Raw genomic sequence first — 72089 nt, forward strand, 5'->3', positions numbered from 1 at the left:
TCTAGGGAAAATTAGCCTGAATTTTCATGAGTGCATAAATCAAATCAAAATCAGCAAAACTTTCCAAATTGTGTACCAATTTCGTTAACACTGCCATTCTAAAAACGAAAGCACTGCCAGCTGTCTTCAGCTCTGATTCAACTTTTCTAGGTTAAATGTTTTTAAAAATTTTCAATTTCCTCGATCTTACATAGGTCGGAGCTCGCTTATATTGATGTGTGAGAACTATACCCTCAGTTTCTCTCGCGCTAACAAAAATTTTTCATGGCCATTTAACTTTTCAAATTTGATTATTGTTTAGCCAGAGAAAAGAGATTCCAATAATTTCCACAAATATTTTAGATTTAAGCTAACGGATGTTTCTGATTACAATTAATGCGTAATAATTCTGATGTTGAGGTTCGAACTATGCCCATATACATCCACTTCAAGTGTTTTTGATTGACCTCCTGACATGAGCCTAGTTTTTTGTCTCTTCCTTGTATCATTGTTTCAGATCATCGCATTTTTGTGTGTCATTATTGCGAATACTTGTTTCATCTCTCAGATTTGAAACAGGAACGCTTCCTGTCTATTTTAGTTGAACATCAGCTTGCATATTTTCTAATTTGAATCATGGCTGACTTTTGTCTAGGACACATGGTTCTACTTGACCCACCTCCACCCAGAAAACCTTATATGTTCCTGGTCGAATTTACAGATCAAGATAACTGTAGTAATTTCCAGATAGGAAATGACTATTGGTCAACGATGCTTTTGCATAGTTATAATGGTAGATATTAATGGTAATGCTGTTGTATCCCTTAGGTAATCTATATGATAAAGACGTTGCTGTTTTTTCAGGCACGCTAATGAAGCATTGATTGCGTGGACCAAGATTTTTTTCCACGCTTAATTCACACCATTGTCACACCACTGGTAAGTTTACACCATTGTCACTCATAAGCTTCTGATAACTAAGACACTATGAACACCTCAGCACATGAAAATTTTGAAATTTGCCGTAAATTCTTTGTGGAAAAAAAAGCCACCGTTAATTGGTCCCTTTGTTTGACTCCGTATATATCACTCGACAAAGACAACATCTGTTTATTAGAGAAAAGGTGCAAAAAAAATTAATAAGTAGCATAATAGATCATATTCATACTGCAGTTTTTTCTCATATTTTGGATTATTAAAGCATTCCTCTGCTATCGGGCACTGCCTTTGGCAACTATCAGGCAACTCATCTGAATCTTCGGATAAAATCATAATGATCATCAGTGAAAAGTTTACTATTTCGTCTCAAACATTGACCCTACGATAGGTCAACCAAGTCCTGATTTTATTTAATAAACAATCAGCATCTAAAAAGCCAGTACTTGGCTTAATTTGGCTTAAATTCACTGAAAGGAGCTATTGCCACCAATGAGCCGCAAAAAAAATCACAATGAGATTGACAATCCATTATTAATGAAACCTCAACAACCATGAAATTGACAGATTTCGCGGAGACAAAAGATTTCGCGGAGGTCCTATTGTCTATTTTTAAAAATTTTCTCAAATTTTTTTGCAAAAACCTATGATAGGGTCAATGACTGAGACGAAATAGAAAAATTTTACAGATGATCATTTTAATTTTATCCGAATTTTCAGATGAGTTGTTTTCCGCTCGTTTTTTTGAGGTAGGTGAAAAACTCAGACTAATGGTCACTATCTTTTCGTTTGCAGAGCCAATTTTTCCATGATTTTCCGGATTGTCCATATGATGCATAGTTAATTGTGTAGCAGATGCAGTGTCTGATAAGAAAGAAATTATTTCACAATAAAAAAAGTGAGAAAAAGAGTTTGAATAATGAAATCAATTTCCAATATGTCATTGCGCCGCCAAACCCAAAAATTCGGCATGGTCCGCGTTTGCAAAAATGAGTGACAACATTTTGTCATTATTCACCGAGTAGAAGAAATATGGTTAAATTGTGAACAACTGTTAGAATGAAATTGCGGATTATCCTTACAAAATACCGCCAACGAGCTCGGAAAAAACACGTTTTAGGTCATCAAAGTCCTCAATTGTTGAGCAGGGTATCGTCATCACTGCACCTTAACATTAATTTATAATCAAAACTCTGACGGATTAATATTATCATTATCCCTCACTTCATTTTGATTAGAAGAACTAATTCAATCCCACTTGTTATCCTTTAATCAGCTTTAGAAGCTTTGCGCGGAAATTAGTTACCTTAGCCCAGATGTTAAGGACATAGTTTTTCAGACAACAGTGACAAAAATCTGTTAGGTTTACTTGTTTGTCATCAAATGCCGCATTCGCTGATATCAGTGACAACTATTCTCATTTTTGAGCTAAACTAGTTTCCCTTACTGTCACTCTTGTCCGCGAAATTTTGTGATGCCTAATCTTAAAACTTGGGCAAGCGGCTTATGCTAGCATTTGCAGTCAATTTTGCTTGCTCCAAATGTAGTATTGACGACGTAAAAGTATATGAACTGAATGCTACTTATTATTAATTTGGATCTTTTTATAAAGAACAGATGTTGTCTTCGTTGAGTGATATATGGAATCAAACAAAGGAATGGTGGTTTCATTTTCAGCAAAGAATTTGCTACTTTTTTCAAAGTTTTCATTTGCTGAAATGTTCATAGTACCTATATTATTGGAAGCTTATGAGTGTCAGTGGTGTAAACTTGCCAAAGGCACTGTGAATTCAACTATGAAAAACACTTATCCACACAATGACTGCTTCATTAGCATGCCGGAAAAAAAGCAACGTTTTTTTATGTAGATCACCCAAGGGATATAACAACTTTATCTCCAATATCTACCATATAAATATGCAAAACATTTATTGACCAATAGGCATTTCCTATCTAGAAATTGATACAGTTATCTTGATAGGATTTCCAGGGTTGAGGTGGTTAAATTAGAACCTTGTGCCTCAGACAAAAGTCAGCCATGATTCGAAAGTGAAAATATGAAAACTGATGTTCGACTAAAAAAGGCAGGAACTGTTCCTGTTTCAAATCTGAGGGATGAAACAAGTATTCGCAATAATGACAAACAAAAATGCGATGATCTGCAACAATGATAAAAAGAGTAGACAAAAACTCAGGCCCTTGTCTGGAGGTCAATTGAAAACACTTGAAGTCGATGTATATTGGCAGAGTTAGGATCTCAACATCAGAATTAGTACGGACTTTTTGAAATAATCAGAAACATCCGTTAGCTGAAATCTAAAAGTTTCCGAGCTCATCGACGGAATTTTGTAAGGATTATTCGCAATTTATTTGTCACTGTTGTTCACAATTTAACCATATTTGTTCAACTCGTTGAGTAGTGACAAAATGTTGTCACTCGTTTTTGCATACGCGGACCGTGGTGAATTTGTCGGATTGGCGACGCAATGACCTATTGCGTTTTGATTTTATTATTCAAACTCTTTTTCTCACTTTTTTATTGTGACATCATTTCTCTGTTATCAGACACTGCATCTGCTACACAAATAACTATGCATCATGTGGACACTCCAAAAACTCAAGAAAAAAATCGCTCTGCAAGTGTCAAGCTAGTGGCCACTAGTCTAAGTTTTTCAACTGCCTCGAAAGAAAAAACGAAAAAACAACTAATCTGAATCTTCGGATAAAATTAAAATCAACATCTGTAAAAGGATTATTCGCAATTTCATTGTCACTGTTGTTCACAATTTAACCATATTTCTTCTACTCGGTAAGTAGTGACAAAATGTTGTCACCCGTTTTCGCAAACGCGGACCCTGGTGAATTTGTCGGATTGGCGACGCAATGACATATTGCGTTTTGACCTCATTATTCAAACTCTTTTTCTCACATTTTTTATTGTGACATCATTTCTCTGTTATCAGACACTACATCTGCTACACAATTAGCTATGCATCATGTGGACAATCCAAAAATTCAAGAAAAAATTGCTCTGCAAGTGTCAAGCAAGTGACCACTAGTCTAAGTTTTCCAACTGCCTCGAAAAAAAAAGAAACGAAAAACAACTCGTCTGAATCTTCGTATATAATTAAAATCAATATCTGTAAAATTTTAATATTTCGTCTCAATCATTGACCCTATCATAGGTTGTTGCAAAAAAACTTGAGAAAAAATTTTAAAAATAGCCAATAGGACCTCTGCGAAATCTTTCGTTCGTTTAAATGGATTTGTTTTTCATGCAACGAAAATGTCATTTTCATGGTTGTTGAGGTTTCATTAGTAATTCACGTCAATCTCGTTGTGAACTTTTTTGCGGCTCATTGGTGGCAATAGCCCTTTCAGAGATTTTTAGCCAAAATTAAGCCAAGTACTGGCTTTTTAGATGATGATTGTTTATTAAATAAAATCAGGACTTGGGGCTAGAGGTTGTTTAAAGGAAAAACGGTGCATCCACAGTCTTGGCGTTGTACCCTAATGCAATTTCATGTGTAATTTTGTGTTCGGGCCCCGATAAATTCAGAAAATGCTATACAGAAAGCATCGTTTAGAGCACCAGTTGATAGCCCGGGCTGAAAACAATGTCGCCAAACACAAAAATTATGCCACAGTATTGTCATCCTATTTCTTGGTGACTGAAACTTGTTGAGCTTGGTAAGTGCAGAAAAACTCGAAAAAAATTATATGGTAAAGGTCAATAATACCCGTGAAATTTGTATGTAACAAATATAGTTTATGTGAGTGACATAACGTACTGACGAGCTCAACGCCCTCGTTTCCTATCATTATTTTCCTAACGATTTGTGTCAATTTCCCAGCACCATTTAATTGATGCCCGACCAATTTCTCAAAATTCCTGGCTCTTTTTGGCGGTTTCCTCCAAAATTTGTGACGATTGAACCAAGTCTGGCAAGGAGAACAATCAGAAATGAACCGGGCCTGAAAGTTGGAAAATCAGAATTTCTGACCATTCATTTCTGACTGTTGCAAAATCAGAAATCACAAAACGGTAAATCAAAATAGACTCAAGTCTGACAATTACAAAATCATAACTGCCCCAAATCTAACAAGTCAAAAAAGTACCGTGAGTCAGTCTGTTAATCGCTAATAATAAGGACTTGGTATTATACAATAGGTCAGTATCAAACAGATTTGGCGTTTGGTGCGGGTTCATGATAGTATACTTAATATTGCTTACCTGTAAACGTTGCAGGTAAGTTTACCTAGACATTTTTTAGATTGTAGGCAGATGTTTTTCACCCTCCCCCCCCCCCCCCCCATAACAATTGCACTTTTTAACATAGTAACGTGCTAAATGATAACAACATTAGCAATTCGGAGTCATGAAAAACATTAATTCGGTGTACGCGGGACGGGGGCAGAACTTATCTTATTTTTAAAATATTTTCCATATACAGCTTGAATTCCCAAAAAGAGAGGAACTAGAAAGTTCATTTTTCAAACGGAAAAGGTTTAATTGTTTTTGGCTAATAGCAACTGCCGTATTTAGCCATTCGCGCAGTGATCAATTGTTTTTTAGTTTTTCTAATAGGATTGGCGGCCATATTTGGCAGACTTTGTCAACAAAGTACCATTGAGGAGCTATTCAGAAAGCAGTCGCCTCTCTCACTTCTCAAAGGGCGCTAATGTACCCTGTGCAAAATACTATGCTTTCTATGTTTGCCACTAAAATTGAGTTGTTTAAATAAGGCAAATATTTAAATGTTGAGTGAAAGATTCATGTGCAGAACTTCGATTCTGCGTGAGTATGGGATTGTTTTTGTGGGTGTTGATGTTAGGATAACTAGGGTGAAAATGATCGACCGTTGGTTTTTGGTGTTTTTATTTATATATGTATGCATTAATGTATCTATATGCATGTGTCTGTAGGCGGACGTCTATGTTTGAATTGGAGTAACCATGTGAAAGTTTACTGGTGTGTTTAAGTTTGGTTGTATGTTCGAGGTGTGTGTATGTGTGTGTGTTTGTGTGTGGGTGGGTGTGTGTGTGTGTGTGTGCGTGCGTGCGTGTGTGTGTATGTGTGTGTTAGTGTGTATGTTTGTGTGTGTGTGTGTGTGTGTGTGTGTGTGTGTGTGTGTGCGCGAGTGCGCGTGTGTATGTGTGTATGTCAGCCCATTAATCATTTCAAGTTGTCCTTGATTGGGTTGAAATACTTTCAGAAGCACTTAATCTAAACTCTTTTAATTTCAGCGCCATAACCTACTGGTAATGCTGAAATCAGATTTGAGTGAACATTTCTCGAACTATCTCACCTAGTGCTGCTTGCATACAATTCTTACTAGCAGACGCTTGATCTTTTCTGGTTCAAAAAATGAGGACAAAAAATCATGATTAGCAGCTTTATACAAGGTTTTGTTATGATAATTGGGTCGAAAATTTTTTTGAAATTCTATGCAGAGCAAAACATATGGCAACTGACAATTTGTTTTTTTTAGAACTGCTAGACCTTTTTCTTTCTGTCAAAAACCAATTGCATAATGACACTCTTTCGTCAATTTTGGTTTCATTTGACTACAATCATTCTCTGAAGAAACATTTGCAATTCCAAAATTGAATTAAGGACTAATTGGAGACATAAGTGCAAAATTATCTTGAAAAAACACAAGTAAAATCTATTAGCTTTACATTAATTTCAACCATTAAAGCTATTATATATATATATATATGAATAAACATATATATATATATATATATATATATATATATATATATATATATTTATATATATATAAATATATATATATATATATATATATATATACATATATATATATATATATATATATATATATATAAACAGCCAATCTTACATAAATTTGCAATGAATGCGTTGATTTTATGTAAGACCTACGCTTGAGTGTAGATCTTACATATATTCAACGCATTCACCACCAATCTTACATAATTTTGTGTTTTTTAGTGCTGACACACTTCGGCCTGAGCTCTCAAAAACGACATTTTCCTTAAAAAAGCATCCAAAAACGACATTATCCTAAAAGAAAGGTCAAAAAAGATTATTTTTTCAAAGTAACAATTAATAACAAAAAAACGATCGCTTCCTAATTATACCGGTCAGAAACTTTCAAAACCTATCAAAAACGGTCAGTTCCAACAACATTTTGAACGTTTTTTTTTCGGTCTGGTCAACGAGGGGGGTGTTTGCGCGTGTGTGTCTGTGCGTTTGGGTCTGCTCGCGTGCTTGCGTGTTTGTGTTTGTATGTGTGTGTAAGTGCGTAAGTGCGTGCGTGCGTGCGTGTGTTTGTGTTGTGCGCGTGCGTGTGTGTTTGTTGGTGTTTGTGTGTGTGTGTGTGTGTGTGTGTGTGTGTGTGTGTGTGTGTGCGTGTTCGTGTTTGTGTCTGTCTGTTTGTGTGTATGCATGCATGTATGTGTGTCTGTATGTTTGTGAGCGTGCTAGTGTTTATGTGTGTGTCTGTGTGTGCATGCGTGCGTGCATTCATCGGTGCATGCCTGTTTATGTATGTGTTTATGTATGCTTGTGCATGTGCGTGTGTGCTTGTCTGTCTGTGTGTGTGTGCGTGCGTGCGTGTGTATGTTTGCGCGTGTGTATATGTGAGAGAGAGAGTGTGTGTGCGTGTGTGTGCGTGTGTGCCTGTGTGTGGTCGTGCGTGCGTGCACATGTTTGTGCGTGCATTCGTGCGCGTGTGTGAATGTTTGTGTGTGTGTGTGTGTGTGTGTGTGTGTGTGTGTGTGTGTGTGTGTGTGTGTGTGTGTGTGTGTGTGTGTGTGCCTGTGTATATGTGTGTGTGCGTATGCTTCTGTGTTTGCGTGTGTGTATGTCTGTTTGTTTGTGCGTGCTTGTGCGTGTTTGTCTGTTTGTGCGGGTGTGTGTGTGCGTGTTTGTGTATGTGTGTGTATGTATATATGTACGTGAGCTTGTGTGCGCTTGTGGGGGGAGGGGGGGGGCGTGCAATAGGATGGTATGTGACGTTGTGTATTGGGATATTGATGGGTAAGTATTGAGCAAAATGTCAAAAAGCACGGGATTAAAAGGTTAGATATTGGGGGAATCTAAAAGTGGGCTTTTTCCTTAGGTATATAATTGGGAAGTAGTGGTAGCAGTGGGTTACTTACCATATGCACTTGTTGTATATACAATATAATTCACATGCTCTGAACAACACACGTGTTTTTAAGAGGTTGTTCTGAATATTAACATACGTAATTATTAGCCGAAAAAGACGCCAAAATTAGGCGGATTAAGAGTATCGTTGGTGATGGAGAATACCAAGACCGAGCACAAAAAAAACGCACGCAATTATCCAGCAACCTATCATGAAATTAACGGTACTAAAATTATCGCTGGCCACGACCATACCAAACAGCCCAAGGGATTTTTTCTGAAACGACCAGAACCCAACACCAGATCACCCCAGTCGAAAACAAAAGTTAAATTAGTTCTTGTGTGATTCCTAAAAATTCTTACAAAAAGTAAAATCTCACAAGATTCTTTTAAGTTTTCTTACTAGATCTTACAGGATTAAATTTTCTCGCAAGATTCTGCATGTAAGATCTACGCTAAAATTATATAAGAGCAAAATTATATAAAAATATATAGCGGTAAATGCGTTGAATTTATGTAAGATCTACGGTTAAGTGTAGATCTTACATAATTTCAACGCATTCACCGCCAATCTTGCATAATTTTGCGTTAACACCTCGGCCCGGGCAAGAAACATTTATATGTAATTTTCTTTCAAGTTTTCACATCCATTGTCATTAACGGCAAGCTTTGCGGATGAATTTGTAGGTTTTTTAAAATAGAATTGTTAGTTTATCGGTTAACTTTTCAATCGGCTAATTTTCCCCTGATTATATTCTCGGCACAATGTAAAAAGGAGTGAATAGATCTTTTTGTATTGCTGCCAGCCTAAAGCAACTTTTCATCTTACCACAGCAACATTTTCACTTTGAGGCTCCAAATTGACATTTTGGCCAGACAGCTTTTCGCCCGATGGGATGGAGAAATAAGGAATGAAATGAGGGCACGGGTAAGATTGGATAAAAACTTAATCTCTACCTGATTACATAATTAGTTCCCATTTCAGACCCCACATCCAAAATTGCGCAATACTCAACAAGATCAACTTTATGCAGTCAAAAATAGTGGAATTACGTCATAAAGATATTCATATATGCAAGAAAGTAATTAAATGATTTATTCAAAATTGACTCCTATAGACAAAAACATGCAAAAAATGTGCAGTGAGTTTTTATAAATTTTAGTTTCTATTTGTTTCACCATTTATTTCTGCAGCAAAAGTGTTTTTAACCCAAATTTAACTTCTAAGCAATTCTCAAAAAATTGATTTGCGGATTTGATAAAATTTAAATGAAGCAAAAAAAAATATTTACTCTGTCTTCAAACGCGAACTCAACAAATTGAGAAAATTTTGTCAGCTAAATTTGCTCGTGCAGAAGACACGTATCGACACATGTAAATATCTATATTTAACTAAACGGTCTAATATGATACCATGACCCGACTCGACTCATGAAATGTGTAAGCTTGACATTATTCATCTATGAAAAGACTGTGATTGAACCAGTGAGACCCATGAGAAAACTTTTTATAGACTTTAGATATGTTCTCAACCGGATAATTTGGGTCAATTACGTTGCCCCTGACTTCCTGAGTCTCTTCGGGGTCTAGATATCGACGAGGGTGTGCCATATTATCATACATTTGCAATTTGTCGTAGGGATAATTGATAATTTTTCTCATAAATCTATTTTGTATTTTGATAAAACTCAATTAACCGTGATTTTGAAAATTTTGATCGAAGCGACAGATAACAATTCAGCATCCAAAAACAATCAATTTGCAAGATCTTCCTCGAAACCAAAGGATCAAAAATATCGCCAACAAAAAATCCTGGTTATATAGTATCCGGGTTCAATGTCCTCCCTAAAAGTAAATTGATGTAAGAGAGGGGGTAATTTGGCCGGTGGGATGATGTAAGAGTGGGGCTGCAATAGGAAGACTTTTGGGGAATTACCCCTGATTAATATTGCGATGTAAGAGCACGCTGCAATAGGAGGAATTTTGAGAATTACTACCTGATGAAATTTGCAATGTAAAAAAGAAAGAAAGAAAGAAAGAAAGAAAGAAAAAAATTCGTTATTGTGATACAAATGAACAATAAGCGAGGACATATAACAAGATCATTCGGATCCAATATTTCATTATACCTCTAACTACAAACTAGCAATAATCACTTAAAATGTATAATGGATTATATGCCTAGCATCATTTCGATTTAAAATCCGTGCATCTCGAGACAACAAACATTTGGAATAGAATAAAGATATGTTTTTTCTAAATAAGTTAAGTCAAAGTCCAGCGAAGAAAGAAATTTCTAACTATAGAAAATGACCTAGAGATTGACTACCCATCATTTTGCAGTCGAAGTAATTCTTTGATTTTCAAATAACTAAGATGATTGATTTTTATTGTTAAATTTAAATAAATAAGAGGGTTTCATTTTGTGAAAAAATGGATAATTTTTCCAGACGACAAATTCAAGTCTGATGAAAAAAATTCCAATTTAACGCAGGCTGTAAAAAAGCTTTATAGTTTATCGGTTAACTTTTCAATCGGCTAATTTCCCCCTGATTATATTCTCGGCACAATGTAAAAAGGAGTGAATAGATCTTTTTGTATTGCTGCCAGCCTAAAGCAACTTTTCATCTTACCACAGCAACATTTTCACTTTGAGGCTCCAAATTGACATTTTGGCCAGACAGCTTTTCGCCCGATCGGATGGAGAAATAAGGAATTAAATGAGGGCACGGGTAAGATTGGATAAAAACTTAATCTCTACCTGATTACATAATTAGTTCCCATTTCAGACCCCACATCCAAAATTGCGCAATACTCAACAAGATCAACTTTATGCAGTCAAAAATAGTGGAATTACGTCATAACGATATTCATATATGCAAGAAAGTAATTAAATGATTATTCAAAATTGACTCCTATGGACAAAAACATGCAAAAAATGTGCAGTGAGTTTTTATAAATTTTAGATTCTATTTGTTTCACCATTTACTTCTGCAGCAAAAGTGTTTTTAACTCAAATTTAACTTCTAAGCAATTCTCAAAAATTTGATTTGCGGATTTGATAAAATTTAAATGAAGCAAAAAAAATATTTACTCTGTCTTCAAAAGCGAACTGAACAAATTGAGAAAATTTTGTCAGCTAAATTTGTTCGCGCAGAAGACACGTATCGACACATGTAAATATCTATATTTAATTAAACGGTCTAATATGATACCATGACCCGACTCGACTAATGAAATGTGTAAGCTTGACATTGTTCGTCTATGAAAAGACTGTGATTGAACCAGTGAGACCCATGAGAAAACTTTTTATAGACTTTAGATATGTTCTCAACTTGATAATTTGGGTCAATTACGTTGCCCCTGATTTCCTGAGTCTCTTCGGGGTCTAGATATTGACGAGGGTGTGCCATATTATCATACATTTGCAATTTGTCGTAGGGATAATTGATAATTTTTCTCATAAATCTATTTTGTATTTTGATAAAACTCAATTAACCGTGATTTTGAAAATTTTGATCGAAGCGACAGATAACAATTCAGCATCCAAAAACAATCAATTTGCAAGATCTTCCTCGAAACCAAAGGATCAAAAATATCGCCAACAAAAAATCCTGGTTATATAGTATCCGGATTCAATGTCCTCCCTAAAAGTAAATTGATGTAAGAGAGGGGGTAATTTGGCCGGTGGGATGATGTAAGAGTGGAGCTGCAATAGGAAGACTTTTGGGGAATTACCCCTGATTAATATTGCGATGTAAGAGCACGCTGCAATAGGAGGAATTTTCAGAATTTTTACCTGATGAAATTTGCAATGTAAAAAAGAAAGAAAGAAAGAAAGAAAGAAAAAAATTCGTTATTGTGATACAAATGAACAATAAGCGAGGACACATAACAAGATCATTCGGATCCACTATTTCATTATACCTCTAACTACAAACTAGCAATAATCACTTAAAATGTATAATGGATTATATGCCTAGCATCATTTCGATTTAAAATCCGTGCATCTCGAGACAACAAACATTTGGAATAGAATAAAGATATGTTTTTTCTAAATAAGTTAAGTCAAAGTCCAGCGAGGAAAGAAATTTCTAACTATAGAAGATGACCTAGAGATTGACTACCCATCATTTCGCAGTCGAATTAATTCTTTGATTTTCAAATAACTAAGATGATTGATTTTTATTGTTAAATTTAAATAAATAAGAGGGTTTCATTTTGTGAAAAAATGGATAATTTTTCCAGAAGACAAATTCAAGTCTGATGAAAGAATTCCAATTTAACGCAGGCTGTAAAAAAGCTTTATAGTTTATCGGTTAACTTTTCAATCGGCTAATTTTCCCCTGATTATATTCTCGGCACAATGTAAAAAGGAGTGAATAGATCTTTTTGTATTGCTGCCAGCCTAAAGCAACTTTTCATCTTACCACAGCAACATTTTCACTTTGAGGCTCCAAATTGACATTTTGGCCAGACAGCTTTTCGCCCGATGGGATGGAGAAATAAGGAATTAAATGAGGGCACGGGTAAGATTGGATAAAAACTTAATCTCTACCTGATTACATAATTAGTTCCCATTTCAGACCTCACATCCAAAATTGCGCAATACTCAACAAGATCAACTTTATGCATTCAAAAATAGTGGAATTACGTCATAACGATATTCATATATGCAAGAAAGTAATTAAATGATTATTCAAAATTGACTCCTATGGACAAAAACATGCAAAAAATGTGCAGTGAGTTTTTATAAATTTTAGTTTCTATTTGTTTCACCATCTACTTCTGCAGCAAAAGTGTTTTTAACCCAAATTAAACTTCTAAGCAATTCTCAAAAGTTTGATTTGCGGATTTGATGAAATTTAAATGAAGCAAAAAAAATTTACTCTGTCTTCAAACGCGAACTGAACAAATTGAGAAAATTTTGTCAGCTAAATTTGCTCGTGCAGAAGACACGTATCGACACATGTAAATATCTATATTTAACTAAACGGTCTAATATGATACCATGACCCGACTCGACTCATGAAATGTGTAAGCTTGACATTGTTCATCTATGAAAAGACTGTGATTGAACCAGTGAGACCCATGAGAAAACTTGTTATAGACTTTAGATATGTTCTCAACCGGATAATTTGGATCAATTACGTTGCCCCTGACTTCCTGAATCTCTTCGGGTTCTAGATATCGACGAGGGTGTGCCTTATTTTCATACATTTGCAATTTGTCGTAGGGATAATTGATAATTTTTCTCATAAATCTATTTTGTATTTTGATAAAACTCAATTAACCGTGATTTTGAAAATTTTGATCGAAGCAACAGATAACAATTCAGCATCCAAAAACAATCAATTTGCAAGATCTTCCTCGAAACCAAAGGATCAAAAATATCGCCAACAAAAAATCCTGGTTATATAGTATCCGGGTTCAATGTCCTCCCTAAAAGTAAATTGATGTAAGAGAGGGGGTAATTTGGCCGGTGGGATGATGTAAGAGGGGGGCTGCAATAGGAAGACTTTTGGGGAATTACCCCTGATTAGTATTGCGATGTAAGAGCACGCTGCAATAGGAGGAATTTTGAGAATTACTACCTGATGAAATTTGCAATGTAAAAAAGAAAGAAAGAAAGAAAGAAAGAAAAAAATTCGTTATTGTGATACAAATGAACAATAAGCGAGGACATATAACAAGATCATTCGGATCCGCTATTTCAATATACCTCTAACTACAAACTAGCAATAATCACTTAAAATGTATAATGGATTATATGCCTAGCATCATTTCGATTTAAAATCCGTGCATCTCGAGACAACAAACATTTGGAATAAAATAAAGATATGTTTTTTTCTAAAAGAGTTAAGTCAAAGTCCAGCGAGGAAAGAAATTTCTTACTATAGAAGATGACCTAGAGATTGACTACCCATCATTTTGCGGTCGAAGTAATTCTTTGATTTTCAAATAACTAAGATGATTGATTTTTATTGTTAAATATAAATAAATAGGAGGGTTTCATTTTGTGAAAAAATGGATAATTTATCCAGAAGACAAATTCAAGTCTGATGAAAGAATTCCAATTTAACTCAGGCTGTAAAAATACTTAGCACCTCAAAACCGGATAAAACTTTTTATGAATCATTCGTCTTCAAATGGGCTCTAATAAAAATTTCAGATCGAAACGCCTGGTCACCCTTACGAGAGATATCAGGACGAGTAGCTGAAACAACATCTACTAAATCACTATACTGCAAATAAGGAGCAACATCATAAACATAATTTTCTAACAGTTTTTTCTGTGTCTGAGCCAAAAACGATTCCACATTGCTTACTGAGACTTTCCTTCACATATTCGATATGTATCTGACTTGATTGTCTGACTTTTTTCTTAAGTATCTGAACAATAGTTCAATGGATAAATTTTTGGAGTTGAGGTAAACGTCGTGTCTGTGGATGACAATTTCAGATCCATCTGAGCTGTTTTTTCTAGGTTTCGTACTAATTTGTTCCCGTCGAGCCATTCATTTATTGCTTTAAGATCTGATCAATTTCTTTCGAAGTACATCCTATCGATTCAATGTTAGTATCATCTGCAAAGAAAGCTATTAGTTTTACATAAGATTTGCTTGCCATTGTCATAAATGAGAAATAACAACGGTCCTAAAATCCATCCTTGAGGAACTCCTTAGTTGTTTTTCTCCAAGTTGACGATACTTGTTGTTATCTGTTTTTCAAAAACTATTTTAAACATTTCAAACTGTTACCTTTTAGCTTGTTAATTTCAAGTTTATATAGCGAAATATCGCGGTTAATTTTGACAAAATCTTTCCTTAGCTCTAGAAAAAAAAACAAAAAAGTTTGAGGAGCTATGTCTTATTTTTATTTCCTCAGTTAGTTCAACTAATGCATCAACTGTATAATGTTTGAACCCAGATCAAAACGTTTACAGTAGAAGAATTGTCATGATTCGACGTAATAGTAACTTCGATTGAAAACAACACGCTCATTTATTTTACTCCAGGCATATAGAAGTGAAATTGGCCCATAGTTGTTTTCTTTCAGTTTGCAATCTCCTTTATGTAGGGGGAAAACTTCTGCCTCTGCCAATTATTTTGCCACAATTTCCCTATGATTTAAAAATTGATCAAGAAGAATAAGTTTTGTATTATCACTTTCAACGAAAATTTATTCTTAACAATCCTTTATAGATCATAGCCTCTCAAAAATTTGTTGCCTAGCTGCGCCACAATTCCTAGCTCTTCGAGTTTAATTGTTTGATAAAAAACATAGAGGTTTTTCCAAATAGAAAATCAGACGGAAACGGCTTTGTTAGGTGTTTACTTATGTTATATCCAATAGTAGCGAAGAAATTATTGAAAAAATTTGAATTATCTTTATCATTGTGTTCATTTTTGTTGGTAGGGCATGAGCTATGCAGCCGTATTTTAGAGGAGATTGAGATTCTGCGTGTTAACATTTTAGAATGTTTGAAAATCTGTTGAGAATTTCCTAAACAAAATCTAAATTAATTTAGATAAAAGGAAGTTTTTGCCATTTTTGTTTCCTGCTCAAGCAGATGTCTTGATTTCTAAACTGCTCAATTTTTCTGTGTTCTTTTTCTTTTTCCCATTTGAATTGTGTCTTGTTTTGCTTGCTTCGTAAATTCTTTAAACGTTGATCAAACCAAAAGTAAACCATGTAGTTCAAGTAGTTTCACTTTTTCCTTAAGCAAATTTTGATAAATAAATTTGTCCGGGCATGTTTGTTATTTTAAGTTCACACGTGCTGCTTTGAGTTTTTTTTATTAAAATTATTTGTCTCAATGCTGATTAAGTAGTTTTTAATTTTTCCGGTTCCTTGAGCATATGTCAAATTTCATATCCCTGCAAGTGATCATTGGCTGATTTTATAAGTTAATTGGTTGATCATTCGAAGTTAGTTTTATTTGCTCTGAGTGGATTGCAAACAACGGCTAATCCCAAATTCTGCCCCTTTATATAAATTTTAACGAACAGTGATAAATCAAAACTTGTTCCGCATTCCTTAAAAATTTTGCAACTTTGTTTGCACAGAATCATTACCCCACGCCCTCTAAATTTACGGTATTTTGCAAGGAAACCCCTATATCCCTCAATTAGCATGCAACCAGGGTCGTCTTCAAAATTAAGCCATGCGTATGTTATGCTTAGTTCATCACGTTGAAACTGTTGACTCAACAGAAATGCTTTCGGATGACTGAAATGTTTCTTAATTGATATAATTTTAAAGTTTACAATATTTAAATAATTTAGAGTGTTGTTGTTTTTTAAATTTTTCTTAGGGACAAAAATATTGTTCGTTGTGATACAATTTTGTTCTAATTTTTCAATTGACCGGTCTAAGAAATATTGTGATCGTAATTTGTTTCTAAGGAAAGCACCGAGTGATTGAAACGACTCAACAATAATCCAACATTTTAGTGAAGGCTGACTCCGGCTTCATAAAGATCACTGAACTTACAAGTTTTTTAAGTTTTTTGTCAAGTTTCCAATTGAAAAATATATATCCTCTCTCGACTACGCCGAGAATTTTCAATTATTAGATCAGTTTTCATCAAAATTAAAAATTCAAAAGCATTTACTCAGATTATCATAAATTGTAATTTTCCATATTTGCTGAAAGACCTTAAACTTCGTTTGTTTCTGCGTACGTTAATCTTGAAGAAACTTCGAGCAAACTTAGAAATGGGTGGTTTGTTGTAATTTTTTGATGGTAACCGATGTGCAATCGAAAAATCTCTTTCAATAGATTGAACGTTCATTTAAGAAGATAGACCTTTGATCAAATTGGCCATTTCCTCAGAAGATTCACGATGTAACATAATGATTTTAATATTGTCCCTTCTATTGTAGGTCTCAAGAATTTCTTTTTCTGACAGAGTAGCAGACTCTCAGTCTGCTGCTGATAATTTCCATGAAAAAAGGAATAAAGCTAGTGATTGATGATTGAAAGCTCTTTTCAATTTTTTTCACTACAACCGGTTCCAGTGCCAATTATCTGAAAGGGTGTGTCATGGAATTTTGGAATTCTAAAGTTGGTGAGACTTCTTGGTTTTCGTTGCTCACCAATCCGCATTCCCTTCAATCGTCGTTAGTTGTCACTGCCTCATTCACCGAGGCATTCTGTTCAATTACATCAGAGACAGTGTCTAAACTCACGATTTTTTACAGCAAAATCAGATATTTTTTGCAGTTGAAGTTTTGTATTGCAAGAACAAATTTACATACAGAAAGCACTATTTTCAAATGAGTATATAATTGCTTCACTATATTTGAGAAGAAAATAGGCAATTTAAGAAAACTAATAATAAATTATATAATTGCTATCAACAGCGTCAAATGAACGGTTTTCGACATAAGAAAACAAATTGATTTTATGTACATTAACACCGTCATTTATTGCCTTTGAAACAATATGCTGATATAAGTCAAAAATTAGGTGAAAAGAAAATAACGAAACAAGTATTGGGGAAAATTAATTTGTTGATGGCTTTAAATAAGTAACAACATCTTTACCATCAGCGGTTTCAGTCATCAGTTCAAAGTGAATAAACTTCTAAAACTGACTCCAGAAGCAGCAACATTAAAGCTATTGAAGTTCAAAAAGACAAAATGTATTGGATTTGACAACGTAAAGTTGAAAATAAAATCAAAGAAAACCAGCAACAGCAACACTATAATTAAATTAATCAACAAGACAAAGGGCACTGTTTACATTTTTTTCTTTGATTTCTTCTTGCTTTTTCTCTTTGTGCTTCTTAATCGTTTCTTCAAAATCAGTTTTCCTAATCTATCTTTGTGCCGTATTACCGCTCTCAATAAGTTGATTTCGATTCGGGATGACGGATGGATTTGCTGTAGTTCCTGTTGATAATAAAACTATTTTCACTTGCGACAACAAATAAGATGACGCTGGACAGTCAAGACGAGGCACATATTCGTTTGGCCTAACTTATCGAACAATTCAAGTGTCCCAAATCTACGGGTGTAAACTAAAGCTGTAATTTGTTGCTCAAAAATCTTTAGTGAGTTGCTTAATTCTTCTACTGAAAGTGGTCAATTCTTGTTGCTGTGATGTGGTGTGAAACTGTTATTGATTACATCGTGTCAAATAACTCGATCGGATCGCCTATTCAAGGGGGTTTTCTCAATGACAGTTACAGGTTAAGATTGTTGTCACAAATGTTGTTTACGCTGAAGACTTTCTCTGAAAAAGTCTGACCGGTTACCTTAAATTTTCGCAGTTTCTTTGCGGGCTCCCAGCTCTTATTCGGTTTGTCGATTATTCAATATACAACTATTTAATAGGTTTATCACAACAACTAGGCAAAAAAATGGGCTGCAATGGGCTAAATTTGGATGATTTTTGACGAATTAACCACACCCCTGATCAAAATTGCGATATACAAGGGGGTGGCAATGTGTTGCAATGGGAGGAATTTTGAAGAATTACCCCTCAACTCCACCCATTGCAGCCCCATTGCAGCCCATTAACCCCTGCTTGTCAAACAAAATCAAGGGATTCCCTGTAACTGCAGCTCCTTGAAACGTCCTTTTTATTCAGACACAAAAAAGAGGAACTAATTTTTCCTGTCCATCACTGAAAACCCATAAAAGCAAAGTGCAATTTAACCTCGTATAAGATTTGGTTCTAGAACAACGCCAGTACTTGTTATAAATTAACATTCTTATCCTGAATTTTTTTGTTACCATTTTGAAAGGTGTTGTACTTTTAATAAGGCCAAAATATTTACCAGGATTTGAAAATAAATAGATAAGAAGAATTGATATTATAATAGTATGATATAAATATTAACTTTAAATCGTTCTTCAAAGATGGAACAAGATTGTCATTTTACTAGAAATCTATTTGTGCCTTATAAAGGCCAATTTCTATTTCATGGTTTCAACATGAAAACAGACCTCTGAATGTTATCATTGGTTCTCTTCAATGCATTTCAAAATTTTCAGTGTTAAACAGATTTGTTTTGGATTTATCAGGTCTAAAAATTGTTTTGATGATGCAGTATTGCATGTTTACATTCTTGTTCGAACCAACAAGTTTTTGCAGAGTTTGATTGCTCCGTGCATAAGGAAAATATCTTCAAACCAAAAGAGCGTGGTTAGTTAGTACCCGATTGCTGAAGTACGTAAGATTCAAAATATATGTAAACAATGTCATTCACATAGTTCTATGAAGTCTATAAATTTTTTCAGGGAAGCAGGACACCCTTATATTTTTTTGCAGATAATTGTAGTTTCGTGAAAACGGCTTCTCAAAGTTTAACTAAATTTCTCAAAGTTTTAAGTTTCTCAAAGTTTAGCTAAATCCGATTCGATAACTGTTATAGTCACACTGAAAGAAAACTTTTTAGCGGAGCTGTGTCAAAATTAAATATGTGACCTTGTATATCAAGGTTGCAGCAATTGTAGTCCATTTGAGTTTTAGATAAACGGGGTTGGTAAATTTCATGCGACATCTACGCGCCATAGAGTACCAAAAATCATCAAGAACTCTTTCTGCTACGTTAAGATAGTGTAAATTGAAATCTTTCATTATTGTTACGGAGTTTTATCGCATTATGCATATTGCCTAAATTGAAAGCCAATTGTCTGACGAAAAATTTGCATGCGCCTTGCTCGAATATTTTATGTAATGAGGACAACCGTTTCTTGTTTTTTTCCACTTTGCATTCACTTCAAACTGTTTCAGATTTTTTGTGTGAATAAATTGACATAAATACCTGAAATTGAGGATGAGTTTTCGAGCCACCAGCCTTTGTAGTTGATTCCTGACGATACATGCGGAACAACTGATGAGTTGTTGGTATTGGATTCCAGACAATACTGCGACTGTCTTTAGGAAGCCAACTTTCTGACTGACTTATTACAGCATTTTTGCAAAAATGAAGTACAGTTTTGTACTTCAATAAACACAAAACAGTCTTGAAATCGGTCGGTTCAATTTGCGTAAAAATTTTTGTTCAGGTTACTTTAGCTTTTAATCTTTTGAGCGCGTTACTTTTGAGCGCGTAGACGTTTTTACCACACTGTCTGATAAAATAAAAACATTCATCTGCAATCTCATCAGGAAAAAACTTATTATCTGCCAAAACTGTTACTGATTTGACAGAGTGTTTAAAAAAATCGACAACTGAGAGTGGATCTTAAAACTGATAGTACTTCAAATTTTTCAGGTGAGGTATTTTCGGATAAACTCAGAACAAATTTTATCAAAGATCCAATTCAGACGAAAACTGCAACATCAAGCGGCGTAACAGCAAAAACTAGCAGACAACAACCGACAAATTACGCAGATCAATTCAAGGCCCTACATCACGTAAAATTGACCAAACAACAAATGCAAGAACAGGTGATGCCTATAAATGACCTTCATCTATTTCAAAGTACGGCACTACAGAGACACAATAATCGGAGAATCAATCACCAACAGTATTCAGGGCAAGAAATTTGGACCAATTGTGTGTGTTAGCAAGAGGTTTCGGAAATTTGTAAAATCTGCGCTGCTCAAAGCAGCTGCTAACGCAAGGGCTTAAAATGTGAAGTAAGTAAAAGTTTTAATTGGAACCAATGACTGTCTAACGGCTGGTTCTGACAATAAAGAATCCAATGCGGCATACGAAAACTTATTTACAAGGGGTGATCATAAGTTTGCACAGATCCCTCACTCTGACAATTGTGTTAAAGCTGTTGTAAATTCTTCCGTAATAATTTGATACACTTAAGCAGTGACACCAGCGTTTGTGATTACTATTTGACCGAAACACGACCGATAGAAGCCAAGACCTCGCTAAAACGTTGTATTTCAATTTTTAGAACTGGTTCATTAATGGCGTAACATTTGGATAATATGAGCATAATTTGTGGACAACATGACAAATGCTCTTCTTTTTACCATTTCTGCGATTCAGAAAAAATGATTGATATCAAATTTAGACACCCAGATTGTCAGAAGCAAGTTTTTCCTGATGATTTTGCTATGTGATAACGTGGCGTCACATCCAAGACAAACAATTTCTTATCAATCTATCTTAGCGGTTACAGAAAATTTTTCTAAAAACCTGAACGAGCAATTTGTTGTTGTGAAACGAATCTCACTGAAAGCTCTTCTCAGTATGATGCGGAAAACACAATTATTGGACTGCATAAAATGTTGTTAGCTGGAAATGGTTGCTCTAACATTTGGAGCGATTTACACAATAGTCATGTTTTATTCCGAAAAGACCGCATTCAAAAATATGAAAACAAAAGTGGAGGTGTTGATCTATTTGCTCCAAAGATACCAGCACCAAATGAGAAATATCATTCACCCATGTCCGACGGAAACTTGTTTAGAAGATCTTAGGATTAAACTTAAAGAGGAGATTTCATAGAAAAGCATAAAGAACGCTTCTCATCCTAGCTTTCAATCCCACAAAACAATATCAAGAGAGAATTTTAGGTGAGCGGTCCTACACACATACATTACGCTTTTGAAAAATGCAACACCGACCAAGTACTGTGTTACTTTAACATTAATTGTTCAATTAAACGTGAGAAAAACAATTTGGAAAGCGTAATTACGCACTAGGGTACGCAAATTGTTCACGCACATGAACCCACACATCTAGCACAATATTCCGAATAGCATACCGATTAAATTTCTACCGAAAAACAGAAGAACTTAGGCGATATACTTTTGATACGCCATTCAACTGAGATGATTTAGTAGAAATTTATATCTTGTAGTGACTGATATAAAGATGATAAAAATCAAAACGGAAACCAAATACTGTTCCAATAAGAATCAATGCAATGCGAATTATTTTGTTTTTTGCTTCTAAAAACAATTTACAGAAACACAAAACAGTCTGGAAATCGGTCGGTCCATTTTACATAAAAATTTTAGTTCAAGGTCTTTTAACTTTTACCCTCCGAACAAATGAACGTTTTTGCCACAAAGTGGGATCAAATTAAAATTCATCCTATGCAATCTCAAAAAGAAAAAGTTTATTATCTACCAAGAACTGTTAAAGACTTGATAGAGTGTTTGAAAAATCGACAGCTGCGATTGAATTTTTGAAAAATTAGTAGTACTTCGAAATTTTCAGGTGACGAAACTTGGGATAATATCGGGACAACTTTCATCAGAGACCCAATTAAGATGAGAACTGCAGCATCAACATCATGCGGAGTAAATGAAACGTCAAGCGAACCACAACCGACAACATATGCAGATCAATTCAAGGGCCTACTTCAAGTAAAATTGACCAAACACAAAATCAGATAATGCCTATAAATGAACTTGGAGTCTCTTGCTAACACAATTTGGAGCAATTGTGTTAGCAAGAGGCTCCGGAAATTTGTAAATTCTCCGCACTGCTCAAATTAGCTGCTAACGCAAGGGCTTAAAAAGTAGATAAGTAACAAATTTTATTGAAACCAATGTTTGTCTAACGGCTGGTTCTGACACTAATGATCCCAATGCGGCATACGAAAATTTTGTTACACACTTTCTCAAAAATTTTCACAGATCCCTCGACCTGATAATTGTGTTAAAGCTATTGTAAATTTCTTCACAACAGTTTGATACACTTAAACTGTGACATCAGCGATTGTCATCCTTAATCGACCAAAACACAACCAACAGATGCCAAGACCTCGCCAATACGATTCACTTAATTGTTTAGAACTGGTTCTCTAATAAAGTACCTTTCGGATAAGGCCTTCATTTTTTTGGCAACACGAGCAATGTAATGCAGAAAAAATGATTGATATTGAAATTAGACATCCAGATTGACAGAAACAAATTTTTATCTCATTATTTTTGCAAAGTGATAACGTGGCGTCACATCCGGGATCAACAGTTTCTTATCAACTTACCTTAGCCGTTACAAAAAAAAATTCTAAAAACTCTATAATTTTCAACTTGAACGAGCGATTCATTGTTGTGAAATTAATCTCACTGAAAGCTCTTCTCAGGATGATGAGAAACATACAATAATTGGACTGCATAAGACGTTGTTAACTGGAAATGGTTGCTCTAACATTTGGAGCGATTTACACAATAGTCATGTTTTATTCCGAAAAGACCGCATTCAAAAATATGAAAACAAAAGTGGAGGTGTTGATCTATTTGCTCCAAAGATACCAGCACCAAATGAGAAATATCATTCACCCATGTCCGACGGAAACTTGTTTAGATGAGTTTTGGATTAATCTTAAAGAGGAGATTTCATAGAAAATCATAAAGAACGCTTCTCATCCTAGCTTTCAATCCCATAAAACAATATCAAGAGAGAATTTTAGGTGAGCTGTCCTACACACAAACGTTACGCTTTTGAAAAATGCAACACCGACCAAGTACTGTGTTACTTTAACATTAATTTTTCAATTAAACGTGAGAAAAACAATTTGGAAAGCGTAATTACGCACTAGGGTACGCAAATTGTTCACGCACATGAACCCACACATCTAGCACAAAAATCTGAATAGCGTACTGATTAAATTTGACCGAAAAACAGATTAACGCGGGCAATATTCTTTTGATACGCCATTCAATTCAGATGATTTAGTAGAAAATTAGATCTTGTAGTGACTTATATAAAGATGATAAAAATCAAAACGGAAAACAACTACTGTTCGAATAAGAATCAATGCAATGCGAATTATTTTGTTTTTTGCATCTAAAAATACTTTACAGAAACACAAAACAGTCTGGAAATTGGTCGGTTCATTTTGCATAAAAAATTTTAGTTCAAGTTATTTTAACTCTCAGCCTCCGAACACGCTACGACAAATGGAAGTTTTTGCCACAAAATTTGATCAAATTAAAAATCGTCCTATGCAATTTCAGCAAGAAATAAAATTATTAACTACCAAGAACTGTTTAGGATTTGACAGAGTATTTGAAAAATTGACTGACGCGAGTGAATTTTTGAAAACTGATAATACTTCGAATTTTTCAAGTGACAAAACTTGGGATAATAACAGAACAACGTTCAACAGAGATCCAATTCAGATGAGAACTGTAGCGTCGACAGCATGCAGAGTAAAAGAAACATCTAGCGGACCACAACCAACAACATATGCAGATCAATTCAAGGCCCTACATCAAGTAAAATTGACCAAACACAAAGTGCAATGACAAATGATGTCTATATACGACATTTATCTACCTCAAAGTATCTATTGTAATCGGAGAATCAATCACCAATAGAAATGCGGGCAGGCGATCTGGACGAGATTTGTTAGCAAGAATCTTCGGGAGTGTTAAAATCTCAGCGTTGCTTGAAAAAACTGCCTTAGCAAAGGCTTAAAAAGTGAAATTGGTAACAAATTGAATTAGAACCAATTATTTTCTAACAGCTGGTTCTGACATTACAGAATCCAATGCGGCTTTCGAGAAGCTTGTTTACACATGTGCTCATAAGTTTTCACAAATAGAATGTTAATCTGCGTTATTACCACTTCGTGCCTTTAAAAAAAGAAATCATCGTGAGCGTCAATGACTTCAGCAAGCAACTATCCAGTTTAGTTTTAAAAATGAAGTACTTATCACACTTAAAGATAACCCTGACTGACTTAGGGCAGAGGTTCAAAAAGTCATAAATATTTTTATACAGATCTCTTGCCCTGAAAATTGTGTTAAAGCTGTCGTAATTTTTTTGCAACAATTTGTAAACTTAAACAGTATCATCAGCAAATCGCAAACATAAAAACATGCTGAAATTTGATTGGTTTGACGAGGAATGAAAGAAACTAAAACAAAGAAGAAGATGCCCTTGGGACGCAGCGGAAAAATAAAACATCTACCAAATGTGATCTTCTGAAAAGAGACCAGAGTTGAAAGGTTTGAGTTTTTTATCGAACCCAATTAGTTTTAAAAAAAGAGAGGACGTTCGACTCATTGTTTTGAATTTTGAAATTTTCAAAACTGAGAAAAAATGCTGTTATTTCGATTGGTCGGTCAGAAGGCAATAAATAAAAGTGAAACTGTACTTGCGCTGCAATATTTGTGCAAAATCATACTAATTAAAGAACTCGAAGTAGCAGAGTTTTTATTTATGCATTATTTAATTTTGGCAAAACTTTTCAAGGAATCAAGACAAGACAATAGATCCACGAAACTCAGCGAAGCAAACATACAAAATCGTTCAGTTTTCATTTTGTTTTAGAAAACAAGGTCCCTAATGATTTCAGGGAGTTTAGTTCCAAGAAGACTTCAGGTCCCTGTGCGTCTCCTGTGTGGGCTGTAAAAGACGATCAACATCTATCTCAAAGGACGGCACTCAAAGGAGGGCATTACAGAAGCACTATGGTAATTGGGGAGTCAATCGCCAAGAGGAAAGAGGGCAGGTATTTTGAACCAAATTTGTTAACAAGAACCTTCGGAGGTTGGAATATCTGAGCAATGCTGGAAATAACTGCTAACTCAGGGGCTCAAAAAATGAAATAGGGAACAATGTTATTTGGAACCAATGATTGTCTAACGCTATTTTTGACATTAAAGAATCCAATGCAGCATAAGAGAAACTTATTTACACATGTGCTCACAAGTTTGCACCAAAAACAATGTTAATCTATTCTTTATTTGATCATGGTACCACTAGAAAAGAGTGAATCTTGAGCGTCAATTTCTTCAGCAAGCAACTATCTGGTTTGATATTAAAATTGAAGGACATGTCACAGCTAAAGATAAATCTAACTGATTTAGGACGGAGTTTCAAAATAGTATTGGTTATTTTCACACAGATCCCTTGCCTTGAAAATTGTGTTAAAACTATCAAATTTTTGCAACAATTTGATACATTTAAACAATGACATCAGCATTTAAGAAATAACTATTCGGCCGAAAACAAACAAACAGATTAATTGGAAAGGGTTGCCCTAACCTTTGGAACAGTTTAAATGATACTCACAGTTTATTCCGAAAAAAATCGGGGTGTTGAATTTTGTTGCTCCACAGATACCAGCACCAAATTAATAACCTGATTTACTCATGTCCGGTGAAAAACCTGCCTGAAAAATTTGGGTGAAAATTAAAGAGAAGCTTTCTTAGAAATGCAAAAAGAGCTCTTCTCATTTTAGCTTACAGGCCTCACACCAACATCAAGAAAAATATTTTTCGATATGTCCTTCAAGATATTTTACGTTTTTTGACAATTCAATGGCGAACAAGTGCGGTGTTAATTTAACATTAGATATATATTCAAATGTGAGAAAAACATATTTGGAACGCGTCATTGCACCTTGGGTAACGCAAATTGCAAATTGATTAGGTACATGAACCACAAATCTAGCACAAAACTCTGAATATTATTATGATTAAATTTCTACCAAAAAACAGAAGAGCGCAGACAATATACTTTTGATACACGTTTCAAATTATATTTTTAGCGTCTCCTGTATTAACTGATATAAAGATGATAAATGCAAAAAGGAAACCATACACTGGTTCGATAAGAATCAGTACAATGCGAATGATTTTATTTAAATCCTGTTTTCCCCGTGGCACTACATTTTCAGTGCAGTGATGTTCTCTTAATGTTTCATATATTGACATCAATTGTTAGCAATGAACTGAAAACATACGCTCGAATTGTTAAAATAATTACTCAAAATCACCAACTCAAAAACATTCTGAAAGCTGAATCGATTGACGATGAGTGAAAGAAACTACAACGAATACAGGATGCCATTACCACAAAGCGGCAAATTAAAGCATCTAACAAATGGGATATTTTGCAAAAAAAGAGCGGGTTTATTAGGTTTGAGTTTTTTTTATCAAAACTAATTAGTGTAAAACAGACAACCTATTTGAACCTGAGGAAAAACGCTGTGGTCCTAATTATTCAGACGCTGTTATTTCAATAGCAGAGTTTTCAATTATGCTTTTTCTAATTTTGGTAAATTTTTCTGCAAAGCTAAGCTAAGCAAACACGCAAAATCCTTCAGTTTTCGTTTTGTTACTGAAAAACAGGTCTATTATCTTTTCAGGGAGATCAGTTCTAAAAAGACCTTAAGTCCTTGTGCCTTTCCGGCATTGGCTATAAAAAATGTTTGACAGTAATTGTACCTCATCTTACATTGATAACGAATGCATTAAACGACATTAATTTTCAGGCTCCAATAAAAAAGCTGACGTCAGCCCTGTATACAAAAACTGAACCAATCAGGCATTCAACTACCACACAATATCTATTTTAATCAAACTTTAAAAACTTTTACATCAAAAAACAGTAAATCACGTACAAAAGTTTTCAACAAATGTGTTTTCACCAGTCGATGCGTTTTTATTCTTCCAATAATCATTTCGTAAAGTTGTTACATTACAATATTCTTCAAACTGAATCTTTGGATCTCTTAAAAGTGATGGATTCCATATATTGTGATATGCTCAGAGACAAATTCAAATGATACTGTTTTGATAGCAAAACAGAGAACCTTGTGAAAAATTATTTTTTCAACAGACTTCGACAGGTAAAATTAGATCCAATTCTTTCTATTAGATTTAAACCTCAGAGAACCTCAGAGGAAACATATTGGGAACAATCTTGTTCAATTTATTTTTGAACGATATTTGTACAGCTATTAATGCAGATGTAACGCTGATAAAAATTGCTGATAATTGCCTGGTCTTTGCTTTTAGTAACTATGAAATAATAGCAAAGAAGTCACTGCATTCAAGCCTAAATAATTCCGCAAACTACTTCGGAAGACATGAATTGATCTTGAACTCTTCAAAAAAAAAGAGTTCTTTCGTTTCAGCTAAAAAATGATCAAGGAAACATGTCTCAGAACACAAAACATTCGAAGTCCAGAAAAACAATAATAAAAATGTCCGAATAACGAAAAAATTAAGACTATGAGATGATAACAGTCATATCAGTTTTATGAGTAACTTTTAACATCTGCAAAAAAAGATTCAAAATGGAAAAAACCTAAGACCAAATTGAGTGCAACATTCGACATAGCGTACATTATTTTTTCCTCAATTGTTTTGGTGTACCTGAATGATAAAACTCTATATAATCATAACAATAAAAACCAAATGATATCTTCTCCAGAAAAGCAGTTGATTGGGTCTACAAATAATGCCTACGCTCAAGTTGCAAATCATTGCGGCATATAAGAAAAAAACAGGAGATTGGGATTAAACAGAGGATTCAAACAAAAACTAAACTAGGCCCCTGCTAAGCATTGGGTAAATTTGGCCGGGTCCGGAGACCTCTTAGCAAAACGCTTTTATAACGCATTTTGTATGCTTCAAATATATCAATAAAATGATATAATACACAAAAATCAGCTAAAAAAAATTGCAACAAAATAAATAGACAGCACTAGAACACAAACAACTAATGGCGAAATAAGATCAATCAAATTAATAGCCTCCCTTCTTTAACAATTCCCATCGACAGTATTGCGCCCCCTAACAATCCTTGAGCTTCGATTGCAGACGATTGAACGCTTTAGAAGAGCTCAGCTGTTTTTTGTCCTCAGATATAATATTATGTCAGCGTAGCTGTCCAATTTTTTGCGCAGAGGGCTTCGATGCAAGCTTTTTCAGCGCTTTTGAAGCTGATGGGTCAGCTCCATCACTGCATGCAAAGACACGTGGACATAATGTTGCTTTCTCAACATCAATTACTCTTTGTTCATATTTGTTTTTAAAAAGATTAATGATAGGCTTCGGTACTGCTTTCAAGGTAACTTTTGGCTTCCGTGTTTAAAAAAATTTAAATTAAATGAATTTTGTTGAACCAGGATTCCCAGATTCTGTTGTCCTTGATATTCAACCTTGCATCTCATCAGAGGTCATTGACTTAAGAGCAAATATTTCTACTGTAACGACTGAAGATGAGGTGAGATCTCGATATCATGACGCAGCATCACTTAACAAACACGCGAAAGAATCGCGAAATTCATTTTGTCTTATCTTGATCTATCATCTATTTGGTTGTCTTCATTGGCACAGCCATCATTCAGCTTGATGCGTTTTTATCACTAGCTAAGACAAGCGAGCCAAACCTGTTCAATTTGCTCTAAATTAGCTTCACTCCGATTTGATATCAAGTTCCTTCTCCTTTTTTTTCTCGTATGATTTATTGTTGCTTTAATTCGGGTTCGGGCAGAAAAAGAGATAAATGATTTTTGAATTGGTCTGATTAGTCGTAATCTTTAAAGCTGTCTTCAATTTTAAGTACGTTCATGCCACCCTGCCTTATCGGCAACGAAACGATATTCCGATAACTTTAATTTTCGGCGGGAGTCTTTAATACATTAGTTAAAAGCTAATCGTTGATTGATTTCTCACATTCTCTTTATAGTAGTTCAATGTTATGTGTTATACAAAATATTGAGCTCATTTTTTGCTTAACCCAAGAAAAGAAGGATTTATAAATTTTTTGCGGTGAAACATGGAATGAAAATCAAGCTCTTTTAACAACAATTTCTGCTGCTTTTTTGATCTCTGTACCAATTGTCACATTATCAGAACCTATTACTCCTAGAATTACCTCACAATTGTCTATTATTTTTAAATCGACGTGAACAAAAATCTGCTGTTCTGGTTCAAAAAAGATGATGTTCTTTGGTATTAACTTCGCGCTTGGTCAATTGAAAGAAAGACCATTTTTTCCAATAAGTCAAGAAGTTTTTCAGGTTATCAAGAGAGCCAACAGCGTTACAATTAATTGTCTGCATATACGTTTTGAACTGTGAAGCAATCCTCAAGAAGTTCAATCAAGGGGGTAATGAAACATCCCTATTTCGACATTGCGAGGGGGCCCGCGTTGGGTTGTATCTAGCTGAGAGAGCTTCATTTGTTTGTTATTAAAAAACTTGATGGTTCACGATTTGAATTCCATATAAAATGATAGAGAGATGTACATAAATTTCAATGTTTTTTGAGACAAGAACATAATTGAGTCACACAAACATCAGCTAAGGAAATATAGGCAGCACTAGAACACAAACGACTGATGGCGAAATAAGAACAATAAAATTAACGACCTCCCTTCTTCAATAACAACTCCCATTAACAATATTGCGCCACCTAAGTGTCCTTGAGCTTCAAATGCAGACGACGCAACACTTTAGAAGAGCTAAGTTGTTTTTAGTTCTCAGATATGATATTTTGTCAGCGTAGCTGTCCTCTTTTGCGCAGAGGGCTTCGATGCAAGTTGTTTTCGCGCTTTTGAAGCTGATGGATCAGCTCGACCACTGCATGCAAAGACACGTGGACAAAATATTGCTTTTTCAACATCAAATACTCTTTCTTTCTTTTCGTTTTTTAAAAAGATTCATGATACTTTAAGTCATTTGTTCTGCTTTCAGGGCAAATTTTAGCTGCCGGATTGAAAATGTTGAAAATAAGCTAAATTTTTGTTGAACCTGCATGTTCAGAATCTGTTGTCCTTGGTATTCAATCTTGCATCATCATCAATTGTCTTTGATTTAAGAGCAAATGTTTCACCTCGCAAAGACCTAAGACACCGTTCGATCTCAATATCATGACGTAGCATCACTTAACAAATACGCGAATGAATCGCGAAGTTCATTTTGTCTTATGTTGGTCTATCCTCCTTTCTGATCTGTTCATTGGCATAGCCTTCATCCAGCTTGATGCGCCTTTATAACTAGCTAAAACAAGCGAGCCAATCTTGTTCAATTTGCTCTAAATTAACTTCTTTCCAATTTGATATCAAGTTTCTTCTCCTTTTTTTTCAAGTATGATCTGTTGTTGCTTTAATTCGGGTTCGGGCAGAAAAAGAGAAAAATGTTTTTTAAATTGGGCTGATCGTTCGTAATCTTTAAAACTGTCTTCAAGATTAAGTTAGCTCATGCCACCCGGCCTTATCGGCAACGAAACGATATTCCAATAACTTTGATTTTAGGCGGGATTGTTTAATACATTAGTTAAAAGCTCATCGTTGATTTGTTTCTCACATTCTGTTTATAGTAGTTCAATTTTAAGTGTTTAACAAAATATTAAGCTCATTTTTCGCTGAACCCAAAAAAGAACGGTTTATAATTTTTTTTTGCGGTGAAACTTGGGAATGGAAAGCAAGCTTTCTTAACAACATTTTCTGTTGTTTTAGGGATCTCCGTACAAATTGTCGCATTATCAGAACCTATTACTCCTAGAAATACCTCACAATCGTGAATTATTTCTAAATCGACGTGAACAAAAATCTGCTGTTCTTTTTCAAAAAAGATGATGTTTTTCGGTATTAACATGGCACTTGGTCAACTGAAAGAAAACCCATTTTTTTACAGTAAGTCAAGACGTTTGTTAAGCTAATCAAGAGAGCCGACAGCGTTAATATTGTTTGCATACCCCTTTTAAACTGTGAAGCAATCCTCAAGAAGTTCAATCAAGGGGATAACGAAACATCCCTATTTCGACATTGCGAGGGGGCCGAGTTGGGTTGTATCTTCCTGAGAGAGTGTTATTTGTCAGTTAATAAGCAAACTTGATGGTTCACGATATGAATTTCATAAAAAATGATAGAGAAAAGTGCATAAATGTTTGTTGACGCAAGAACACGGTTGAGTCTATTTAAAGCGTTTTTTTTGTGCCTCAATAAGCACGACCGGTTCCGAATCTGGAGTATTAATAGAAGCTCTCAATGAACAATCGGCGTGTTCAATTCTTTTTTTGGCCCCCACAAATTTGTTGATAACGACCTAATATCTTAAAGTCTGTTTTAACACACGTTAAAAAAATTCTTCCAATAAAACCCCATAGAAATTCCCAATTTCCTATCAGTTGCACACCAAGGCCTTAATCAAAAGCTATCAGCCGACATTATATATAGGCACATGGAAATGCGAAGCTGCTATTCGTTTTTGCTGTTTTGACAATCGTTTTGCACAGAACAACTGAGCACGCCTTAAAGTCTATCGAGAGCGTCCACTTCTGCATTTTTGATGGAAAGTCCACGATCTCCATGCAAGCATTTCATGGCAAATTTTCTAACTATCAAAGCATTGACATTCTCATATCCGGACTAGTGGTATAAATAAAACTTTTAAACGTTTATAGCGCACTTTCTAATTCAAATTTGCTTCACGTGGTGCTGTATGTTTCTCGCAAAGGACATCAAAGACTGTTGCCTTTTGAAATTTGACAGCCAAAAATATGTACCATCTCTCCCTTCTTCTTTAAGACTGCGAATGACATTGAATTTTTTTCTGTTGATATGTCTTTATCAAATAGTTTGTTTTTATTAACAAATCTTTTTGCTATAGATATTCTCATACGTTCCTGGATAGCATTTGCTTTGAAAACTGTTATCCATATCCCGCTTTATCCATTGATATGATCGTCTGGTCCCGGCAAGAAGAACCATGGCCTTCATGCAAGCGTCTTAATGGCAGATTTTGAAATCATGGATGCATTGAAACTTTCAATTGAGTTTAATTGTATGGCTAAAGTTTTGGACAATTATTGCAAACAATTTAACTCAAATTTGCTTTGCGTAACTCTGGATCTTTCTTGCGTAAAGGATCGAAGACTGTTTTCTTTTCAAATTTTTCAGAAAAAGAGTGGACACCACTTTTTGCTTCTCGAATTATACTTCGAATTGCCTTGGAATCTTTTCCTGCTGACATGTTTCTTACAAGTTTTTTGTTATCATCAACCAGTTGTTTTGCTTTGGTTCATCTTATACGCTCCTAGAGAATTTTTGCTTCAAAAAGCAGGGATTCTTTTTCCAACTTTACAATTGGTTTAACCACCTCAAATGGTTTTGTTATTTGGTTATCCAATGGTTTTGTTCTTTCAGGCTTCATCATCTATTCCCGAACAAAATGACATGAGGTATCACCATTGCAGTGTTCATTGCTATTTCAGCGTTAGAGTCGATTAAGGTGGCAGACAGGGTTTCATTCATGATACCGGTGAACTTAAAGATTTCCTGTTTGCTTGTTTTTTGGCAGCGTAAAATAATGCTTTCCAATGGGCAACTTGTTTCTAGATGTTCCTCATGAGCTATTTTTTACATTCTCCGAGGTTGAGCCAGTAGCCGCTGGGTGCAAAAGAGGCTTCCCTGGACGTTCGCGCTTTCTGGCTATCATCACCTTTACCTCACTTGTTAGCCATTACCTCTAAGTAATTCATTGGTTGATAACCAGAAATCGCGATAGCTTTTGCTTCAAAAACAGTTACCCTTGTCCCGCTTTATCCATTGATCTAATAGTCTTGTCTTGGCCAGAAGAGCCATGGCGTCTGTTCTAGCGGTTAGTCCGTTACAATCAACATGCTGATAGGTGGCACATGAGTAACACCAAACCCCTCAACCTCCGATATGGTTGAAATATATTGAGCAGTTAGCAGTGTAACTGCTCGGGTTTTCGTGGATGCGGTAAGAACAAGGGAGGCTCTTAGTAATTATATGATTTTTTTTGTAAAGCCTTCAAACGTGCGGGTTGATTAAGCAAACATATGGTTACTACCATTGAAAGAGAAATCTATCAAAGAAAACGAAAATGGTTACCTAGAAAGAGAACAAAGAATTGACCAGTTCTCATTTTGAAAGTCAGAAAGTATATAAGTATATCCGGCATAAAAGGTATGCATTCATTACGACTGCCAAAGAACAACTGCAAAATGTTCTATCGACGAAGAAGCTCTGAAAATCATTTTTTTTCACCACAGGTGAACTTGTTTTCCAGACAACTCTTCTTTCGATGCCACATCAAAAGGTCAAAAAAATGGTGGATAGAGTACTACGAAGATCAAATTCTCGATCATGTGAAGAATTCTGAATGTTTTTGTGGCGCGAGTTTTGACTGGTTTAATCTTTATAAAAATCACTGCGGAACATTGAACAATCTTTGAAATATCTTCTAATGAATGTTTGAAATGTAAAACGAACTATTTTTTCAAATTAAAATTAAATTTGATGTTTTAACCAAACGTTTTCGGTTGTTAAGTTTATATTCAGGTTAAAACTGTTTCGCACATTGTTAAAGGATAATAAGATTATGTATTTACATTTCCTTGAGACCACAATTGAAGCAATTCTAGGAACTTTTTTTACAATTATATCGCAAAATTTCAAAAAAAAAAACAATAATTAGCCTATTTACAACCTCATGTATACAACTGTTATCAATTTTTTAAAATTTTTCCTATTCTGGACGTGTTTTTTCTGGCCATGTGTTTGGGTTTCTAGGGTAATAACATATCTGCCTTAGCCGTAACCTGCCCCTATCCCTCTTGTGGGTTTTGCAAGCTTCGTTTCCTCATATACAAAATATTTTTCGCCCTGTTTTTTTAAAAAATTTTTTCCGAGCCAAAATTATGATTTGAACTAATATTTAAGCGTGAGTTCCTGCACCCTATGTTCACTGCACGCGTTTATCCCAGGCTTCAAATTGCCAATGGATATAGCTTCGATGTTTCGTAAGTTTCTCTACTGCGCGACAGGCATCCAGAATTTTCCCATTCAATTTCGATCGAGGAGCCACCACTTTCAACAAGATGTTGACCCACCTGTAAATCTTTTTTTCAGTGTTGTATTATCCTAGTGGTAACAGGCCGGCGTGTCAGCCTAAAATAGATGGATCGACTTACACTCCATTTTACATTTTATCTGATATACCATGTGTGGTTTAAGGTTTCTGTCAAAAGAGAATTTTAGGGTGGTGACGCATAATCTTATAATTCGCGTTATGAATACCACCGGCCGGTCACATAGTTTTTTCAATTTGTTTACAAATTTTGTGTAATGTTGCCTCTGTATTTTAGAAAAAGTTTTGTTTTATCATGAGATCCAATCTGGATTATCTGATGCTCTTTTGTTTGATTTCAATTGGTCTTTACCGCCAATTTTTTTTCTAAAGTCTGTTTGACTATTTTTGAAGACTATTCATCTGGTAACTGATTTTTGCTCCAGCTTGTCTTTTTATTTTCATAGTGCCTGATCGAAAGAAAAACAATTAGATGTTGCCTTAAAAATCCTGTGAAACGTCTCTTGAATCACATTTTTGTTATGCTGAATCGGTGCACAGCTGCGAAACTTTAGTTTTATTCATATATCAGTTGGTTCTTGTTACCAATTACAGGTAATTTTGTTTTCGTTGCTCACGTTTACGTTGAGTTCAAGAGAAGCCAAATCTCCTTCCATGTTCACATTCTCTAACATAAATTGCAGGTTTTTGGGTACTGAACTTGCCATTTTTAAGTACTCGTCCGGAACACCTGTACTCGTCCGAAATGTGCAGATGAAGTCATCCAAATGCTTTTTGAACAACTTTTACCATCAATCTGCCACTCTGTCTGTTGATTGTTGCATTGCGCTCAAATCCAAACAACTTCCTACATGCTGGCGTATTCCTGAACTGCTATTCTTTGGCATTTTTCAAGAAACAAGTTTTTGCATGACTCAAATTCTACTATTTTTTCTCGGAGAGTTGCTCTCCGGTTGCAGTCCTGCAATTCCTGTTTTGATCAGATTTAGAGATATTGTCATTGAGTTCTGGTTTTAGTGTGATGCCTCAAACTGTTTCATCCAAAAGTTTGCTAGTAATACAGCCAGTGATGCATCCATTGCTAGACCATATGATTGTAGATAACAAATCAAGTCACTTATAAATGAAAATTTGTCACCATTATCCTCAATAGACATTTCATTGCGGACCTCGGCATCTGTGGAACTAGATTGCGTGAGTAAAATTCTCTTAGAGCAATTTCTATAGCCTCTGTAACCAACACGTTGTTGTATAAAGGTTTTACGTCACGAGTTACTATCTGCTTGCTATCGTTACGAGAGCGTGACTCTAGCTTTTCTAGCATGTTTTGTGTTTGTTTTAAAGATTGCGCCAATAGTTTCTGGAAAAAAGGTGCCAGACGTCAGCTGAAGTTTTCATAACTGCTACCAGGTATAGAAAGAACAGGTCGGAGAGGAGTATCTTTCTTATGTATCCTTAATAGGCCATGATGCCTTGCTCTTTGTGAACCAATTGATCCGAATATTTGATATACTTTGGTTCCATTTTTCTCGGGTTTTATCAATTATTGCAGGCTGTTATTTATCGGTTTTTCAGTTTTGTTCATAATTTCATCTTCCGCTCCATTGATTTTTTGGAACTGATCCGAGTTTAGCATATCGACAAATTCTTTTCTGTACGTCGTTTTAAAAATTCAATTTTTTAATTACACCTAGTTGACTTATTTAGGGTTTTCGAGTAATCAAGATTGATTTTGCAACCATTAGTTTTTTTTTTAAAATATACTTTAGCCACGTTTTTGGCAGCAGCAAGCACATGACTCAAAAAAGCTCAGGGATATGTGGCGATGAAACGCAATTTTTTAGGAGCTCCTCATCAGTTTGTGTCTATTCCACATTCCATGCTTTGGCTCGAACATTGCCCTGCCTTTTGGCCAAGCTCTTGCCATCATTTTTCCTGTGAAACCATCCTAAACTGTTTTGCTGGCGTGATACTGTCTCCGGGGTCTTCTAATAAAGTTCTTTCATTCTCTTCAAAAGCAAATTGCATCCCAATTATTAGCGACAACACAAGCTGCATTACTTTTGTATCGTTGGGAGATTTTCGGCTTCAAAAACAACTTCCTGTTAGTTTTTCTTGTATGCTTGCAAATAAATTTTGCAAAAGAAATTTAAAAGTTATGATATAGCATTTTATCTTTGCTGAACGCTGCTTTGGATATTTTGCTTTTGTGCTAACTTCCAAGATTGACGGGTGCACCCCCAATTGCACATGCCATGATATTAAATTATTGTTTAGTATGTAAGGGTACGTACTCTGTAAGGGGTTGCATGACGCACTGCTCAAATGGAAAAGATCCGAAGTCTCTACCACATCTCTTTTTAGACCGTGGTTAATTGGCAGTGTTCTTGTGGTGTCGATTTCAATTGATCCTTACTACCAAATATTATCTTTTCTCATTATTTTTGGTCCAGAATGTCTTTGTCAACTCAAGCGTTTGATCGAAGGTCAGCCAATTAGATGTTGCGTTAAAAACCCTCTGAAACATCCCTTGAATCACGTTTTTCGTATGCTGAAGCGGTGCACAGCTGCAAAACTTTAGTTTTATTCATATATCAGTTGGTTCTTGTTACGAATTACAGGTAATTTTGTTTTCGTTGCTCACGTTTACGTTGAGTTCAAGAAAAACCAAATCTCCTTCAATTTTCACATTCTCTAACGTAAATTGAAGGTTTTTGGGTACTGAACTTGTCATTTTTAAGTGCTCGTCCGGAACCCCTCGAAATGTGCAGATGAAGTCATCCACATGCTTTTTGAACAATTTTTCTTATCAATCTGCCACTCTGTCTGTTGAATGTTGCAATGCGCTCAAATCCAAACAACTTCCTACATTCTGGCGTATTCCTGAACTACTATTCTTTTTGCATTTTGCATGAAACCAGTTTTTGCGTGACTCACATTCTACTCTTTTTCCTCGGAAAGTTACTCTCCGTTTGCAGTCCTGAAATTCCTGTTTTGATCAGATTTAGAGATATTGTCATTGAGTTCTGGTTTTGGAGTGATGCCTCAAACTATTTCATCCAAAAGTTTGCTAGTAATACAGATAGTGATGCATCCATTGCTAGACCATATGATTGTACATAACAAATCAAGTCACATATAAAATAAACATTTGTCACCGTTAGCCTCAATAAACATTTCATTTCGGACCTAAGCATCTGTGGAACTAGATTGCGTGAGTAGAGTTCTCTTAGAGCAATTTCTATAGCCTCTCTAACTGGCAAATTGTTGTATAAACGTTTTACGTCAAGAGTTACTATCTGCTCGCTATCTTTAAGAGAGCGTGACTCTAGCTTTTCTATCATGTTTTGTGTTTGTTTTAAAGATTGCGCCAACAGTTTCTGGCAAAACGGTGCCAGACGCCAGTTCAAGTTTTCATAACTGCTACCAGGTATAGAAAGAACAGGTCGGAGAGGAGTATATTTCTTATGTATCCTTGCTAGGCCATGATGCCTCGCTGTTTGTGAACCAATTGATCTGAGTATTTGATATACTTTGATTCCATTTTTCTCGGGTTTTATCAAATATTGCAGGCTGTTATTTATCTGTTTATCAGTTTTGGTCATAATTTCATCTTCCGCTCCATTGAATTTTTGGAACTGATCCGATTTGAGCATATCGACAAATTCTTCTCTGTACGTCGTTTTAAAAATTCAATTTTTGAATTACACCTAGTTGACTTATTTAGGGTTTTCGAGTAATCAAGATTGATTTTGCAACCATTCGGTTTTTTAAAAATATACTTTAGCCACGTTTTTGGCAGCAGCAAGCACATGACTCAAAGAAGCTCAGGGATATGTGGCAATGAAACGCGATTTTTTAGGAGCTCCTCATCAGTTTGTGTCCATTCCACATTCCATGCTTTGGCTCGAACATTGCCCTGCGTTTTGGACAAGCTCTTGCCATCATTTTTCCTGTGAAACCATCCTAAACTGTTTTGGTGCCGTGATACTGTCTCCGGGGTCTTCTAATAAAGTTCCTTCGTTTTCCCCAAAACCAAATTGCATCTCAATTATTAGCGACAACACAAGCTGCATTACTTTTGTATCGTTGGGAGATTTTCGGCTTCAAAAACAACTTCCTGTTAGCTTTTTTCGTATGCTTGCAAATGAATTTTGCAAAAGAAATTTAAAAGTTATGAATTAGCATTTTAGCTTTGCTGAGAGCTGCTTTGGATATTTTGCTTTTGTGCTAACTTCCAAGATTGATGGGTGCACCCCCAATTGCGCATGCCATAATTTTAAATTATTGTTTAGTATGTAATGGTACGTGCTCTGTTAGGGGTTGCATGACGCACTGCTCAAATGGAAAAGATCCGAAGTTTCTACCACATCTCTTTTTAGACCGTGGTGATTTGGCAGTGTTCTTGTGGTGTTGATTTCAGTTGATCCTTACTACCAAATATCGTCTTTTCTCAGTATTTTTGGTCCAGAATGTCTTTGTCAACTCAAGCGATTGATCGAAGGTCAGCCAATTAGATGTTGCGTTAAAAACCCTGTGAAACATCCCTTGGATCACATTTTTCGTATGCTGAAACTGTGCACAGCTGCAAAAATTCTTTCCTGCGTCAGTTGTTTTTTGGTACCAATGATAAGTAATTTTATTTCGTTGCTTACAATTAGTAGCTATCAAGAAAAACCAATCACCTATGTCTACTTTTTCTAATGTATATTGCACGTTTTTGTGTAATGAATATGCAAATTTTAAGCATTCGTCCTGGTCACCACGAATTCTGCAGATAATGTCTTCCACATACCTTCTGAATATTTTTTCCCAGCAACATGCGCCTCTGTCTGTTGATTGTGGCAATACGTACTAATCTAAACAACTTCCTGCGTGTTGGCGTATTCCTCAACTGCTATTCTTTGGTATTTTGCATGAAACCAGTTTCTGCATGACTCACATTCTACTCCTTTTCCTGGCAAATCACTCTCCGGTTGCAGTCCGTACAACTCCCGTTTTGATCAGGTTTTGAGGTATTGTCACTGAGCTCTGGTTTTTGCGATGATGCCTCAAACTTTTTCTTCCACACGTTTAATAGTATTACAGCCAGTGATGCACCCACGGCTAAACCATATGATTGTACATACGAAATCACGTCACATATAAAATGAACATTTGTCACCGCTAGCCTTATTGAACATTTCATTGCGGACCTTGGCATCTCTCGAACTAGGTTGCTTGAATAAAGTTCTCTTAGAGCAGTTTCTATAGTCTCTCCAACAGGCACGTTGTTGTAAAAACGTTTCATGTCGGGAGATACTATCTTTTCGTTTTCCTTAAGAGTGCGTGACTCCAGCATTTCCAGCATATTTATCCTCAAGAGAGCGTGACTGTAGTTTTTCTAGCATCTTTCCTGTCGACTACAATGGTTTCTCCCGGGAGTTTCTGGAAGAATGGTGCCAGAAGTAAGTTCAAGTTTTCATAGCTGCTACTAGTTATCAAAAGAACAGGTTGGAGATGTGTATCTTTTTGTTTATTTCTTTTGGAACTGATCCTAGTTTAGCAAATATTCAAGCTTTTCTGATTTACATCGTTTTAACAATTCAGTTCGCTAGTTACAGCTAGTGACATTTTTTAGGGGTTTCATGTAAACAAGATGTGTTTTCGCAGTTTGATTTTCTCCAGATATACCTCAATCACGTTTTTGGGAGCGGTAAGCACCTACCTGAAAAAAGCACAAGGTCAAGGCGGCAATGAAACAGTTTGCTCAGGAGCTCCTCTTAAGTCTGTGTCTGTTGCGCGCTCCTTGCTTTGGCTCTAGCTTTCCTTTGCCTTCTTCCTGGGTTTGTGCCTTTTCTTCCTGAGCCGCCCTATTAAATTGTTTTTGAGGTGTGATACTGTCTCCAGGGTCTTCTAGTAAAGTTTTTAAATTCTCCTGAAAACCAAATTGCATCCCTATTATTAGCAACAACACAGATTGCATTTTTTTGGTTTGCTGGGAGATTCTCCGCTTCAAATACAATTTGTTCTTAGCTTTTCTTGTATGCTTGCAAATAAGTTTTGCTAAAGAAATGTAAAAATTATGATTTAGCATATTAGGTCAAATCAGGTCAGGTCAGGTTTTCTGGTCGACAGGCGTTGCCTCTGGGACAAGCTCCATCGTTCCATTCCACATCTCAAATGATTATGTGGAGTTCAGCCCAGTATCTGTCTAGTCTACTTTTGTAGATGTTTAGACTGGGCTAGACGTAATTTTTTCTGGCAGACAGTTCCATTCTTTAGCTGCTCGCACAGTAAAGCTAATATGTCTGCTTTCTATTCTTGCTTTTTTCGACATCACCTTTTGCTGTATTCCTCTGGGGATTCTTGCGTTAGGTTCAAATAATCTGTCACCTGCACTGCTATTGTCAAACTGGTTTGTTATCTTGTACATTTTTCTCATGGTGCCTCTTTTCCTTCTGTAAGCAAGGGTCGGAAAATTCAGTACCCTTAGTCTCAAATCATTGTCCGATTCGCTCGATTGACTGAATAATTTTGTTGCTCTCCTTTTGGACATTTTTGTTCAGTTTGACATATGTTCTCATGTGCAGGTTCCAAACTTGATTCCAAGTTTGAAGGCGGGACCGAATGACCGACTTGTAAATACAGCTGAAAATCTCAAATGTGATGTCGCCGAAGATTGTTTTCGTTAGGGCAAAGATTCTTTTGGCTGTTTTAACACTGGTTCCGCGTTGGCTATTTTCACACTAACACCATTTAGGGCATACTCGGTTGTTGGCAAAACTTTTGCGCCTGTGATTGGCAAATATACTTATTTCTCTTCCTGAAATTGCAGGAGAGTTTTTCTTGACCAGTTCTCAAGGCGATTGAGATCCTCTTGTAGAGTTGTTTGGTCGTCCGTTGTGTCCATTTTACGGTAGAACCAATGTTGTTAATATGCATGATTAACAGTATGTTCCCTAAAAGAGAAACTTGTGGGATACCACTTAAAACGTTACCCTAAGAGGAACTCTTCCCATTGACAAGAAATCTCTGCTCTGGTTGTTTTCCGTAAGCCAATCCTGGATCCTATCGAAAGCGTTTCCAGAGAAACCTATTAAATTCATTTTAGCCAGAGGTCGTTGATGTGTGACACTGTTAAACGCTTTTCTGAGGTATAGGTAAGTCACAACAGTGTCTATCTCTTGCTCCATTTTGTCAGTCCTTTTGTCAATTGCGTTGAGGGATTGCAGTTGTGTTGATTTGCCGGTTAAGAATACAAATTGTCCTGATTTGACGGTCACCGGGATATAACATAATATCCTCACGGATTATTTTCTCCATGATCTTGCAGAAGTGATAACGCAGATGGTTTTTTTCGTTAGGGCAAAGATTCTTTTGGTTGCTTTAACACTGGTTCCGCGTTGGCTAATTTAACATTAACACCTTTTAGGGCGCATTCGGTTGTTGGCAAAAGTTTGACGCCGGTGATTGGCAAATAGGCGCATTTCTCTTCATGAAATAGCAGCAAAGTTTTTCGCGACCAGTTCTCAAGGCGTTTGATATCCTCTTGTAGAGTTGTTCTGTCGTCCGTTGTGTCCATTTTACGGTAGAACTTGTTGTTGTCGGCGAAGAGTAGAATGTTTAATTTGATTTTCTCTCCAATGGTGTTAATGTGCATGATGAACAATATGTTCCCTAAAACAGAAGCTTGCGGGATACCACTTAAAACGTTACACTAAGAGAAACTCCTCCCATTGACAAGAAATCTCTGCTCTGGTTGTTTCCCGTAAGGAAATCTTGGATCCTATCGAATGCGTTTCCAGAGAAACCTATTAAATTCAATTTAGCGAGAAGTCATCCTTGAGTGACACTGTTAAATGCTTTTCTGAGGCAGAGGTAAGTAACAACAGTGTCTATTCCTTGGTCCTTTTTGTCAGTCTTTTGGTCAATTGCGTTGAGGGATTGCAGTTGTGTTGATTTGCCGCTCAAGAATACAAGATGTCCTGATTTGACTGTCGCCGAGATATAACATAATATCCTCACGGATTATTTTCTCCATGATCTTGCAGCTCACTGATGTCAGGCTTACAGGTCTGTTGTTGTCAGGCTTAGACATTTTTCCTTTCGTGTAAATGGCCGATAATTCAGCCTCTTTTGAGCCATTTGTTAATTTCCCTGTGCCTCATGAGTTTTGAAAAATAAGAAACAGTTGTTCATGAATGTAACTCCTGTCTTCATAGAATATTTCTGGCGGTAAAATATCTGGGCCTCCAGATTTAGCCACATTCAGATGGTCCAATTCTCTTCTCGATCTTCAGCAAAAAAAACTTGTCATTTGGAAAAGCGCTGACTGGAGTGGCAACTGGTTCGGCTGCTTCATCGTTCGAGTGGATTGTGAAAACTGATGCAATGAAATATAATAGCATTTCCGCTCTTTCTTGTCATCTGCAGTAAATGGTGCATCAGGTTTTTGCAGGCTTGGCGTTGCTTATTTGCTCCTAAGCCTGCTATTTATGTAGATTGAATACTTTTGGACTTTTTCCAGTTTCCAGAGACACCTGGATTTCTTGGCGAATAGCCACAGCCCTGGTTGAATTCATGAGTTCGTTTCTGATTTAGGTATACATTTTGTATCTGGCCCTCAACTTGTCTTTCAAGTAGTTCCTCCACATTCTTTTCTTGCGTTGCAGTATAGACAGTGTTTTTGGGTTCAGCAGGAAGCTGACATTTGCTTCTTTTTACCATAACTGTCGGCACGAAGCGTTCGAAAATTGTGAGCAATTCGGCTGTGAACAAACATACACCCCTGTCCACATCAGTTTGGTTTTTCACTTGCAACCAATCCCTTGTAATTGATTCTGGCATTTCTAGGTAGCGGGCTTTCTTGAAGTTTGGGCGATCTTTATTTGTTTCTTCCTCGACCGATATTGCAATTTCGGCTTAGATATGTACTTGACCACTTTTGCCCAATAGATTGATATATTGGATGCTACTAAGAGTCGGTGTTACATCACAGAGAAGGAGGTCTAGTAAAGATGGTTGTGTCAGTTGTGCTACCCGGGTATTCTCCGTTGATTTGTTGGGTGAGGTGGCAATCTCGCACAGTGTTTCCAAGAAGTTGTTCTCCTTCGTAACTTCTTCAACTTGCTTGATTTATTCGTCCCATTTTAGTTTCGGATAATTGAAGTCGCCGCAGATTATGATCGTTCCTGTGCCAGTTTTTTTTGTTCTAGGTGATGAACAGTCGATTTAAATCCCCGTTATCTATCTCCGAGGAAATAGGGCTTCGGTATATTGATGCGAATAACAGTTTTTTTCCAGAGATTCGAATCTTGACAGCTTGCCAATCCATGAAATTCGATTTTACATCTATGAGTTGGTAGTTAAATTTGGAGTTTAGGTACATAAGCATCCCTCTATCTGGGTTTTCTGGGTTCATGCTGCTTCCCTCAATGCTGTAACCATCAAATTTGCAACGCAATTAGCTCCAACGGACTTTAGTGTTCTTCGGCTTCTTTTCTTGTATCGCTATTATATCTGGTTTGTGTTCCGCTTCGTAGATAGCGGTTTTCATTTCCATATGTTTATCTTCAGTTAGTGTGTCGGCATTAGCGAAACAAAACGTCAGTGGAATTTTCTGCTTTCGTTTGCAGAGCCCTTCTTTGATTTGACCCTGATGACTTGGTTGTCCTCACGAGGTTCTCGTATGTTCCGTCCTCCGATTCGGTCATGGCTTTTGCTCTCTGTATGAGCTTCTGGATTGCATCTCTGTCCTTGAAGCTCCTGTCTGGATGGATCCGTAGCTGCTTCATTGAATCTTCCGCATTAGCGAGCCGGTTGAGATTTTTCATGATGTCATACACTTCCGTAAAATTGTTGAAGGTCACTCGTATAGATATGGCTTGAGCTGGGTTATCGACATTCTCTGGTTTTCTCCCCAGCCTTACTTGTTTCTCTACAGTTGCGTCCGTTATATCAATCAGAACCAAACACTTCTGGATTAGATCCTCGTAGTGCTTGAGTTGCTCTTCCCTTGGGAACTTTGGATCCTCGTTGGCGCTGAAGATAAACACGTTGTTTTGCATTCGCATTTCTTGCTGTTCTTGTTTTTTTGTTCATTTGTCTCATGGATTATTTCTTTGAACGGTTCAACCTGAATTCTTTCCTTTTTTCTACGCCCATCCACACGACGTTGTTTCTCTTCCAGTTGGTCTGTTAAGGGAAGGAGGCCCCGAAATGAATTTGTAACGATCCTGATTCCTTGTTTCCATCTTGCTCATGGTTGCATCAAATCCTTCCTCATTTGTTGGGATAAAGAATTACTCACGGTGTTTGCCTTCTCTGTGTCGATTAGTTCTTTGACTGCCTTGGTACAGCTCTCACAGCACCAAAGCAACGAAGGTTGGGTTATGTACTGATAGACTTCATCGGTCACTCCAAAACCGTGAGCACACAGTTGTTTTTTTTACATCTGTCGCAATCCATCAGTTGTTCATCGGAATGAGCGAACAAACTGTTGTAGTGGTTGCGGTTGCAAGCTTCATCGCTGACTGATTGCTGGTTTTTCTCTTTCTTTCTCCGATTTTTATATTTTCACATCTCTAGATAGTTAGCTTGATCTAAGATAATGAAATCTCAAGAAGACTCAAAGCTAGAATGAAATAATTACAGATCACTGGGGTGCTTTTGCTTTATTCCTTTCTTCTTGAGCTTTTCCCCGCTTGTTCGCGCTTGTTTTTTGTTCCAGGGCATTTCTTGTTGAAAAGTTTGAGCAATTGATGTCAATTCGTTCAAAGAGTTTTGACAATCCACTGCTCGGAGATTCCTGTTGGTTGAACTTGGCGGAGGTTGTTGACTTTATTGGGTTCTTTCTGTTTTTTCTTGGAAATCAGCTTTTTGATGTCAATGGTGGTGATGTCAAGTCATCTCAGCTGATCAAAGATAATGGCCGATCCAACTCGTCTCAAGTCAAGGACAGCAGGATAATCGTTGCTGGATACTCTTGAGAGTCTTGAGCAGTGTCCACGTGTAGCAGGGCTTTGTGTTTTTTATGCGGTCGTACGATACAGTGTTGCTAATTACGACGTGCCACAAAAATATATCTTTCCGGCCTTTCAAACAGCCCTGGTCTATGAGGTTCTTGTTTTTTGCTCGAGGGCTCAGGTTTAGGCCACCAAGTGTAAAAGCGTGCCTTGCAATCTCTTTCTGTTCGGGAAATTTTTCCTGGTGACTGTTTCTTGGGTCGAGAGCGTTCCGAAAGGACGAGGCACCAATAAGATACACCATGAAGTGAAGTTTTCACCCGTTCTAAGCTACAGTCGAACGGGATTTTTCCTCTGGTGTGCGGTTTTGCCAATACTCTAGCTCAATTCAATCTAGAAACAAATCAGTTTGAAAAGTGGAAAGGTGCAGCTATTTAATAAGTTTATCACAACAATATAAGTTTATCACAACAATATTGGTTTTTGTTGAGAACAGTTTTAGATATTTTTTTCTTGTGCCCCCTTCCAAGATTTGTGGTGGTATCCCCAATTGCACGTGCCATAATTTTACATAATGGTTTAGTATGTAATGGCACGTGCTCTGTAGCGGGCGTGCATGACGCACTGCGCAAACGGAAAAGATCCGAAGTTTCTACCAGCTCTCTTTGTAGTCCATTGTGATTCAACAGTTTGAACAGAAACTTAGCCCTAAAAAAATCGAGGTTCTTTGTCCATCTCTTTATCTGGCTCTATCCAACTCTTATAAGACCCCATCTAATCTTTATTTTTCTCACAATGTTCTGCAATCCCGAGAGGGAACTACTCAAGGCGACCCACTTGCAATGGCAATGTATGGACTAGCTATTTTGCCCCTCATCGAAAAGGTTTCCGACGACAACCTGATTCAAAATTGGTACGCGGATGAAGGAAACGCCGCCGGATCGGTCGAAGTGCTGAAAGTCCTTCTATCGAAGTTGAAACTGCATGGTCCTTCATTCGGCTATAATGTTATCAAATGCCATCTTATCACCAAAGCAGAGTTCGTCAATGACGCGAAAAACGTGTTTAAAGGTGAAGAAGTAGATAATATTCATGGATCAAGAGACCTTGGATCTGTTATCGGAAACGTGGACTCCTGCAAACAATACATAGAAGATCAAAACAAAAACTATCTACGTATATTGCAAAAATTATCCAAACACGCAAAAATTGCACCCCAAAATGTGTACAAATGCTTGAAAAAGTCTGTGCAGCATAAATTAACCTTCTTATCGAGGACAACGCCAGACACGTTCGACTTGTTGGAAGAAGCCGAGAAAATTATCAATTGTCATCTAATCCGTAACCTTGTATGTAACACAAATTATGACGAGACCTATCGCGACATATTTTCACTCCCCGTACAAGAAGGTGGACTCAACATCAATCGCCCTGAAGATAGAATTCTCGAATACAAACGTTCAAAAACCATTTCAGAGCCGCTATCCCTAGGGGACGTATCAAACATCGAGTCCGAGCAATTAAAAAGAGTTGAGAAGATCAGAAAAGATAAATCAGTGAAAATGATTGAGAAAAAATCCAGCATTAAAAACTGTTTGAATGCACACAAAATGTATGCAATTGATCTAGCCTCTGAAAAAGGAGCTTCATGTTGGCTTAATGCCAAGCCATTGAAAAAGTATAACTTCAATCTGTCCAAGTCTGAATTCCGAGACGGTATTGCTCTACGGTATGGTTGGGAGCCCCCCAAACTTGCGTCCAACTGTGTTTGTGGCGAGCCGTTCACAGTTGCCCATGCCCTTCACTGTCCCAGAGGCGGGTATACCCACTTAAGTCATAACGACATCCGTGACTCTTTCGCTAATCTGCTTGAGGAAAATTGTTTTGATGTTGAAATCAAGCCTAATCTTCTGCCACTGCAAGGTGAGTCCTTTGCAAATAAAACTACCAGCACTGAAGATGACGCACGATTGGATATTAAAGCCAATGGCCTCTGGGACAGCAGATTCACAAAAACGTTATTCGATGTAAAAATCTTCAACCCCTTTGCCAAAAGCTGCCCGAAAAATATCGAAGACGCGTATAGCTACCATGAAAATATCAAAAAATTGAAATACGAGCCTCGAGTTATAAATGTTGAGAAGGGCACCTTCGGTCCGTTGATTTTTTCTTGCACAGGAGGAGCAGGAACTTCAGCAACTCGGGTGATAAAGCAAGTTGCCAGCAAACTGAGCCTTAAGCACGACGACTCGTACGCCAGCATCATCACGTTTATCCGAACGAAAATCAGCTTTGCGCTACTCCGGAGCTCCGTCCTCTGCCTGCGCGGTTCCCGCTCGCTCCGACGACCGCAGCCGGTCGAGGCTTCCATGGGGGTGGTGGTCGAGGAAGGGAGGCTTTTATGTTGATACTCCTTTATTTGATTTTCTTTTAAATTTGTTTTACGTTCTGATAATTTTTATCTCACCTTAAGTTAATTGCTGGTTTGTAGCAAACCCCTCGCTGTACCCAACCTTCTCTCATCTCCTTTTTAAATTCGTTCTTTTTCTTAACTGGTACCGATTGAACTAATTTTTGCCACCATTTTTGTAAATACTGTTCTGAGAGAGAGAGAGAGAGAGAGAGTTTAGGCTTCTGTGGGTCTTTCCACATGGGTTTGCACCCTTCATATCACGACTGAGCTGAGCTTCTGCACCGGGTTACAATGTCCACAGCTGCAGTTGAAAGCCCAGGAACATAAGTTGACTTCCGAATAACTTTTGAAGAAGTAGTTCCAGTATATTTTTGTTAAATATTTCTTATCAATTTGATCGAGATCGACTTTCCCTACTTTTCGTATTATATTTAGTAAATAACTGGTTCTTTTCCAGAAGTTTTCATCAGCCTTCCTTGTTCTTGTTTTATTAATTGTTATTAGCTCGTTTTGACGTGTGCTTAACAACCCTTCATTATTGTTTTATATTATTTTTATATTGTAAGATCCTTTAAACAGTGAGATGAGCATTAATAGATCATGCAATTCGAAGTAATATGACAAAGGCAGCAACTTCAGTGTGGTCAGTCTTTGCTTGTAACTAATTTCCCAGTTACTGATTATCCACGACGTTGCTTTTCTTTGAATGCGCTCGATGTCTTTGCTTTCGGTCTTATTCGCGAGCCATGCTTGTGAGGCATAAATTATGACTGGTATAACGTAGCCGACCTTTCTCGACCTTTCTGTAACTGTTCTGATTAAACCTCACATACATTTTGTCTATATGCTATTGTAGTTTGTTCCCTTCTAATTTAAATTCACTTTCCTTAAGTAGTAGAAGTAGTAGAAAAAGCTTAGGGATTTTATACCCAAGGGAACATTTTGCCCCATATTGGAATTAGAGTTTCAATGGGTTCAGTTTTTCCTTAGTGGTACATTTTGCGCAATAACATAGTAGTCGCCAAAAGCTTATATTATTTTCAGAAATTACGGAGTCTCGCATTTGGATTTCGTTTCATTTGCGTCAGATGACGTTTCAAATAAGCAATAATGTGCTGGAAAACGATCTTGATATGTTTATCCAAATCTAACTTTCGATGATTTCACGGAATTGTGGCCGGAGAACTTGGCGTGAACTTCGGTTAATCTTTCTTGGTGATCAATTTGGGGTAATGTATTTTTTTACCTTGGCTGTGCTAAATGTTGGTTTTTCAGACAATGTCTTGTGGCAATATCAAAGTTCTATCTCCGGATAAGCACTCAAAATGTGCAAGAAGTAGTTCGACATCAAGGCGAGTCCTCGATAAGAGCCACTCATGCATTGTTAGTATACCTCTGGGTCTCTCCCATATAGCCTTCCAATTTGGAACATCTGCTTAACTGGGACTATACGTTTCATGTCCATTAAACTGGGGGCTTGGTGAGCTATAATGGGAAAGAACCGAATCTTCGATAGTTTGAAATACTTTTAGAGTGATTGTTCTTGTTCAAGTTTTATATTTTTCCTTTTGCAGTTTCCTGGATGCGAGCAGTCCTTCAAATATCCGTATTTGCTCAGGCGTCATTTAAAAAACCACGAAGCAGTGCAGATGAATTTTGGCAAGCAGAGTTTCAAGAGCATGTATCGTTTGAAAAATAAACTGGCTTTGAAGTCTACATCCATGAAGTGTGATCAACCTGTTTTGCTGAGCTACGACGACCCAAATCTGTGTACCATTGGAAGTGAGGAAACTCACAGTTTGCACCAATCAGTTTTTGAGTCTTTACAGCAATCAGGGCACGATTATACAGTTGGCGATACGGAAATTGATTTTAAAGACAACCACTGGAGCACAGAACTTCAAAACGATGTAGATTTAGTGCTGGATTCCGACTTATTGTGGCATCCAGAAAAACTTTTTGATGATACTCACAACTATGCACTAAGTTCTGAACTATCTGGCGGAGATAGTCCGGCTTTCAAATTATCTGCCTCAACAGAGAGAAAAAATGAAAATGTTCGGAATAGAAGTGATAGTAAAACATGCCAAGATCATCGCTGTTATAGTAGTGGTAATGTATAATTGTCATAGCATTAGAAAACTGATTCTTGTTTACTGCTGAAAGAAACATACTGGAAAATTCAAAACGGAGAGCTAAATTTTGTCTTTGTAAATAAGTTTTTTAAAAGTCTGCACTTGGGTGCCTTTCTCATTATACTCCTCTTCCACTGCGAAATTGACCTTTCCCATTATAACCACCCGCGCAAAGTTAAAGCACCTCCCCTGTTATGGTATTTTTACGGTACTGGGAAATGCCCGCAATGTTATTGGTTAATGGTGTGATATCCTTGGATATCAAGTAGTCCTAAAAAGGATTGTTTTGATGATCATAGAGTTAATAAACATTTGGTTGTTTTAAGTTACATTTCTTAACCGGTACATTTAAATTATACAAGTATATTTGTTGTTAAATTTACTATGCTGTAAACTACTGTACTCAATGCCCATATATGCTTCTGTTGAATCCGGATAAATATTTAATGAATACACATAACAAAAGTAACCTACTGAAAGCTATTATTTAATAAGGGAGAGAGAGAATAAAGTCTTGAGAACAGTTGGTTGTTTTAAAGAGAAGAAAACCGTGATCCACCACTCCGAAGAGCCTTAAGAGCTCAGGCTGAAAGTTAGACAAGATTATTAGTTGGTGACAGAAGGGAAACGGTTGATCTTACCTTCAATTGAAACTTTAAACTTCTGATCTTTTATTTCTCTTTATTTCGGCCAAAGTCAAATTGTCATCATCGCTTTCATCAGAGAGCTAAAAATTCATTCAAATTATTAACAAGCCATGCAAGTCATGCAAATCAATATTTTCAAAAGCTAATTGTTAAAAAGTTTGAGAAAACACCTGTTAGATAACTTGCAATTTGTATTATTTATTGCTGTGAAAATTCGTTATTGAGAATTATTAAGAACGATTTTTATTGAAAACGACTCTTACTACAAACACGGATCATCAACAGACGACAACCACAATCAGGCACAAAATCAGAAGAGGCCACACAATAAAAGCAACCGGATTTGGGAAGAAAGGAAGAAAACAGTTGGCTAAGAACTGCAAAGGGCTGAGAACTACAGAGTAACAGCCAGAAACGGACTTCAAAAGCTAGTAAGTTTACAATGCAGTAAAACCAATTATCTCAGTGTAGTTTATATATGTCATCAAGTGCTTTCACTGTCACTCTATCCATAGCTAATCACTCCGTGCTATCAGTGCTAAACTAGTCATCTTTTGAAACATTTAAAAGGGTTTTTGATAGGCGCATACAAGTAAAATACCGACTCTCTCCTCCTTATTTATTAGGATAAAAGTTAAACAAAATATAATTTAACAAAACGCATGGCTCAACCACATATCTCTCTCAGCCCATTCTCGGGCCTCGAACGTGAAAATTGGCGCGAGTTTGAAGCTTTATTACGCAGTATCATAGCAGTAACAGCAGTCCCTAACGATCAACAAGCAAACTTCTTGCGACTTCACTTAAAAGACGGAGCCCTTAGATTTTTTCTAACACTAGCTGAAGCTACTCAAAACAACTTAGAAAATGCACTCACAGCACTAAGAAATCAGTATTGTGACCCAAATTTAAGAGAAGTTCATGCAATAAAGTTAGAGAACTTTAAGTTTATTCCTGGAAAAACAACGCCAGAGGATCTTCTAGTACAGATTCAAACATGCGCACAGCAGGCTTACCCAGATCCTAATTTACCAGTTGTAGCGCCAGCTGCAAATGACGCAGATAGGCCTAGGTTTGACAGAGAAACCGCTGTAAATGCGGAAAGGTTAGCAAGCGCAGGTAGAAACAGAGAAAGTCAAATTAAAAGAGCATTTATCAGAGCAATGCCAAACTGGCTACGCTTAAAACTTTTTGAACTTCCTGAAAATGCTACCCCACAAGAAGCATGTAACGCAGCCCGAAAAAATTTAGTTTTGAAGGACCTTTGTCCCACAGATGAATGGTCACCAGGATCAGTTAGCGAAATTCAACAAGGAGTTACTGAGAATTTAGTAAATGCGCTCACAAAAATGGGCCAAGCACAAGATTCACTAGAGACAAAAATTTCGGAACTGACACGTAAATTTGATGATAGTCAAACCCGACAAGAAGGAAGCTCGCAGAAAAACATTACTCAGAACACACAAGGTGGCGGAAAAATTTTTAAACCACGAAATTGGAATAACTCAGGTCAGCGTTCGTTTAGACCAATTAACAATCAGTGGGGCTACCAAAATTATCAACAAAATACGAATAGACAAAAATTTCCAAGAAATAGAAACCTACAATGGCAATTTGCATTCCAAACATCTCCCCAGCAATTCTACCAGAACCAATTTCCGGCACCAAATCAATATAATCAACAAACAAGTCAGAGTCAATTTTCTGAGCAAAACCCCCAGGTTTCCCAAACTTTCCAGACAACAGATCAGAGTTTCCACTACCCATATGTGCAATCGGCACCAAAAATATGCTTCAAATGTGGATATCCCAACCACTTAGCAAAGGACTGTCAAACTTCAAGTAACCAAAATGCTAATCAGTACAAATCTGAAACGTTACCGTTTCCGATGCAAAAAAACTAACTAAACCACAGCCAAATGAGTCCAATAAAAAACAAAAAAATATAAAAGAAAAAACTCAAAAAATTCATTATAATCATCATGTAGAGTCATCATCTATAAATGCTGTTATAACGTTAGAAGGAGAAGAGCTCTCCTATGTTCAAATAATTTCTTGAAAAATTTTAAACGTCGAGCACTAGTTGACACAGGAGCAACAACAAGTGCACTGTCGGAGTCAGTTTTATTGGAGCTACAGAAAAATAGCGTAATAAATAAAAGCTCTTATTGTGAACCAAAATTCAGCCAAGTTAAAACAGCATCAGGCCAAGTAATAAACATTGATAAACAAGTATCAGTTGATTTCCACATCGGTGACTACAAGTTCACAGAAGATTTTTTAGTGCTACCTAAAATGAACAACATAATTATTGGAAATTCATTTTTCATAAAAAATAATATCCAAATTTGTCCTAGAGACAAAATACTCAAGTTTGAAGACATGTCTGTTCATTTGAATGAAATCAAACCTGTAACAGGCAGACGTAGAATATTGAAACCTTGCAAGTTCAATTTAACTGCTGCAAGAAAAATAATTATTGAAGCACAGTCCCAGAGAGTCTTAGAATGCAAATTTGAGGACTCACAGCCTGAAATCAAACATTGTAGTGGAGTCGTTACGCCTCAAAAACAGTTTGAAACAGAAACAGAGTTATTGGTTAGCTCAGCAATAGTAACAACAACTGAGACAAACACAGTTTTTGTCCCAGTTATAAATTTCAACACTCACCCAATTACAATAAAAATAAACACACCAGTAGCACAATTTAAAGTTTTAAACTTCCAGGAGTTACAAAAACTTCAACATGTTAGTTCAGATACTATACAATTAGCAAAACTGAGAGATGAATCAAACTACTTAGCAGAAATTAACAAGTTAATAGAAATACCAAAAGCGCAACAAACTGAGAAACCAGAACCAGAATACGACAAATTTTGGTTTCCAACACCGGAAAACTGCCCAGACATAACCTGTCTATCAAATTGGCAAAAACAGGTATATGATAAAATAAGTGAGTACAGAGAAAGAGAAAAAATGAACCCAATAGAAAATCAGAGTGATAGGAATGAGTTTTTACAACAATTTTCTTGGCAAGACTCAATCTTATCAGAAACAGAGCGTAAACAAGTTGAACAACTCCTAGTAGAAAATTTTGACTTATTTGCTAAACACAGGTTTGATGTTGGCTACAATTCTGAACTGCAAATAAAATTGACACCATCACATTAGTTACCTGTGTATTTACAAAGCCTTCACACTCCAATTCATCTTAGAGATGAACTTCTGACTGAATTAGCTTTAATGCACTACTTCGGACTAATAACAACTTTGTCAAACTCAAAGTATGGAAGTCCCATTTTTGCCCAACGTAAAGAATCAGGTAAACTCCGCATTCTCATTGATCTCCGTCGAATAAACCATTTACTACGAAACGACTACTTAAATTCAAAGTTTCCAATTTCAAATATGCAAGATGCAGTGAATCATTTTGCTGGAAAGAAGCTATTCTGCAAGCTTGATTGCTCTCAAGCTTACCACTGTGTACAGATGGCTGATGATGTTTCTGTACAACTTCTATCATTTAACTTCGCATCTCGAACATACGCATATAAGTGTCTCGCACAAGGACTAAGCAAATCAGTAACTGGATTCAGCGCCTTTATTAGACATTACCTTGATCCTTGCCTTACAGCAAATGTATGTACCCAATATATGGATGACATAGGAAGTGGAGCTGAAAATGTTACCGAACTTCTGAGAAATCTTAAGCAAATAATTGATTGTGTCAGAAAATCGGGGTTAAAACTCTCACCCGAAAAATGTATATTTGGAACAACCAAAATTAAATTTTTGGGAAACATGCTTAGGCCAGCTGGAATTCAACCAGAAAGTAAGAAAATAGATAAATTTCTGTCAAAAATGAAAATGCCACAGACAGTAAAGCAGGTAAAGAGATTGATTGGATTTGTCCAGTTCTTTCGTAATCATATACCTAAGCTAAATGAAATCTTGATACCTTTTTATGAACTTCTCCAAAAGTCAGCATTTTTTTCAACAAGTGATCGTCATCAAGAGGCTCTAGAACAGATACGTAATGCCTTGAGGAAAGCAACAACTGTTGTACTCAGATTTCCAAAACCAGGGCTCCAGTATGTTAGATTATGTGACGCAAGCTACCATGGAGCTGGATACGTACTTCTAGTTGAAGATTATCTGAAAGATGACAAACACAAAGAACAGAAAACATATGCTCCAGTTTCTTTCGGCTCGAAACTATTTAACAAAGCACAGCTTAAATTGTCAATCTTCTGCAAAGAATTTCTTGCACTATATTTTGCATTGGAAGAATTTTCTCACTATATTTGGGGAGCAGAAAAGCAAGTTTTAGTTTTCTCAGATAATAAAAGCCTAACCCAGTTCTTCAAGGCAAGAACACTTCATCCTTCGCTTTGGGGATACTTGGACAGAGTACTAGCGTACAATGTTGCCTTAGCACACATTCCAGGTAAAGCAAACGTTGCAGCAGACTATATTTCAAGAATTCAGACAGATCCTGATAATGCTATTGAATTGGCAATGTCAGACAGCATTCCAGTGCGAGAAGTTAAAATATCATTATCGGCAAAAACACCAGACGTTGCATTGTCAGCTATTACAGAGTGTGAAAATATGTTTGAAAAATCAGAGGATCAATTTTTTGACACTGAACTAACCGACAAATTAAAGAAGGAAGGAATCTACGATGCTATGCTTTCACAGTTGAAAAACCAGGGAATTTCAATCAATTTGACGGAGCCTAGAAGTGAGATTATGAAAATTCAGTTTAAGCCGGAAATGAATGCATTAGAATTGCAAAACCCACTGGACTCATTTCCAGACATAGAAAAATTGGCTGACCCACTATCATTAGTGGAGGAGCAGCAAAAAGACAATGATATTGTCAAAGTAATAGGGTGGTTAAGCAAAAATGAAGTGGATAACAGCCGTTATTTGTCATTTGAACTCAGAAAGTATAGGAAGCAGTTTCCACGTCTAATTGTTTGGAATCAAATCCTTTACAGAAAGTTTTTTGATGACACAGGAGAGATTTTAGTCTACCAGTTTTGTGTCCCAAAACACCTGAGGAAAGAGATCCTCTATCGACTCCATAATTCAAAACTTAGCGGTCACATAGGTATCACCAGGACAGTAGCTGAGTTTAGAAACAGATTTTATTTCCCAGGTTTCACAGAATACCTTATTGACTATATCCGAAATTGTTTAACTTGTTTGCAGTTGAAAACAGCAAAGAACGTTACCCTTAGACCGCCTCTTCAGCCTGTCTCATCAGAGCAACATTATCCAGGTGATGTAATGCAAATTGATATCATAGGTCCGTTTGATAGTAATCAATACAAATTTGCACTTACAGCCGTCGATGTATTTTCTAAGTACATTTTTGCCATTCCACTTTCAAAAGCAGATGCACCAACAGTAGCAAAGTCCTTAGTTTCCATTTTCTTCAGGCATAGCTACATACCGTACATGATAATAGCAGATTTAGGCTCAGTTTTCACTTCTGACTTAATGCATGAACTAGCGAGTCTTCTTGAGATCAAACTAAGACATGCAACCCTTAAACATGCACAATCAGTGGGAGTGGTTGAGCGATCTCACCTTTCCATGAAAAGAATCCTTAGATTGGATTCAAATCAAACAGGCAGTGACTGGCATAAATGGCTAGACATAGCAGTGTTTATACATAACACATCTTACTCCTCAGCTATAGGGTGCTCACCAACCTTAGTCTTTCATGGCCGAGAACCTCATAAACCACTGGATGTTAGATTTAACATCAAAGCCATTCAATCAGCCATGCCAAATTCAGACTTTCTTGTTACCTTACAAGATGCAATGACACAACAATTTTCTCGAGTCAAAGAGAAACTTGTCACAATGTACCACAAGTATAGAAGTTATTACGATGACAAAGCGGAAGCTAAACCCTTAGAATTATTTTCCTATTGTCTTTTGCTCAATCCGCGCTTAGTAAATCAATCTGATCTTAGTCACAAAGCAGTCCAAATTTGGCTCCCGCTATACAAAGTTGAAAAAGTTCTTACAAACTCGAACTATCTGATCCGAAAAGTTGGAACGCCATTTACGCAATGTGTTCATAGAATCAGATTACGACCAATAGTACCACAGACCAGAATAGACGATATTGATACATTAACAACCAAATTTGTTGCAGACCCGAGTTTGAGCAAATTTAGACAAGAACCTGAACTTTTTGATGAAAAAATTGGGAAATTGTTCGAAGAAGAGTACTATGAAGATCGAACAACAAGCAGTAACGAAAACATTCTTAGCATCCCTTCAGCGCAAGTATATTGGAGTTATCCAATAGCTCAACCAGCACCAGCACTACCAAATGGGCCTGAAACACCACCAAGGGCACCAAGTCCCCCAAATATTTTTGGACCACCGGAAGTACAATCTGACGAAGAACCAGTCCCATTTGTTGAAGATCCAGCCCCTGCAGAACCATTTGAGGATCTATCAGATGCCAATCGTAAAATTGATGAGTCTGAGGAGCCATTAATAACAATACAACGCCAGAACAATGAGCAGGATCAAAGTGAAAGTCCAAGATCAACAAAATCAAAAATTCCCATTCGAGTTGCCAACTGGAGCAGAGGACCTGATTCACCATTCAGCTCTACGCCAACCACTTCACCAGTGGCTAGCAATCCTCGTAGGTCGTCACGCATACCCAAAATGCCAATACCAATCTACACAGAACCAAAAATTTCAAAGGAAAAAAAGTAACATTCAAAGAGCCTTCAACTTCGAAGTCAAACAGAGGAGATAGATCTCGTAAAACTCAAACGGTAGATGAAGCACTGAGCTTATTTGGTATGCGAGACTACAGCTCTATAGGTGATCTAGGAAAAACTATAGAAAGACGTAGAAAAGAAAGGGAAAAGGAGAAAACAAACAACCCGTCAACTTTGATAGAATCAAGTTCAAATCAAGATACTAAACAAAACAAGTCCAAAAAAAGCAAACCCAGTAGTTCTACGCAATCTCTGACAAAGGGGGACTACCCTAGCTTTGAGCTATGCAATATAATTTGCATGAGAGCGGAAATGAAAGAAATAAACGGCAATATTGTACAAAGTACATTCTCTGATTCATTTTTTTCGAAAAACTTTTGGCAAAATCTTGCAAAATTTTGTCCTAACTTGGTGAATATTGACGTGCCAACTAACATTAACCTTGCACCCGGCTCAATACACATTCATTACGATAGTTACGCGGACCGATTTGTTTATAATATCATCACAAAACAAAAAGTTTCAAAAAATGAGTTGATAGCAAAAGTTTACCAATCGCTCATTTTACTAAGAAACCATGCCGTAGAAAACCATTTGACCCAAATTTTTGTACCAAGACTAGGCGTTGGTCTTGATTTAGTGCCCTGGAAAGCAGTGAAGCAAATTTTTCAGAATATCTTTGGACAAACAGCGCTAAAGGTTGTGATAGTTTTTCCAACAGCAATTATTTGAGCTTGAATATCTCGCAAACTTAACAACAATTATAATCAAACATTAAGCAAACGTGGTCCCCATGGCTTCATCATATTATCTGTCAATAATTACAGGCAGGTTGTACCATTTGGGCAAATAAAATATGAGAAAAACTAACAAAAATACAAAAACATAACAGAACTGAATTTTTAACCACACTTTGAAAAGCACACAAGTTACAACTGATAAACAAATAACCTCAAAAAAAGCTCACAAAGCCTTCAAAAATATGCCAGGGGGCAGGAATTGACAAAAAATGCAAAAGTTTTAAGTTAAAAACTCAAGAAAAACGGAAAAAACACCCAAAATGTAGAAAAAACGCAAAAAATGCCCGTTTTTGCCCAAAAATACGCAAAGTTCTATGTGAAGGAGTCCCAGTAGGCACACCAAACCCTACCATTGTCTGCACCAATTGCTACTGTGAATGCCTGCCACGTTTGCTGAAATTTGAACAATAAGGCTACGAGTTATTAGACTTTTGTCAAAAAGAGAAAAAAATGGAAAAATTGGAAATTTAGGATTTTTCCATAGGCTATTTTCCCAACTTATAATGTCACTAGAGGTACGAAATTTGGCCTGGAGTCCCGTCTTGAACCATACTGAAAGGAATTAGGAACAAAAATTCCCTACTTATTATAAGTTAGGAGAACTGACCACCAAAAATCGCGAAAAATCGGACCCTAAAAAATGCGACTTTTTTCTAATGAAAAGGTAGCCCTAGAAAACTGAAAAACAAATCACCATTTCTGACCACACTCAAATCAAGTTCACATCGATACCTAACTGCATGCAAAAAATCTCCTTAAAATTCGTTTTATTTGCAGAGTTATACACCTTTCGTGGTCAAAAATTTTTAGACCTCAAAAATCTCCATTTTTGCCGAATTTCGATATCTTTACAACCAATATAAAAAAACACATTTTACCTTGTTTTTTTGGCCCAGTATCGAACTTGGTTAGTACAAAACCAAATCCACTCCAGTGAAAGGTCAAATGTTGCTAACTGTTTTGCATTTTGAACTTTAATCGGATGTCCAAAATTTGACCCCGAAAAATGGGTTAAAAATTGGCAAATTGCAAGTTATCTCACAAGTTACTCGTTAAATCAACGCAAAAACCACATTACAACTACGCTTTGTTCTGATTGTTAACTAGAAACTCAATTATCATGCAGTTAAAGCCTAACATCAAAACAAATTTTCACTCCAACTTGTTAACACTAGATGTGAAAAATAGCTTAAATTCTGCAACTTACAAACAGAGAAGCGACAGGCCCTTCTACACGGCGAGTTTGCCTCCGTTGTTGAACCCTACCCTGAGTTATAGCCTTCCACGCTTTTTCCTGCTGTTGGGGGCTAATAAATGTAGAGACAGAGAGTAACGAAGTCCATTGGTTGTCTTGCGCAGGAGTCAAAACACAATGGTAACATCCAAACGGTAAATAAATAGTGTCACCAGGAAGCTGCCACCCTTGCACGCAGCTAGTTTTGAGCTTTGGTATTAACATTAAAAGGCTCTGAAGTGTTCCACTCAGTCTCTCGAACTCACTGGCTAACTTTCCAGGAGAAAGAAAAATCCATAACTTTTTTGAGGTGCCGTGAAGGGTTATAAAAGCGTCTGCAGGATCTTCCCAGTCGCAATGAAAACTTGTATACTGCTTGCCGCAGCTTAAAACATTAAACCCAAATGACCAGGGTGCCTTTGTGTAACCATCAGGAAGTGAAAAATTGATAAAACTCTCCGTTTTCGAAGGTAAACAATCATTATAGATTGGAGTTTTAAAATAACCAGTTTTCTCTTGATTGCATGTAAACTTCTTTAGAACTGTCGAAAATTTTGATGCACTATACAGAGATTGCTAAAACGACAAACAAAAACGCTGATAAATGGCCTAGCCCATGCTAAAAATCTTTACAAAATGAACTTCTATACTTACATCTAAATTTTTCTCTTTGTAACGAATTAAAGGCTCGCGAATAATAAAGGGCTGATTGCGTACAATTTCATGCCCCAAGCCTTCCCTTACAGTAGGAATTTCACTTCTTATAGCTTCAGAAATGGCCTCAAGTTTATCCCTTTGATCTGAAATACACCAATCTAGATTAGTAGCGAAAAGAAGCAAACAGCCAAGTAAAATTAATTTAACACACTAGAACAATTGCACAGAAACTTTAAATTTCCCCGCATGTAATGATAAAACAACACACGTTACGTTAACGCAAAAGGCTCAGTACAAGTGCTTACTAATTACCTCACGTAAGATTAAACCCATCATACGTACTTAACAACAAACATGCTGTATACTACTTGTAACTATTTAACTACTTCGTAGCTAAATTTAAATGCAAAAACATACGCAGTCAGAACTTAACTCTGTCATTCTAATTCCCCAGTCTGCGAATCAATGATCGCATACTTCTTAGCGCTGCAGTAAGAATTAGTAATAGAGGCAATAGCAACACGAGCAAGATCCAGGAAAAGTCATAAGACTGCTCTGATTGCCCATCAGTTGGAAGCCCATCAGTTGGAAGAACAGGACAGATCGGAGCTTGATCCCGAGTAGAAAAAATTGTCAAGCCTGACTGATCCCAATAATGGGTTCCATTTAAGCAACAGAGTACGCCGAATACCCCAAAGGAAATGTTGAAACACATTTTCAACTGAAAAACTCAATCCACTTTTAGCTACCAATTTCTTCAGATGGGAATCGAAGTCTACTGAAGTGAACAAAATAAAATTAAGTGAAAAAGATAGAAGTGATTAAAATTTATTATTACAAAACTCTCAGCGGTAAACATTGCAAAACAAGGCAACAAAAACATCATAACATGATCACAGGATCATCAGTAATCTCTGTTGCTCTCATCAGAATCATCCGAGTAGTTTTCTATCATTTCTCTCATGGACCACCTAAGCAGCACAAATGTAAATGTATTTAGGAAAATGCGCTTAACCCGGTTGGTGGGATGCAGCATAATTGCGGCAATACTGTTTGAAATCGATAAAAACATGGCATTCACGCAAGTTGAGGAAAATCGAGAAAACGCAGAAAGTTTGTCAAAAGGAGTAATATTCAACGAAAATTCGAAAATTCTCCTAGCGGAAAAATTTGTTCCTGTTGAATTTCTCATTCCCTTTCCGCAGTACAACTTTACAGTGAAGACAGACCTTGAAAAACTGCTCAGAAAACTTAAAAACATGTGGCATAAACCATCTCTTTTCTGTCCTCTAAATTTTTCCACAAACTTTCAACATAATACGACTGAATTCAACGTGGATTGGATTCTGCGAAAAATTGAGAATGAAGTGGCAATTGCTAGAACAGAGGTTAGCTACCTGCATAATGAGACACAGCACTTCTTGGAAGCATTGAAAAACACAGTTCCTAACCGCAAAAAACGAGCAGCGCCAGTAGTTCTAGCAGGTTTGGCGGCAATCGGAGTTTTTGGAGGAGGAATTGCTTTCGGATCATCCGGTAGCTGCGGAATTATTGGAGTATTTGGAGGATGTCACGATAAAGCGAAGAAAAATGCAGAAAACATTCAAAAACTGGCCGACTATACAGAACAGATAGCGACCTACGTCTCACTTGTAAAATCAGAGACAGACGACAAATTTTTTCTCATTTCGAATGAACTGGCCACTCTGCACAAGATTCAAAATGAACTTATTGAGAACCAGAACAGAAACTGGGAAATAATTCGGAAGCAGTTTGAAGTTTTCGAGAAAAACGTTAGATTGCTCCAAGATTGTGATCAATTACTTTTTTCAAATCAGCAGATAAACTTTAATTTTGACACTGCGGCATCGTTACTCAATATGGTATACTCAGATGTCAAAAGCTATAGAGCTGCACTTACTGGATATCGCATGAATCTACTCAATTCAATACCAACACTGTTACAGAAAAGATTACCGATGTCCTTAGTACCCCGAGATTCCCTGATGAAAATTCTAGACTATGTTGCACGCGAACAGATGAACGCTCGTGACCGACTTACCCTAGCAATTCCCATGGATGATCTCTTGTCTTACTATAATGCAGAACTGTTGACGGATGCACTATCGATTAAGGAAGGGCTACTTTTAACTCTTGCAATCCCCTTGGCTTCTCGTCAAACAGTTTTCACAGTTTTTACCGCAAAAATTGTACCAATGCCACAAAAAGACACTGGAAGTGCAATTAGATGGAAAATAGAAGCTCCATACTTGGCTGTATCAGAGGACTCTATGGAAACAGCAGTGCTAAGCAAAGATCAACTAGGAAAATGTTTAGGATCTTCCAACTACAGAATTTGTCATGAGAGAATTCCAACGGAGTTGGGACACTCCTCATGTCTAGCCACACTCTTTTTCGGAACGACTATGGACGCTTTTGTAACATGTCCAACCGAAAATGTTGTTTTACCAGTGATTGAGGCTGCAGAGAACCTAGGATATGGTATCTGGGTAATCTTGTCAGCGACGGACACATTTACCATGCGAGAGTCTTCCATGGATAGTTCAAACGCTCTCCAAGTCAGAACTTACCCTGGTTGCCAAATATGTATTATCACATTGGAATGTGGCAAGCAAATTACAACTCCACACTTGAAAATTAGATCTGACCTAGGAAGCTGTCACAAGATTCCAGCAATTAAAATTCAAGTAGAACTTTCTGATCCTCTCAAGCATTTACTGACTGAAGTGCCAGAAATAGACCAACTCCCATATTTCAACAATAAAGATCAGGCCAGCCTTACTCTTATTAGACAAGTGCAAGAAAAATTAATAAAAATGCCGTCAATGAGAAAAACAGAGAACCTTGCAGAGATAGCCATGCCCATCGCCATTCAAATGACACATTTGAAACCTGTTTTGAGTAACACCTTTGAGAGCTACATGCCGTTTAAATACGCGCTCCTTATGGGAGTGGTATCATTCCTAGTTTCACTGGTCTTGCACTTACTATGCATGTATCTTTATCACAGATTTAGCTCTGTACGTCGTTTAGTCCCGAACTTTATGAAGGTCGGTAAAGAAAAGGTTCCAGTCAAACCAATGGTCGTAGTGGACAGAACTCACTTTCGAAAAATAGCAGGAGAGAGAGATAAGTGGGAAAAGCGTGCACATGTTGTCATGAAAAAGTCCAAATCGGAAAACAGCCTTAGAGCCCCTGACAATGAAAGGGAGGAAGAGCTTACGGAGCGGAGAAAAAGTCTATGCTCGGTATATACAAAAGGTGACTCTATAAACGACTTCGAAGAAGTCAATGTGTAAATTATTCATTTATAAAATGTCTATCCTTCTATATTTGAAACTTTCTGTAAATCATTCATTAATATTTCAAAAAATTTGGACTCAATTAAGCTGTGGTAAATTGGTGTAATGACATATCTGTAGCCGTATACTCTTAATTTTTTTAAAAAAAATAATATGCTGAAAGCAAAAAAGAGGGAGCTAGTGTGATATCCTTGGATATCAAGTAGTCCTTAAAAGGATTGTTTTGATGATCATAGAGTTAATAAACATTTGGTTGTTTTAAGTTACATTTCTTAACCGGTACATTTAAATTATACAAGTATATTTGTTGTTAAATTTACTATGCTGTAAACTACTGTACTCAATGCCCATATATGCTTCTGTTGAATCCGGATAAATATTTAATGAATACACATAACAAAAGTAACCTACTGAAAGCTATTATTTAATAAGGGAGAGAGAGAATAAAGTCTTGAGAACAGTTGGTTGTTTTAAAGAGAAGAAAACCGTGATCCACCACTCCGAAGAGCCTTAAGAGCTCAGGCTGAAAGTTAGACAAGATTATTAGTAATGGTGGCATTCTTATTTTGGAGTTAAGTTCTCACTGATGAAGATACTCTTTCTCTAGTTTTAGAAAAAGTGATACTGAATGTGATTTCCATTAATTAAATAAAATTAATGTTCATGTGGAAAAAAAACATGTGGAAACCATGCTTTGTTGGTGTGGTGTATTCAGGTTTCTTTCGCTTACTGACCAGGTGTGACTGAATAATTTATGGACAGCATTTCTTTAGCTATCGAGTTTGTTTGCTGAATAATGTATATAGAGTTACTTGAAAGTAAATACAGTCCAAATACCCACCAATTCTTTCTCTAATCGGATATTTGATTGAGGCCATTGCGCACCGTTTATCAAGAGGTCATTTCCGCTTATTTAAGCTCAATTAAATAGAGGTTATTGATTTCGAAAGTATTGAGCTATTTATATTTATTACTGTTTTCCATCGTATTCAGTTATATTGCATCTATTTGATACTAGCCTGTTAATCTATATTTTGCTATCATTTTGCCTGGAAACAAAGGTCCGACAATATTCCTACAAATAGTGTATCATTTTATCGTTTTAAGATGCCAATGACCGATCATAAAATATACGAAATCCGAGTTTACAAATGCAAACCAGAGGAGTTTCAATCTTATGTCAAGTTAGTCTGCTCACCAGACTATGATGTCCGGATGCAGCTATCAGCGCCCTATGGAATGTGGAGATCCGAAATTGGGAACCTGAACGAACTATTCCATATTTGGACATATGACAATCTTGAGTCCCGGGCAGTTGTCAGGAAGAACTTGAATGACAACGAAAGTTGGAAGGCCTTGTTTCCAAAACTTGCAGCCAAATGGACTGCTCAAACAAGTCATGTGGCTAGAGCCGTTTCACGAGTATCTCTGGAATCCAAGTTTCAAAATGGAGCCTTTTTCTACCTCTACACTGAAGATGAAAGTTGTACTTCTTTGAGCATCGATGCCAAATTTCAGAATTGTATTGCGCTGCTGGGAGCTTTCAAGGTAAATGAGCCCGTGGATAAGTTTTCTAAAGTGCTGCATTTAATACTATGATATGTAATGTTAAGTGTTTAATCCATGTGCACTCAACATCGAAATCTTGAAAAATACGGCAGAAATTGTGGACCAGGGAGAAAAAATTCCCAGAAAACTGCCATGTCTCTTCCCCCAATCAGGCTGCAGCAGTCTATTGTTAATAATTCCTCGCGAACAAAATTTTAAGCCATTTTTTAGATCCTGTTCTTTTTTAACAACTCGAATTTGGTATCCGTTTTGATGTTTCTATTTAATTGCCCCTGAGCGTAGTTTTAAGGAACTATAGTAAACCTGTTTGTCTCTTTATGCAAAATGTTTTGCGTAAATACTTTGTTCTATAGTATTCTTTGAATTCTCGAGTGACTTTTGATGCTTGACTTGATCTAAATTGTAACCGAACATACTAATTGCGCGTGCGCATAGATGGAGCTTGAGTCAGTGTAATTAGTGTTTATGGTCTCAGATTCCGCCTGGAGACAGTGAGTTTAAACTTTATAAAGGAAAATATGGTACTCGGTATTTGACATCTTGCATGTTAAAACTTGCAGGTAAAATTTTCAACGTAGTGATTTGATTCTAGTGATATTATAGAAATAAGTATTTCAGAAAGAGCGTTCCTACTTAATAGCTGTGATTAATGCTGATGTCACAATCTATCTATAGGTCAGGGTGGCACTTCATTGATTTTAGTCCTTGTTTTTAACATTGAACAAAAGATAGAACACTTAAGTCCCATTTTTCAGTAGCCCACCTCCCCTCCATTTGACTCCAATTGCCCCGAGTTGTTAAATTAATTGCTGCGATAGCTGGGTTGAGTTCCTTTTGGCCTCCTCTTGGTTTTCGGAAGATCTGTTCACCTTTTTTGCTTGGCATTGAAAGTCAAATTAGAGGAGTGATTTTTGTCACGGTGGAGTAGTTAAAGTTGGGTGGAGGAGATTAGGCGAAAACTCGGTTAGGCAAACACAATTTTTGTAGCCCTTATGCAAAAAACTTTTAGCTAAAGTTTCGTGGACAATAGGCGAATATCAATTAAAGCACTTAAAGACGGTACTCAAAAATCCACTTGACGCGATGAAGTACTCAAGTTTCCCTGAGTAATAGCCTACTAATGCAGTAACATATAAAAAATATATTGAGATTTGCAGCATTTTAGTTTAGGTCCATCCAGCAATTATTTCAACATTTTTCTCGAAATTTTCTTGGCTCCAATTTCTATAGAATAAAAGCGTGAAAAGGTTTTTTGATATTATCTCTACTCTTTCCGCCGTTTTTACCCGAATACTACCAATGGCTGCACAAATGTAATATTTTGCAAAGAAATAGTACATTTTAAATGTGTTATGTTAATCATTTTTGTATAGAGACGATTGTGAGGGATACTTGATTACTTTATTGCGTAAAATTGATTTTGGAGTACCGTCTTCATGTGCGTTTTAATAAGTATTCGTCTAGTGCACGCACAACTTGAGTTGATAGTTTTTGCCTGATGACTACAAATTTTTTTTTGCCCAATATCTCATCTCCCAATGAAAGCAGCGAAAAAACAAGCAATTTTAATGCATGATTTTTGTCAACCTGCTTTTGAAGTGGAGAAGGCTTCTGTTGTTTGAATAGTTTTCGGTTTTTGAACCAGAACTCTTTTCATGTTAGGCATGTCGACTTCCGTTTGCACTGTTTTTGCTCTTGAGTTTTTCGCGAATACTATTAGAGGCAATATAAGTGTTCTAATGGCGCTTAGTAGAAATATTTTAATCCCCTAATGGGCGGTTAATGATTATATGATTTTGGAGTTCTTTGTTTTCAAAGAACACTAGTCCATTTTTTTTCACCCATATTTGTTGTTCTAATTGTCCTTGCCCTTGTTCGCTTACCCTTTAATTCGAGCTCCAGTTGAACCTTTTTTTTGAACGCTGTAAATATTTGTGAAAACATTGGATTTTTCTTTTTGCCATTTTTGTTCCTTTTGAGTATCGGCATGTGATCTCACCAGTGACAGGTCACATTGGGTTATTAATAAGCCGAAAGTTAACGCATTTAACATATTCAATTGATTTGAATTGTTTTGACGGCTTTGAAACTTTTTTTCAGTAAATGTTAGTTTTTTGTTCCTTTTGCACCTTGTCTTCACGTAATCTCAATTAAATTGGATTTTATCACCGTTCTTTTGCAAGAAAATTTGATCCATTTACTGTTTTTGCAGCTAATAGGGTTCATACATAAACACCATTTGTTTCCAAACAGTTACTGTGAACTTCGTGAACTAATTCCATCGTTTGTTGGTTGGATATTTGACTTCGGGCCGCTTTTGAGATTTAACGGAATTAATTCCAGTTGTCACTGGGTCTTGTGGTTCCGTTGGAGCCAGCTTTTATTGATTACGGGCTAGCATTATCAGTTCCAGAGCAGTGTAATTTATCGGTCTAATTGGCGCCTAGTTTAATTTAAAAAAGGTCAACGTTAAAGTGCGCCGATTTTGTTTTGTCTTCAATGTTTTATACGGGAAGCTCGCATTTAGGATAGAAAAATTTTAACGCAATTGGATGATCCAAAGTTGGCCAAAATGAATAGGGGGGGACTCAATTTGCAAAGACTTTTGCTGGTAATGTTTCTGTGAAAATGGGACTTGTAAGCGATTTGGTGGGAAATTACAAAAAAGTCGGAAAAAGTTGGGGGACTTTCAAAACTGATTTTTATCCGCTACCCATGACCACAAAATCACAAAAATATTGATCCTCGTAGCTTTGAAAATAAGCGAAATAGAATTGACGCTACAAAAACGCCATCATGTCGCCAGTACGGGCTTCGTTCCATTTCGTTTCTTGGCCATTAGAAGTAAATTGGAAACTTTGTAGGCCATTTACATCTGTTGAGGGAATCTGAAATCTTGAATTAATTTTTTCTGGAATCAAGTTCTGAGTGATGGCATCAATCAGATCTATTCGGGTTATGCCGCAAGTGCGCTATGCGCCCTCAGTTTCGGATCACGTTCAATTACAGCCCGTATATCTCACTGTGTTAATATAGAATATGAGTTTGGTGTACAATTAATCAAATAATATGCATCCACTAAACGGGGGGATGGGGATACAAACGGAAAGATCCTGCTATTCTTAAAATAACTCTGGATCGATGAAGCCAACATTGTTTAGGTTTTCCTGGGTGGTCCATGTGGTGCCAGATATTTCGTATTGAATGCCAGATCTCTCAACGACATTGAAGAATTCCTGGAAGAAAACCAGAAAGATCTATCTAGACACAAAATTGTAGCCACACTGCTTCACGCCCTGCCTGTATCACCTCTGAGATGAAAAAATTGTTGATATCATGTCGAGCCAACGCTGCTACCAAATAAAATAAATTCTTTTGATTTGACCCATTTTGTGCGTTTAGTATTGAACTCGTTTGATAATTTATTTCAACGTTAATTCCTCAATATATTGCTACCATATTTAACGTAGCCCCTAAGCACATGAATTGAAATACGTTCTGTGTAATAAACTTGAAACTGAAAAAAATGATGGGTAACAATTTGTTTAGTGGAGCTGGCTGGGCATGATGATATTTTGTGTTTGCCCTTAGAATATGTTGTTTTTAGCCTTCATATTCCTAATGGTAATAATTGAGTTCTTAATTCTGTAATACACTACTTAAAGAAATTTGTGTACATAATTGTTCTTTATTAATTTCAATCAAAGTTGAGTCGTCTACTCCAGCCTTGTTGGAAATTTAACTGAAGGAAAGTTGGGATACTCCGTGAAATTCGAAAATATGCTGAGAAGTGTTTAATTGCTCTCAGACGAATTGGTAGCAATTTGCTCCTGTTGGTCTTTTCCATGCCATGTGTTTTGATCGTTTTCCATTTCTCCGAGTTGACATTTCTACTCAAATGGGGAATTAAACTGGTAAAGCCCGAGGACATAAAGTTGATGTGTTGTTCTGTCAGGTTTAATAGTGTGCGTTTCACCGAAACCGCCGAGGAGGCATAATTTCATGATGTAAAGGCCAATTTCGGTTTGTTTGTGACCCCATTTTGCCCCCCCCCCCCCTCATCCAGTAAAACTGGCTTAGGGAGCCCAACAGAGGAAGCTTAACCAAAAGCCAGCCCAACGACAGTAGTTTGAGATGGATGTACTCGACGTTTGCTGGCTATGTTTAAGGTTTGATTTTGTCAATTTGGACGGCTTTTGATTTTTGTTTTATTCGATTTCTGTGAAATTAACTTATAACCAACGTTGATCGTTTGAATCATAAATCCGCGCCCTTTTAGTTTTTATGTAATTTACATTGTGTTTTGAAATATTTTAAAGCTAATCTGAATTGACATTAACGGAATTTTGATGTTTCTCCTTCAGTTTTTAAATCAGCGTATTTGTCTAAGGATTTCTTTCTTGCGGCAGCAGAAACGAGCAGTCGCTGTTTTATGTCAAGATGCAAGCACAATCTCAGTATAAGTTACTTCCTTCTCGATGAGAATTTTCATATGGTTAAGAGAAGTGATTTATTACGATTGGGAGCAAGCACTCCATTCTTAGCTTAAATTGGAAGAGCTGTCAAACGTGTGGCTATTAAAAATGACGTTAGCCCTGTTTTCTGAGTTTCCAAGAAAAAATTAAGGGATTTAGCTAATGTTTTTGAGGAGCGGACGAGTAACAGATACTCAAGATCTCGAGTCATCAATGTTCTCTGCTTTAGACCTCCTTTTTGGTTTTCTGGAATGTCATTATCCCGTCCCAACCGTTTCTGCTCCTTATGCAGTGAGGCTGGCTTTTTAGCCTAAAAAAGCTATTGCAAAATCCAGCCACACCGCAGTCGTAGGACACCGATTCGTCCTACGTTAGTCGGGTCTGTTCAATATTTGATTGCTTTAGATTTCGACGACTTCTGTTTTTTATGTTCCATCTGTGTAAGAAACTTGTACACAAAGATGGAAATGTTTCACAGTTGTTTAGCCCAGTTGAGCTGATTTTTATTAACGTAAAGACTAAAAATTGTGTGACATCAAACTGTGCCGCGCCTTGATAATATCAAATATGAAGCAGCTTCTTCGGTGCCTGTTCGATCAAAATATTTGTTGATAGCTATGATAAAGTTAGTTGAAGAGCTATTATTGGTCTCATCTAGTTTTTTTTTAGAGTTCAAAGAGTTTGTATTGTATTGGGCATGGTCTTAAGATCTGTTCATTTTTTTCACGACTTTTGAAGTCAATTTGGAGTGCTGATTTTGGTAGCGCAGAAATTGGACGTGGACCAGAAAAGCGGTTGGATTTGTGGCCTACAAATTTTACCTATAATTAGAAAACGGTGACTGTGCAAAAAATTTACTTTTGTTGTCACTTTTTTCGCAAAAGTTGTTCAGGCATGTCCTGCCATTTTTTAAAAAAAATCCAAAAGATTTGGATTGTATTGGGGCGTTGATATTTTTTGGAGATCTGCACACGTTTCCGTTTTTTCCTGTCAACGAGAGCTCAATTTAGATTGGCGATTTTTGGTCACGCTGGAGTAGTAAAGACAGAGAAAAAAAGTGGTTTTGAGGAGTAAACTTTTTCAATCTGCTTTCAAATAGGAATGAACACTAGAGGTTAAACAAATTTGGTTTTTGAAATATTTTTTTTTCACGTACGGCATTTGGACTTCCGTTTTCACTGTTTTTACTCATATTTTTTGTAAATGCTATTGAGGGCAGTATACGTGTTCGTATGACCTTTTGTTGAGTTTTTAAATCCCTCAATGGATGGATAATGGTATCTTTGACTTGAGTTATTTGTTTTTAAAAAAGATTAGTGAATTTTGTTTTGCCCGTATTCGTTGTTCTTTTTTGTTCTCTTCGCACTTAGTCGTACTAATAAAGGGTTCCATTAGGTATCTAGTGAGACAAGGTTCAGACTATTTAAAGTTTGCAGTTAATAGCTAAAGATTGTTTTTTGATTTCGACACGTGTTTTGAAAAATATTAGAATTTTTCAGTGTTGTCAGCTTTTGTTGTATTATCACATAAATGCAGTGATGATTTTTCCCTTTTTGTTTAAGGCATAAAGTAACATATATAATATTTTCAGCTGATACCTTGTGGTTTTGTAACTTCGACTGTTCTTTATGTAAAATGTTAATGAAACTTTCAATTTTGCCTGTAATGGCAGTTCGCATTGAGTTTGTTTCTACAAAACCTGAGTGAACCTTATTACGTATTCGGTTGATTAATTATTGTTTCTAGAACTCTGAGCCTGTGAAAGTAAAAGATGGGTGTTTTTCAGTTTTGCCCTTTTTCATTTTTTATTTTGATTTTGCCGACCTTCTATTGCAACAAAATTTGATCTACTTAATGTTTTCTCCGATTAATAATTTTCATGCTTAAGTACCCTTTTTCCGAACAGTTGTTGTAATTTGTTACTAATTGGTTAGTTCGTTGGTTTTTTTTTGTCACACTGGCCCTTCGTTTATTATTATGATGTGCGAAAAGCTTTCAATATATAGTCACGTGTTAGAATGACGTTCACGTCAAAATTTTAAAAATTGTTTTTCTGCTCCGATGTTTTTCTTGCGCTTGTGGGGCCATGTGCTCTGTTAATCAGGGGCTTTTTTTGTAAAAGTTTTGATAGTCGGGTTATTAGGTTTTTCATTTCTTTGGATTGTAATTCAGGACTTGTCCTGCTGCCTTTTTTGTTTTGTCGACTTGCTTGTTACGACTTGTGTCGCAATTTAATGACTGAGTTGCGTGGTTGATGTCTTTTTTCATAGTTATTGGAACAAGCTGTTTGTTCTCAATAATATTAGTTAATCGGGATTTACCTCCTCTCAGAATTACCTTTCCTTCTCTCTAAAATGCGCTTTTCTTAATGTGTTATTATGAATTAAAATAAGGATATCTCGCGCAAATTGAAGAATTCAGCTTCAAGGTGTCCATGGGTTGAGATCAATTGAAGACATCAGAAGAGTGTTAGGAAAGCCAATTTTTAATCAACGGTTTCTTAGGTATCATTTCTTTCATTGGTAGCTAAGGACTAAAGGTGTAGGAAGCTATGGCAGCT

The 72089-nt window shown here is 36.5% G+C and overlaps 2 protein-coding genes across 2 annotated transcripts; both read left to right on the plus strand.

The window, feature by feature from the left end:
* Window positions 1-48976: 48976 nt before the first annotated feature.
* On the plus strand, window positions 48977-50812 carry LOC142358157 (uncharacterized). Its single transcript, XM_075409618.1, has 3 exons — window positions 48977-49129; window positions 49204-49311; window positions 49503-50812. The coding sequence occupies exons 2-3, from the start codon at window positions 49207-49209 to the stop codon at window positions 50049-50051; spliced, it is 654 nt and encodes a 217-aa protein (XP_075265733.1). The 5' UTR covers window positions 48977-49129; window positions 49204-49206; the 3' UTR covers window positions 50052-50812.
* A 12827-nt stretch (window positions 50813-63639) lies between these two features.
* Window positions 63640-68745, plus strand: LOC142358156 (protein NipSnap homolog 3A-like). The gene is made up of 2 exons (XM_075409617.1): window positions 63640-65033; window positions 68216-68745. The coding sequence occupies exons 1-2, from the start codon at window positions 64593-64595 to the stop codon at window positions 68372-68374; spliced, it is 600 nt and encodes a 199-aa protein (XP_075265732.1). The 5' UTR covers window positions 63640-64592; the 3' UTR covers window positions 68375-68745.
* Window positions 68746-72089: the final 3344 nt, after the last annotated feature.

The sequence above is a fragment of the Convolutriloba macropyga genome, unplaced genomic scaffold (assembly GCF_964194025.1).
Source record: "Convolutriloba macropyga unplaced genomic scaffold, txConMacr16.3 SCAFFOLD_909, whole genome shotgun sequence".
Taxonomy (NCBI): domain Eukaryota; kingdom Metazoa; phylum Xenacoelomorpha; order Acoela; family Convolutidae; genus Convolutriloba; species Convolutriloba macropyga.

Bases quoted from the DNA above. Each gene is read 5' to 3' on its own strand.
- LOC142358157 (XM_075409618.1), top strand. From the start codon at position 49,207: ATGTCTTGTGGCAATATCAAAGTTCTATCTCCGGATAAGCACTCAAAA. The intron at 49,312-49,502 runs GTTAGTATACCT...TTCCTTTTGCAG, and splicing joins ATAAGAGCCACTCATGCATT to TTTCCTGGATGCGAGCAGTC.
- LOC142358156 (XM_075409617.1), top strand. From the start codon at position 64,593: ATGCCAATGACCGATCATAAAATATACGAAATCCGAGTTTACAAATGC. The intron at 65,034-68,215 runs GTAAATGAGCCC...AACATTGTTTAG, and splicing joins CGCTGCTGGGAGCTTTCAAG to GTTTTCCTGGGTGGTCCATG.